The 71,550-nt window shown below is 31.9% G+C and overlaps 2 protein-coding genes across 3 annotated transcripts; both read left to right on the top strand.

Annotated features, from left to right (window-relative positions):
• Window positions 1-24,960: 24,960 nt before the first annotated feature.
• On the top strand, window positions 24,961-60,218 carry LOC127711428 (MLX-interacting protein-like). The gene is made up of 18 exons (XM_052217479.1): window positions 24,961-25,360; window positions 26,215-26,321; window positions 26,939-27,012; window positions 29,353-29,478; window positions 29,975-30,155; window positions 37,777-37,869; window positions 38,384-38,472; window positions 39,029-39,496; window positions 40,826-40,931; window positions 42,026-42,171; window positions 46,480-46,576; window positions 47,957-48,057; window positions 48,763-48,840; window positions 50,546-50,633; window positions 51,140-51,239; window positions 51,533-51,656; window positions 53,209-53,338; window positions 54,230-60,218. Exons 1-18 carry the CDS (start codon window positions 25,032-25,034, stop codon window positions 54,343-54,345), a joined length of 2,553 nt encoding a protein of 850 aa, XP_052073439.1. The 5' UTR covers window positions 24,961-25,031; the 3' UTR covers window positions 54,346-60,218.
• A 6,024-nt stretch (window positions 60,219-66,242) lies between these two features.
• Window positions 66,243-70,246, top strand: LOC127711348 (uncharacterized). 2 transcript variants are annotated; one of them, XM_052217376.1, is made up of 4 exons: window positions 66,243-66,380; window positions 66,599-66,686; window positions 68,809-68,994; window positions 69,939-70,246. In XM_052217376.1, exons 2-4 carry the CDS (start codon window positions 66,629-66,631, stop codon window positions 70,091-70,093), a joined length of 399 nt encoding a protein of 132 aa, XP_052073336.1. In that variant the 5' UTR covers window positions 66,243-66,380; window positions 66,599-66,628; the 3' UTR covers window positions 70,094-70,246. The 2 variants fall into 2 exon arrangements, with proteins under 2 accessions (XP_052073336.1, XP_052073337.1); XM_052217377.1 differs by having other exon boundaries at window positions 66,254-66,380; window positions 66,590-66,686.
• Window positions 70,247-71,550: the final 1,304 nt, after the last annotated feature.

The following is a 71,550-nucleotide window of genomic DNA, read 5'->3' as shown; positions in this document are numbered from 1 at the left end:
TGAGTAAGATACTAGGCTTATGATTTTATACGCCAGACGCGCGTTTCGCCTATAAAAGACCTATTAGTGACGCTCGAATAAAAAAAAAAATTTAAAAGGATCTATACACTACGAAGTTGAAAAGCATTGAGTTCCAAAAGGTTTTGCCAAGTAGAGCTAAGGTAATCTATTTCTGGGATGGAAAATTAAATCATTTCGTACAATTCAAGGTTTTGTAAACAGATCAGATAATTTTGTGCAAAGTATCATCATTTTAAATCCAATCATTTATAACGATTGTTATATTATAAATAATATTTTAACTTCTAAAAATGCAGTTATCGATTATTAAATATTTCGTTTGAAATGAATGTTTGAAGAAATGAAATGGAATGAGGAATAGATGATAACCAGGATAATGATTAAAGCTTCGCAATGTTTATTCAAAATACATTATAAAATAAGCTCTACGGAATATGCCTTTTATTAAATAATCACAAATGGACAGCCTCACAAACAAACAAAAAACGATTAAAGAACATGCTTGACAAATCCAGCCACAATATTTTTAAATTAAGGGGCAAATCTGTTTTCAAACTGATTTTTCAAATTTATTTACAAATAAATCATAATGTGGTGTTTGTAAATTGATTTAGCATATTCAGATTCTCTTATCGTTTGTTACAAGTAAAATAACAGAACATGACCAGAATAGTTTGTACATAATCAATTCGTTTTAACATTGTTTTTTTCTTGGAAAAAATGTAGTTTTCAATTAAATGAATACATTCCAGTTCTGATTGCTAGTAGTACTGTAATTGTACTTATTTTCGCGGTGTATTTATTTCCACGAATTTCGCAGTTGGTTTATTATCGCGAAAATAAAGACATTATTTGTAATTAGTATTTTGTTAAGAAAATATTGAAATTATGAAACTCATATTCTGGGTATGCATTTTTGTCGAAAATTATAAATATTTATATATTTTAATCTTTTCTTATACAGAGATTATTAGAATTGAAAAAAAAGGATTTTTAATACAATATTTTTTAAAGTATGTGTATCTTGAAAAATAACATCTATTTTAATTGTGGAAAGAAAATAATAAAATAGTACTTAAACATAACTTACCGAATTTATTGTTTTCTCCAAGTTGACATTTGATTCCTAAAGTCACCTTCTTACAGAGACTTTCCATGCAAATGTGTGACTTTTAAATTCCATCATTGATCGACAGGGAGCTGCATAGAAATGTTTTTACAGAGTTGGTATCATTGATTTGAAAATCTTCCCACCTTCATTAAGTTAAGCTTGAATTGATCGGTTACAGAGGTGGACAATTATTTTTGTCTACTCATCGAGAAAAGTATTCGCAAGTGCTTTGTATGGCTATGTCAATAAAGTAATGTATCCATTGTTCCATTGACAAATACCGCCATTGGTTATTTAAATTGTCCAATAACATAACATAAGTTTATCTGTAGAGGTTTTTATATATATTTTATTCGTCCTGAAAATGCATGAAATAGTTGCCACTGGACATTAAGTTCTGTTTTAAAGTTTTTTAGCATTTACCAAAGGAATTTTTCAGGGATATTGTCAATTATTTTTAAATGTTCTTAAATGATTGTATTCATTCATCTCACATTTATATTTATTATACTTCATGTCAAAATGCCAGATTTTGATTGGTTAATACTAGGGAAACAATTTACTCTATCCCATGCCAAATACTTTATTACCCTTCACGGAGACGCTTGCTCAAGTGTGCGCTTTAATAAATACTGATGAGTGTTATGTAAAAGACGACATAGTTTATTACTTTGAATTTGAAATTTAATAGACAGTTATAACAGAACATTCAGTATGATAAATTAAATAACACATATCTGAGAGGGTCTCGGGGTAACAATCTGCTCTATCACCCTCTCAGCTATGTGTTATTTATATATTATGCACCTGGCAAGTTCATAACTTTTACTCAATACTTTATACATATTAATTAGGCAACAGTTTGGATAGATTTTCAGTCAATTTTGTTGAATATATTCAATTACTACGAAAAAGTGAATATTTGCTATAGTAAAAAAAAAACTTCATCATAATTTGAATGAGAAGCTTAAGCTTTGATACGAAGATATAAATATGTATTTCCGAGCATTGCATTAATTCTGCTTTATATGAGAAGATTAACAAAGACGATTAGCAGTGGAAGATTAGCACATATTGGACCATCGGCTCTCAGCTGCAATATCAAAATTTCTAAACGTAACAAATATGTTGCTATCAATATGTCCAGTGTTATCAATTTTAATTCTCTTTGTTTGGTTGATTAATTGATTGATTTTTTGTGTTTAAAGCCACTTTCATCACTATTAGCTATATAGTGGCGAACAGTTTTTATTGGTGGAGGAAGTCAGAATTACCCAGAGAGAATAACCGACTTTCGGCAAGAAAACTGGCAATCCTAGTCAATTAAGATTGGAGTTGAACGCACATGTCACTTAATAATCTTTGTTTATCAAATTCATAACAACTATAGGCATCCAACATAAAAACTACACATAATGTTCATGAAATACCAGAAGGTACTGTGAAACATATTGCAAATTTTTGTGCACGAAATATGAACTTACCCAAATTACATAGCTCTCTAAGATTATTTGAACTCATTAATTGTATATATTTATACATAGAAGGTTTTCTCAAATAATAAGGTTGAATAAAATAAGATCTAAGATCTTGATAAGTGGGACATTTTAAAATAAAATTTAATTCATCCTCAATGTCATCCTCACAAAAACTACAGAGTCTATTACTTAGAGATTGCAGAGTAGCGTCCACATTCTATAGCTTAATTATGACTAATAAGTCTTATTTTGGTAATACATGTCTTATAAATAGCTGGTATTAGTTTACATACGTAATATTGTTAACAAAAATTTTGAACCATATATCTATAACTTGAACTTTTAACTAAATTACTCAGTTGGCTGTCAAAATCTTGCTTCAGACAATCAAACAGACGCTGTTTGATTGTCAAGTAAAAAGCACTGGAGAGCTTACTATCTATAAAATAATCTTGATTACACCAAATATCACCTAAACCTATACTAAGCAGCTCATTTTAAATAAAATACAACCAATTTGTCTTATAATTTGGACATTTTTATAAATCATCATATAAAAAACAGTAACATTTTTTTTCTTTCAAAGTACAGTTTGTGGTACATAGCAGCTTAAGCCAGTATTTAAAAATTCTACATTTTCTGGTGTGTAAGAATGGCAATCTACCTAGCTCACAATACACCATGACATTACTATTGGATCTTTTTACTTTCAATATATGTTTACAATAGCCCAGATATATCCTCTCTATAGCTGGTGCCTTATGAGCACCCTATATTTCGCAGCCATTATGAAATACAATGGTAATATAAGTATCAAAAAGTCAAAGTAAAATTACAAAATTCAAATAAATATCTTTTACATTTCTTCTTAAGGCAAAAACAGCTTTTCTATCCTGTTCTGAAAGTTTCTGATGTAACAGATTATATTTGCCATTAAAATTTAACAATAAACCAAGATAACTAAACTTATCTACGACTTCTATTTCCTGGTTTGCTATGTCATGTATTTTTGCACCCCTTCTAAAACAACAATTTTCGTTTTTGCTTTGTTAACACTAAGTGACCATTTGGAGATATAATCATACAAAGTATCAAGTAACGTTTTTAAACCAGATACAGTTACCAGATTCCATATCGTCCACGTACATTAGTAAAAATAAATTAAGCTCCTTTACGTCATATGGAATCATTATTTATTAAAGCCATTTCACAGTCGTTGACATACATTGAAAAAAATATTGGCGATAATACTTCACCTTGCATTAAACCTATTGTACCGACATTAGAATACATTGCTTTGATTACCATTAAAATTTACCTTGAATACCATTCTTTGATAGTTTAACCAATGATCAGTCCATAACATATATCTTTGAACAGTATCAAAAGCTTTCGCGTAGTCTACAAAACAACCATTAAAGCGAATTTTGGCAGATAAAGATTTGAAAATAAATAATGTAAGAGCAAAATGACCGGGACGAAAGCCAAACTGGGCATCGGTCACATTATCAAACGTGTCTGACCAGTCTATTAAACGTTGATAAAGAATGGACGTAAATAAATTTCCGATATTACCGACTTAACTATTCCCTCTGTTGTTGTTCGGATCAAGCACGTTACCCTTCTTGAATATAGGTATAAGTATGGCCTTATCCTAATCAGTAGGGATAAATTCCGGACTGTAAAATTCCATCAAAAGGTACAGTAATACAGCCCTACACACATCCTTGTATTCAATAAAATATTCGCGAAGAATCCCATCAACTCCGTGACTAATATCCCCTTTCAGATTATAAATAGCTTTCAAAATGTTTTCTGTAATTTCTCTATCAAGTTCCTCATAGAATCATTCACCATCAGTGTTATTAAATAACGCCCAATACAGCATCTGTGTCTGATGAGCACAAAGACTTAAAATGTTCATGGAACAACTTAAAGGTTACAGCATGTTGAGAAGACATCCTTCCTTCTAAATTTCATGTAATATAATTTTGGGATTGTAAGTCTCATCAAGTTCATCATGTTTCCTTCGGGGTTCGAACTCACAACCACAATGTTGACAGGTCAAATTTTAGGTGCTGTGATCAAGGATTTCTATAGTCTCAATATACAAAACCTTGCTGTGATTTGAACTTTTTAATCGAAATGTATTTATGTCACTCGGTCCGAGTCTAGACTAGTCGTGAATGAACGTAACAGAGGATCAAATATCAAATATCAAGACCAGATAAATAGATAAATAAATAGATTTTTACTTGGGAAAGAAATATATATGTGCTTAAACTAAAGAATTAATCAAAAAATAAAACGCATTTGCATTTCTGTAATGTGTTAGTTGCTGTAATTTATTTTTTTAGTTAAAATATCAAAGATAATAGCAAGCAATTTTACAACAACAAAAAAACCTTGGCTATTGTCATTTAAAACACATGATTGTCACATTGTTCCTGGAGATCTGTGAGACCATTGAAAGCGTTAATAAATGTGACGACTGAAATCGTTATCATTTTTAATTACTTTTCCTTAACGCTACCAGCATACTGAACGATTCTTGAAATAAATATATATTATTGATACCACTGTTAAAGGACATCTCAATTCAATATTTTTGAAGATCTCCTCTGACATCCTCTGGCTGTATGGTTGTTAAGATAAGAGCCGCTTTTTGACTTTCCCAATATGAATACTTGTGTAATTAAGGTATCAAATAATTATAATGAAAGTTGATCAATACCATATTCTTCAATATTTAAATAAAAGGAAAATAAAGGTCTTTGAGTTTGGTAGAAATCCAGGATATTTTAAGAAAGTTATTAAAATTTTAAAACTTTAACCACAGAGTGAATATTTGTGGACGCCGCCGCCGCCGCCGCCGACGACGGAATGTAGGATCGCTATGTCTCGCTTTTGCGACAAAAGTCGCATGCTCGACAAAAACTCAAATATTACCTATGAATCTCTCAACTGAAGTTAATCATGGAAAGACTCCATCTTAGTTTTTCGCAGAAGAAACGAAATTGACAAAAAACCGTGCATGTACCTAAAGAAAAATTCGGTCATGAAAATATGAGAAGATTAATTCGGTTATTTATATAGTTGGAATGCTCTCTCGGTGACATATACTCGACATTTCTTTTATTTCACTAGTAAATCGATTTTGATCTGAAACAATCATTTTTATATGAACAGCTCTTAAAACTCTGTACAAAAAATTGTAAAGCAATTTTCTCTTTCTTCTTTTTTTTTCTTAAATTTTGGTCTCGAGCATCACTGAAGAGATATTTGTTGTCGAAATGCGCATCTGGTGCAGTAAAATTGGCACAGTTAACGTTATTTCAGTCTTTCAGTCAATTTTCAGACTTTTCCACTGAGGTGAATTCAGTGCTGTTCAGACAATTCGCTTGCAGTCAATTAAGATTTGTTCAGTGTATGTTCAGATTGAGCAGTAGTTTTAATTTACCTGTACGTACAAATCATCATCATACTGAATGTTTGAAAAGTTCTATACATTACTGAATTGAATAATTGAATGAATTATTGTTCAGACTATTCTTCATAAGACGTTAAGATCAAGATGACCATTCAAGACTAAAATTCATTTACTAGTGTTTATATATGTGTGTGTTTGTATTGTTGTTATCAGTCATATCGTAACTTCAAACTTTACACAAGTATTCCCCATTCCAAACTAAAAGACAAATTGAAAGAGTTGGTCCTGTTTTGTTTCAGAAAAAAGAATGGCCAACGTAGATACAAGTATCTTGTCTTAGGGAAGGATAAATCCTACTGTGTAAAAAATAACTCTGATTCAAACAAAAAATTCTCTGAAACTGACATTAAGATGCTTGATTTCTTGATTGATAACATATTTGTTACGTTTGAAGGACGTGTTTTTCAACAAACAATCGGCATTCCCATGGGAACCAACTGTGCATCTCTTCTTGTCGACTTGTTCCTTTATTCATATGAGGCTTACTTCATATAGGAACTTCTTAGGAAGAAAGAAAAGAAGTTAGCAGCATCCTTTGATTTTCGCTCCGCTATATATATGATGTTCCCTCACTAAATAATTCAAAATTTGGTGACTATGTTGAACGCATCTATCCCATCGAACTTGAGAAAAAGGATACAATAGATACAGTTAAGTCTGCCTCATATCTTGACTTACATCTAGAAATTGACAATGAGGGTCGGTTGAAAACTTAACTTTACGACAAAAGAGATGATTTCAGCTTCCTAATTGTGAACTTTCCATTTTTATGTAGCAACATTCCGGCAGCGCCTGCATACGGAGTATATATTTCCCAGTTGATACGATATTCCAGGGTTTGTATTTCCTATCATGATTTCCTTGATAGAGGGTTGCTTCTCACAAGGAAGCTATTAAACCAAGAGTTCCAAGTCGTGAAGTTGAAAGCATCCCTTCGTAAATTTTACGGACGCCATCACGAGTTGGTTGACCGTTATGGAATATCAGTTTCACAAATGATAGCGGATATATGTTCCAAATGTCGTAACTGCAATCCCGCCCCTTTCCCCAGAATGTGATCTACCAAATTAGACTTTTACCGGGTTTGTACTAACATGAGCAACACGACTTATGAATTTGAATGTCCCTTTGGCATCTTTCGCCTCTCTTCTTCAGAGAAACGAGCCAGTTGAATTTAAACAAAATTGCATTGTTTTTGACAAAGGCACGTTTACCTTTTTGATTTTCTTTTATTGGTAATGGATACTTTAGTAAATATCTATCGGTTAGTTGTGCCGTATGGGATGCTCTCTCGTTGGCCTATATACCCGACATCTCCATTATTTATATACTGCAGCAATCAAAACCTTAGTTAGACTAACTTTCATAAAATGTTTACTTTTTTTCTACAGTGAAACTTATTGACAATTATGAGCCGCGATCTGTTTTCAAACATAATACAATGTAGTTTTTACACGTAAAGGAACCGGGCCTTGGTTTTTGACAGGTCTTGAGAAGGTCCATGTGTCAAATTTTGCTTAGCATGATACTTGAATATTCAATAAATCTTATCGTTGGAGTCTTTTATGTAGCTGCTATTTCAAATTGTGTTCGGTGTAAAACAATATTATCTTTATCAAGTTCCAAGAATCTTTTTAAAGAAAAAATGCAACTCAAATAGATCATAAGTTACTCCTAAATGGTAATAACGTGCAAATATTTTTTCGCAATGAGCCGCCCAAATTTTTTACGATAATTTGATGATGTTACTAGTACCTCTGAACATTTATTATTCTTTCAAACTAAAATGTGGATGTGATTACTAGAAAGTATGCATAAAACTGATTCCTATAAACTTCTTTGCCACAACTATTTATATTTGAATTGCTATGTGTCTGTATTTGTATATAATAATAATGTATATCCCAATTGAAAGGCCCTGAAAAACAGAAATTATATTGTTATCTACAGTCATTGACAAACACGAAAAGATTAGCCGTTCAGTTAACTCAACAACATATTGGTTGCGAAGATCTAAGTTGTTTTGAATTTCATTATAAGATACCAAAATGGTCGTCTGAACTGGAAATGTACCAAATTCTAATTGTGTCCTATCCCTTGCGTAACATTTGTCTGACTTTGAAGTCAAAAGGCGGATGATGTATGTATAGCAAGAGACGTTTATAGTTCATGCAATTCCCTATGGTTTTTTCTTCATTTGAATATTTTAAATGAATTAGAGAGATTTGAACATCGGTTACCTACTGCTGTCTTTTATTTTGTTTTAAAACAGATATTTGAATCTTTGGTGCTCATCGAATTTTAAAATTAATAGTGTTAAAAATAATGAAAGTATCTTGATCTATTCGTAGAAATTGTTTGGTTCTACCTATTTGCGTCATGGCACTCATCAAAGGAATCTAATAAAAGTTATTTTTAATATTTTTATAATGACGAACGGTGTAGAGCAATACTTTAGCTCTTTAGAAAACAAATTTTCATTCATATCACCAGTCACCAGTGATAACATAGAGGTCTATTTTGTATTTGGACTATGAGTAAAGGCAATCAAAGATACCAGTCTTATAATTTCGTGCTCCAGACGCGAGTTTTGTCTACAAAAGACTCATCCAGTGACGCTCGAATCTAAAAGTTAAAAGGCCAAACCAATGAAGAAGTTGAAAAGCATTAAGGACCCAAAAATCCGAAAGGTTGTGTCATATACAGCTAAGGTAATATTCTAGTATACCTGTGGTAGAAAATCCTTAGTATTAAAAAAAGATCGGTTTTAGTTTCATCATACAATGGGTTGTCTCTATATCAGTGATATATCGAGATACACATGGTACATTATAGCTATGTTGTTTAAGCATGTTAAATAGTTTGTTGTAGAAAGGTTGCACGATGTATGTACATGTTTGGTAACAAGGACTAAAACAAAACAAACTAAGGTCTAGAACAAAAATATATATAGAAAAATAGAAAAAGCTAAACAAAACAAAAACAAAGCAAACTAAAATGAAATCAAAATATGTTTTTGTTTTATATAAAATGCTAGTTAATGAAAATCTATTAAAGGAACGGCATTTTTACAGTTTTTTTTTTATTTAGTTAAATTTAGTATCTCTGAAAGATCAACGATGAGCTAAACAAATCGTCAACGGTTGTTGTTTTTCTCTTTTGAAGTCACTGATCAATAAGCAATCTTGAATCGATCAATTAGCAGTTTTCTCTAATAGAAGAACATTGATAACTATAAGTCTGAAGTGTTTATTAGCGACATTTCTTTTTTCACAGTTATCTATGTTCGGTCCTTGGAGTTACACATTAATTGCAGAATTCTTATCTGAAAATATTTCGCCAATTCATTGTCGATGATAGTCATAATTCATTGAGTTTGTGTGTATGTATTTTGTTATACCAAACACGTTAAATATGATTTTCAATTTTGTTTAATATTCTTATTGGTTCAAGGTGTTGGGCATTTTATTTTCCTTTAAGTTTTTGTTATGCATTACAAAAAAAAAAATTTTTAAAACTGTCTCGTCGTAAAAGTTCAAGGCCACTATTTTTTTTTTTTTTTCGTTTAATTATATTGCTTTGTATAGGTGATCGGTTTTAAGCTGACTTTCTGGAAATCTGATAAAATGATTGACAAAAACACCATATTCAGCTTCACATTATTGTCAAAGCAAATGAACAGGGTTTTTAAATAAGGCCAATCGATGGAAACAATAAATTGGACAGATTTGCAGACAGCACTGCTATAACAGTAAAGGCAGATGGACACACACCAGCGGAAACAATAATAAACGAAAGATAGTAATGAAAGGATAAGATAGATAAATATACAGCAATGAAATCGTTTTACAGACAAATGAAAGTAAAAACAAACTACTAGACAAGTCTACATATACAGAGTTAAATAGCAGAAAAAAAAACAAATAAAAATTCGACGTATAACAAGGCAAATATATAATGTGTATAAATATAAGCGATAGCTATTTTAAAACTGCGTGAAATTGAAATCTAATTCATTGTAAGCCTCTTAATGTATCGAACAAGATAAAGTAGGCAAAATTAGAATTTTCTATATGTATCTGACAGCTATTTTAAAATTTGAATGATCAAACCTCCATAAAGACAACAGTCAACACATATCTCATTAATTTTAATGCATTAAACAATAACGTTTTATCTTATATTGATTTAGAACTATCGTACTCATAAATCACCACAGAGCTCCATGTATTGAGATGATTAAATCTTATTGTGTAATTATCACTGTTAAATAATTTAATTTGTAGTAATAACTTGTTTGAACAGACCAATTAACATCTGGCCTGTAATCAATGTTATCCTTTGACTATACGTGGTCTCTTGGATAACTGTTCTGCAGAAAACATTAATATTAGGTCTGTAATCATGCTACCCTTTGACTATACGTGGTAATAGCTCTGTCCCTTTAATAAGTGGTCTACAGAAAACATTAAACAATTAGTCCATGCCATAGAATGGCTTAATTTTTTGGTTTTCTTATTGAAGTTTCGTGTTGAAGCGTTCGGGAGACAAATGGTCACGTGATTAAGAGGTTGTAGACCAACAGAAAGTTTGTAATCATTGCAAATAAACAAAAGCTAAGAAATTTCACTGGAAGTGTCAAATGCATTGCAAAATAGCACAGCACTCGGGTCTAGTTAAAAGTTCAACTTGTTTGGATGATCAAAACAAGTTGACCTTTCAGACATGTATTGCTGATTGTGAATTATTGAAAGCCATATAAGATATCTTATATAATCTAGTTTTTTTAAGATATCTTATGTAATCTAGTTTTTATAAGATATCTTATAAACTTTATAAGATATCTTATATATTTTATAAAACATCTTATATATTTTATAAGATATCTGATTAAGTTATAAGATATGTTATAAAGTATAAACAGGGTGTAAAAAGAATTTATTTTTATCAAGGTCCAGGAATCTTTTTGAAAAAAAAATACAACTGAAATTGATCATATGTTACTCCTAAATGTTAAAAACAGAAATTACATTGTTATCTACAGTCATTGACAAATAAATAAATGTAAAAACACAAGAACTATATGCTTTGCCGGAAAACAGTATTTACAGAAAGATCATCACAAATCTAGATTTACAATATTACTTGACTAAATATATTCCTCCTTTATACCGGAAGGCTATTACGAAAAAAAGACTATCTTCACATTCATTAAATATTGAGACTAATCGTTTTCTAAATGTACCTGTAATGGATCGTTTATGCAAAGTATGTGGTCAATGTATTGAGGACGAGTTCCACTTTATTCTTGTGTGTTAGGCATATAGAGACTTGCGGCCAAAGTTTATAAAACAATACTACTGGTATAGACCGAGCGTATTTAAACTGATACAGTTGTTTAGTCTACAAAATGTTAAGCAGTTGACTTTTTTGGGGGAATTTATTATCCTGGCTTTTTAAATTAGGGACAGTATTTCACAAAAATAATTAACATTCTCTGTCTACATGTTTTATTTCAATTATAACTTGTTATTTTTTTTTACACCGATGAGCTGTAAAGCTTAAGGTAATAAAGTATATAAGTTACGAAGATCTAAGTTAATTTGAATTTCGTTCTAAGATACCAAAAATGGTCGTCTGAACAGGAAATGTACCGAATTCGAATTGTGTCCTATCCCTTTCGTGATATTTGTCTGACTCTGATGTCAAAAGGCGGATGGTGCATGTATAGCAAGAGACGTTTAGAGTTCAAACAATTCCCTATAGGTTTTTTATTCATATTTTAATAAATTAGAGAGATTTGAACTTACTGTTGTCTTTTGTTTTTGTTTTAAAACAGATATTTGAATCTTTGGTGCTCATCGAACCTTAAAATTGATAATGTTAAAAAAATGAAAGTACATGAATCTTGATCTATATGTCAGTGATATATCGAGATACACATGGTACATTATAGTTACGTTGTTTAAGCATGTTAAATAGTTTGTTGTGGAAAGGTTGCACGATGTATGTACATGTTTGATAACAAGGACTAAAACAAAACAAACTAAGGCCAAGAAGAAAAATATATAGAAAAATAGAAAAAAATAAACAAAATAGAAACAAAGCAAACAAAAATGAAATCAAAATATGTTTTTTTTTTTTATATAAAATTCCAGTAAATGGCAATCTATTGAAGGAACGGCATTTTTACAGTTTTTTTCAATATAGTTAAAATTTAGTATATATTGAAAGGTCAACGATGAGCTAAACAAATCGTCAACGGTTGTTGTTTTTCTCTTTTGAAGTCACTGATCAATAAGCAATCTTGAATCGATCAATTAACAGCTTTCTCTAATAGAAGAACATTGATAACTATAACTCTGAAGTGTTTATTAGCGACATTTCTTTTTTTTCACAGTTATCTATGTTCGGTCCTTGGAGTTATACATAAATTGCAATAATCTTATATGCAAATGTTTCGCCAATTCATTGTCGATGATAGTCATAATTCTCTGAGTTTGTGTGTATGTATTTTGTTATACGAAACACGTTAAATATGATTTCAAATTTTGTGTAATATTCTTGTTGGTTCAAGGTGTATTTTATTTTCCTTTAAATTTTTGCTATGCATTACAAAAAAAAAAACTGTCTCGTCGTAAAAGTTCAAGGCCACTTTTTTTATTTCCGTTTTAAAAATATTGCTTTGTATTGCTGATCGGTTTTAAGCTGACTTTCTGGAAATCTGATAAAATTATTGAAAAAAACACCATATTTAGCTTCACATTATTGTCAAAGCAAATGAACAGGGTTTTTATATAAGGCCAATCGATGGAAAACAATAAATTGGACAGATTTGAAGACAGCACTGCTATAACAGTAAAGGCAGATGGAAACACACCAGCGGAAACAATAATAAACGAAAGATATTAATGAAAATACAGCAATGAAATCGTTTTACAGACAGATGAAAGTAAAAACATAATAGACAAATCTACATATACAGAGTTAAATAGCAGAAACAACAAATACGAATTCGACGGACAACAGGGCAAATACTAGTATATATAATGTGTATAAATATAAGCGATAGCTATTTTAAAACTGCGTGAAATTGAAATATAATTCATTGTTAGCCTCTTGTATCGAACAAGATAAGTAGGCATGATTTTTTCTATACGTATCTGACATTTATTTTAAAATTTGAATGCTCGAACCTCTATAAAGACAACAGTCAACACATATCTCATTAGCTTTAATGCATTTAACAATAACGTTTTATCTTATATTGATTTAGAACTATCGTCCTCATAAATCACAACAGAGCTCCATGTATTGCGATGATTAAAACTTATTGTGTAATTATCACTGTTAAATAATTTAATTCGTAGTAATAACCTGTTTGAACAGACCAATTAATATGCGGCCTGTAATCAATGTTATCCTTTGACTATATGTGGTAATAGCTCTTTCTCTTGGATAACCATTAATATTAGGTCTGTAATCAATGCTACCCTTTGACTATACTTGGTAATAGCTCTGTCTCTTGGATAACTGTTCTGTAGAAAACATTAATATTAGGTATGTAATCAATGCTACCCTTTGACTATACGTGGTAATAGCTCTGTCTCTTGGGTAACTGTTCTGTAGAAAACATTAATATTAGGTCTATAATCAATGCTACCCTCTGACTATACGTGGTAATAGCTCTGTCTCTTGGATAACTGTTCTGTAGAAAACATTATTATTAGGTCTGTAATCATTACCCTTTGACTATACGTGGTAATAGCTCTGTCTCTTGGATAACTGTTCTGTAGAAAACATTAATATTAGGTCTGTAATCAATGCTACCCTCTGACTATAAGCGGTAATAGCTCTGTCTCTTGGATAACTGTTCTGTAGAAAGCATTAATATTAGGTCTGTAATTAATGTTACCCTTTGACTATACGTGGTAATAGCTATATCCCTTTAATAATTGTTCTACAGAAAACATTTAACAATTAGTCCATTACATAGTATGGCTTTATTTTTTTTACTTTCTTATTGAAGTTTTATGTTGAAGGATCTTGAAGCGTTCGGGAGACAAATGGTCACGTGATTAAGAGGTTGTAGACCAACAGAAAGGTTGTAATTATTGCAAATAAACAAAAGCTGAGAAATTTAACTGGAAGTGTCAAATGCATTCCAAAATAGCACAGCACTCGGGTCTAGATAAAAGGTCAACTTGTTTGGATGATCAAAACAAGTTGACCTTTCAGACATGGATGCTTTATCTAGACCCGACAGCTCTGCTATTTTTGGAATGCGTTTGACACCTCAGGTGATTTTTTTAAACACTTAATTCTGATTTCTTTCGATTATGATAAACGAATCTGACTTTTAGGAATCGTTTTACAGTAAATGCAAATTTTAAATGTTGTTTTGACAGTTTTTATCAAAATGTAACCGAGAAAACAGTGTCCTTCAGATGTTGGTTTTATAATTTTAAATTAGACAATATAATACAACAGTTGAAAGGGACTGTCATTATTAAATAGGGCCGGGATCGGTGGCCGAAAGGTCTAAGTAGTTTATGTATACAGTGACCAAAAACCTATCAACTATCCAAGAAAGGTGCGTTCGACTCCTACATTAATTGACAATGATTGCCAGTTTTCTGCAAAAGTCGGTGGTTCACTCCGGACACTTCGGCTTCTTCCACATAAAAGCTGGCCGCCGTGCTATAGACAAGGTCGCTGAAAGTGCCGTTTAATACCAGCAAACAAACAAAGAAACGTTATCCAATATTGGTCATAAAAATTAACCCCAGGTAACTTACATACAAAAAAAGGAATGAAAATCCACAAAATGTTCAACCGTAATTTAAAAATCTGCAATTTTTTGATCAGGTAAAACGTATGAAATGATTGGTACTGATAGATGAAAAAGTTTTGAAAAGAACAATACACATGTATAACAAACATGTCTCAAAAAATGTTATCCTAGTAAAATCCACACAAGTATACTTGAAGTGAATTGAATAAAAAAACGAAAACAGAACCCACGTGTGTTGTTTACAAATTACTAGTACACAAACAAGACCAATACCGGCATGGACCTGCGTTGCTAAATGCAATTGATTGAGGTAACATGTATACCGAAGCATAACTGAATCATTCCCAGATCAAAAATTAAAATCATTCACTTCAATTGGTGCCAAGAAAATCTTGACGAATATTTTCCTTATACAATGAGTGCTGTCAAATTTCAACCTATCGGCAAACAGGAAGTGGCTACACGTGAGATGAAAAAATTGCTAACTCGCTACAACACAACACTATCAAGCTGAAGACCAAATAGTAAATCATTCACTTTCATTGAAGCAGAGAAAAACTTTAAGGAATTTTTTCTTTCGGACGGACGGATGAAAAGACGGACGGAAAGACTGACTTACGGATGGAGTCGAGCAGTAACTAGACCTGCTTCCGCCTTCGGCGACGCAGGTAAACTAATATGGAAGGCCCTGAACAATTCTAGTCAACAAAGAAAGGAGCAGGTGTTATAGAGTTTTGAAAAGCCCAGATTTCCCAAAAATGTAAAAACAAGATATGGAGCAGATTTTTAACAAACAAATTTTGTTCCAGGAACAGATGTCATGGAGTTAATTTTAATATACACTTGTACTCATAAAAAAAGTAAGTTAATAAAATAAAATATATGAAAGCGTTTTCTTACAAATATTTCCAAGGGATGTGAAATTTTGTGATTTCTGGAAACTCAACGCTTTTAAATGTGTTGTTCAAATGAACAATAATAATTATCAAACAAGTAACAAAATAGAAATAAGATGTGGTACAATTGCATATGAGACAACTCCCCACAAGAGACCAAATGACGTATAAGAAGTTATGCAACTATAGGTCATCGTACGGCCTTCAACAATGAGCAAAACCCATAAGCACAGCAATCTATATAGAAGGCCCCGAAATGACAATTATAAAAAAAATCAAACGAGAAAACTAACAGCCTGATTTATATACAAAGCAATAAATGATATTCAACAACAAACGACAACCACTGAATTACAGGCTCCTGACTTGGGCCAGGCACATACAGAATCTGGCGGGGTTAAACAAAGCATTTCGATACATTTTTTTTCTGCTAAATGGTAATTGAGAAAATGTAAATAACATAATTACAAACGTCTTTGCATTCATAATCCAAATTATTCATGTCTTCAATTATATCGATCATTGTAATAAATTGCTTTGTTCTTCGTACTGGTTTTTTTTTTTATTGGAAAACAATTCCTATTCTAATTCTCTTATTCCAAGATGTCAAAAATCCTGACATTTATAACAGCGAGCTGATACCATAAAAATAAGAAGATGGGGTATAATTGTCAATGAGACAACTCTCCACCAGAGACCAAATGAAATAGAAGTTAACAATCATAGGTCACCGTATATACATGCAATATTGAAACGGGGGATGGAGTAAAAAAGGTATTCTAGAGGACAATGCGAAAACGAGACTTTTAAAACTTCAAGATATTTCATATAAAGTATATAAGATATCTTATAAAGAAAATTATATAACATATCTTATAAATTTTATAAGATATCTCATAAAATATATAAGATATCTTCTAAAGTATATAAGATACCTTATAAAGTTTATAAGACATCTTATAAAAGAGGGACGAAAGATACCAGAGGGACAGTCAAACTCATAGATCGAAAACAAACTGTCTGACAACGCCATGGCCAAAAATAAAAAGACAAACAGAATAATAATAACACAGATGACACAACATAGAAAACTAAGGACTAAGCAACACGAACCCCACCAAAAACTGGGGGTGATCTCAGGTGCTCCGGAAGGGTAAGCAGATCCTGCTCCACATGTGGCACCCGTCGTGTTGCTTATGTTATTACAAATCCGGTAAATAGTCTAATTCGGTAGGTCACATTCGTGAAAAGGGAAGGGTATTGTAATTACGACATAAGGAACATATCCGACATAATGCTTGTCGTTAGAAGGGGAATAACTCGTATATTTTTTTAGAAGGTTTCCTGTATAATGACTTTCGGGAAAAGATTTAATTTCTTCAGTATTCGCCCGTCATACTGTGTTTAAGCATATATGCTTGAATTTTGGATTTAATACACTGAATCATTAAGTAAACACATGAAAATGAATGAAAATGATGTACGTATAAAGAGAGTGTTGTCTCTTAATTGTTTGCCTTGTAATCTGAAATTATTACCTACATACAAGTACCTACTTACACCGTTATTGGTACTATGAGACGTCTTTTCACAAACGGTTTAAAACGGTATGATCGATTGGACGGGTCACAAACTGCAAACATATATGAGGGTCCTAATGGGGGGTACCTTCATGACGTTCAATAACGGTAAAATAGTTGCCAAATGACGTTAACGGTAATTTTTAGTGCATGACGATAAAATGTACATTTTTCTTTAAGACGATAAAAAATCGACTGATTTTGTGATTTTGACGAATCGTGTTAAATTCTTTCCAAAAATAACGATAACGGAAAATTATCGGAGACCTATGACGAACCACGATAAGGATATTTTGACGCCGGAATCACGATAAAATTTTAACCAATTTGACGCTAACGGTAGCCGAAAATGACCGTTTGACGGCCTGACGGTAAAGGGCATTCCTATATACCCTCGATCATATCTATGTAATATTGCACTGAACAGTCTTCTTTTGTTGGGTCCCGGGGGAGGGGGTGCAATGAGTTTTTTCTGGGTCATCACACTGAAACAATGCATTTTTTTTAAAACTCAACCTCACACAAACTTTTTTCAATATGATCATGCACTGGAAGAAGGACTTTTTTTTAAAACTAAATCGCACACATTTTCAAAAAAATATATAGAACATGGTGAAAACAAATTTCTCGAACCATGGGAGTATTATATTCATTTTACTTGCATGCTCGAACAAAGACCAATGATTTGTAATAAAAGTGACTGACTACAAATCCTTGCAAAGACAAATGAAAACGTAACTAGATTTGTTCTGACGGCAGTTATATATATATAGATAAGATATAACGGTTACAAAGAAAAATATTAATCAGAATAGGTGCATATGGTACATTTCACAAAAATATACGTATATAAGTATGTTGATATCTAATTTAAGATATAAACATTGATTACATCAGATGGCATACTTATGAGGTTTATATATAGTAACTGTATCGCAGGTCACGTTTGTTTTGCGTGATCAATCGATATGGCCTTGAAAGATACAACTATTAACCGTAATTAAATAGAAATAAAACATGAACGACTATGTACAATAACGATTTTCATTTAGATTATACTTAAATAATTTCTAACTATACAGAGGGAAATTCACTACAGCAATTGAAAATAAATCACACGAAGAACTTGCATAATATTTATGGGCTCCACAATATTTCATTGTATCTTTTGGGAATGTGCTTTAAAAGTACCACAACTTGAGAAATTTGTAAATGCGTATTCACACCTCTCAACTTTCTGCTTAAACAGAAGACCGTATTACCAGAGAAAATGATAATATGTTATCAGGAATGTGATTTATTATTTTCGAAATTCGTTAAAATGGCCAAATCCTACTCTTTAGAGTAAATTGCAATATATTTACGCACGAATTTTTAAAAGTGACTGAATCTTGCATTCCGAAAAAAGAAGTAATTATTCGATCTAATGATAAAATCTGGTTTAATTCAAATCTCCGCAAAGAAATAAGAAAACGAGACAGGTTTCGGAAAATATTTTAAAAAGATGAAAGCACTACAAACGAAAAGAAATTTAAAAACCAAAGGAATCGAGTGAATAATTTGAAGAAACAAATTAAACAAAACTTTTATGAAAATATTAATGAAAACTTAAATGAACTCAAGCAAACAAATAGTAGAGTATATTGGAAAATCATAAACTCCTTATTAAAAGAAGACAGATCTTCAAATGATATTCCACCGATGCAAAACCCTAGTAATAATTTTAAATTTTCTTATGATGCAAAAGAAAAAGTTGATATTCTAAATAGATATTTTTGTTCAATAGCTAGTCTAGATGAAGAAAACAAAAATTTGCCTGACTTCGATGATAGAGGTATTAACGTTTTATCAGAAATTACTGTAACTTTAGAAGACGTTAAAGATATTATTTCTACTTTAGATCCAAATAAAGCTGTTGGTCCAGACAAAATCAGTAAAAGAATGCTTATAACAGTATAAAATGAAATTGCACTTCCCTTATGTATTCTTTTTAATAAATCGCTCTCTCAAAATATATTTCCTAAAGATTGGAAATTGGCATATGTTATTCCTTTATTTAAAAATGGAGATAAGTCAATGCCGTCTAATTATAGACCAGTATCACTTCTTTCTTGCGTGAGCAAGGTACTAGAAAAAATAATATATATATATAAACATATGTTCAATCATTTGGTTTCTAATAAACTTTTGTATAAATTTCAGTCTGGTTTCGTACCCGGCTGCTCTACTTTTCATCAAATTATTGAGATGTACCATTCTATCGTGTATGCTTTAGACAATAAATTTTATACAAGTTTAACTTTTGCTGATGTAAGCAAGGCATTCGATCGAGTTTGGATAAGGGGCCTACTTCACAAGTTAGAAAGAAATGGTATAAAAGGCAATCTGTTAATATGGCTTGAAAGTTCCTTAACAAATAGAACTCAGAGGGTAGTATTGAAAGAGGCGACTTCCGAATTAGGTAATCTTAAAGCTGGTGTTCCACAGGGTTCGGTACTGGGTCCTCTTTTATTTGTAATATTCATTAATGACATTGCAGATGATATGATTGGATTAAGTAGAATGTTTGCAGACGATACATCTATTGGACATACTGCTCCAGATGAAACTACTCTTCAATCTATGATAAATATCGATCTACAAAATATTAATTCCTGGGCAAATGATTGACTAGTTAAATTCAATCCAAATAAAACTAATATCATGTTGTTTAGTAACAAAAATTCAAAAAATAACTTGATTTTTGATTTTGGCGGAGTTCAGGTAGATACAGTTACTAGTCACAAACATTTAGGTATATTTTTTAGCAGTGACTGTAAGTGCATGGACCAAGCATATTGATTCTTTAATAGAAAAGGTATCAAAAAAATTAAATGTTCTTAGACGTTTGAAATTCCGACTAAAAAAGGAATATTTAGAAAAAAAATATTTAACTTTTATTAGGCCCGTTCTAGAATATTCTTCTGAAGTTTGGGATAATTGCGGACAGTTGAATTCTGAAAGATTAGAAAAATTACAACTGGAAGCAGCACGTATTGTCACTGGTTTAAAAAGCTATGCTAGCACTCAATCGCTTTATTTAGAGACGGGATGGGAAAAGTTAAAGATTATACGGGAAGTTAAGAAATTAACTTTATTTTACAAAATAATGAAAGAGGACGCTCCAGAATACTTATTAGATTTAATACCCCCTACAGTTGGGAACTTGCAGAAACAAACAATTACAATCTACGAAACAGTCAAAATCAACCAAACCTCTAGTAGACTGTCCCTTTATCAAGAATCATTAATTCCATCTAGTATTTAGAATATAGCAAAGTGCTCTCGACCAATGAAATTGTAGGATTTGATGCCTCTTAATTGTGAAGAATGAATGTAAATCATGTTCTTAGTAAGGGATTATCCTATTATTTGGGTCTATTTACAGTTCAAAACAAAGAGTTTCTATAAATGAGTTACAACTGCCCCGAAGCACATTTATCAGATTGAAAGGATTTATCACATAGTGATTGAAAGTGACTAAAAGTTGAATTGTGAAACAAACAAAAAACTCATAATAAGTTGAAGTTTACTGGTGCAGTAAAATTGGTACCGTGAATGTTATTATGAAAATATTAATAACTTCAAATTTCTAAAAAAATAAAACTATATCAAAGAAATGCAAAAAAATAAATAAAAAAGCTTTAAAATAAAAAATAACCTAAATCTTTGGCTTTCAAAAACATTGATTACTGGATCAGCGGTTGGGAAAAATAGTTATTTTCAATATTCCGATAAAATAAAACAAAACAGGAGTTTAATCTAGGTTTTGAACATATTAAAATCTTTTAACGGCATTTATTTGAACATATTGGCTGTGAAATAAAATTTAGTTGTAACTCAAATGTATTAATTGATTTAAACTGTAAATAAAGAAAGGATAATCCCTCACTAAAATATTACATGATTTACATTCATACTCACAATCAGGAAACATATACAATTCCTACCTTTTCTTTGTACTGTTGTGTCACAGTACTATCTATAACGATTTTTTTTTTTAAATTAGAATATAGCAAAGTACTCTCGACCAATGAAATTGTAGGATTGGATGCCTCTTAATTGTGAAGAATGAATGTAAATCATGTTCTTAGTAAGGGATTATCCTATTATTTGGGTCTATTTACAGTTCAAAACAAAGAGTTTCTATAAATGAGTTACAACTGCCCCGAAGCACATTTATCAGATTGAAAGGATTTATCACACAGTGATTGAAACTGACTAAAAGTTGAGTTGTGAAAATCTCAAAATAAGATGAAGTTTACTGGTGCAGTAAAATTGGTACCGTGAATGTTATTATGAAAATATTAATAACTTCAAATTACTATAAAATTAAACAATACCAAAGCAATGCAAAAAAAAAAGAAAAAAATCTTTCAGATAAAAAATAACCTAAATTTTTAGCTTTCCAAAACTTTGATTACTTGATCAGCGGTTGGGGAGAATAGTTATTTCCAATACATGTATTCCGATAAAAAAAACCAGGAATTTAATTTTGAACATATTAAAAACTTTTAAGGGCGTTATTTTTGAACATTTCCCTGACATAATGAAACAGTATTTGATGTAAAAAGCCGGACAAAATTATTGGCTGTGAAATAAAATTTAGTTGCAACTCAAATGTATTAATTGATTTAAACTGTAAATAAAAAAAGGATAATTCCTCACTAAAATATTACATGATTTACATTCATACTCACAATCAGGAAACATACAATTCCTACCTTTTCTTTCTACTGTTGTGTCACCTAATATCTATAACGCATTTTAAAAAAAAAAATTCCCAAATGATAAGAAAGTCCTCACATCACTAAAACTAATCCATAAATGACATGCCGAAAAAGGAAGTCATGCATCAATTATAAACATTGCACTGACAATGAAACTAATTCTGGAATAGATCATTTGAGCCTTGAGCACTTTACAATATTCTAAGTTTGTAAGAGAATGATAATCCCTTATTTCATGATAAGTACTCGCTAACGCTCGTACTTATTCATGAAGAAAGGGATTATCATTCTCTTACATATACATATTTCCCAAATGATAAGAAAGTCCTTACATCACTAAAACTAATCCATAATTGAAATGTCGAAAAAGGAAGTCATGCATCAATTATAAAAATTGCACTGACAATGAAACTAATTCTTGAATACAACCAATCAAGAGATCATTTGAGCCTTGAGCACTTTACAATATTCTAAGTTTGTAAGAGAATGATAATCCCTTACTTCATGATAAGTACTCGCTAACGCTCGTACTTAATCATGAAGAAAGGGATTATCATTCTCTTACATATACTAAACTGTGGAATTCGCTCGATTTAAGTATTAGAAATGAACTGTCTTTAAATGTGTTTAAATTAAAAATTAAACAGAAATATTATGAAAACAAATCACCCCCTACATATTTCACTATTGGCGATAGATATTTAAATGTTTTGCACGCAAGATTAAGAAACAAATGCAGTGCCCTTAACATGGATTTGTATCACGCAAATATTAAACCTAACGTAATGTGTCAGTGTGGTTATTTATATGAAAATGCTCAACATTATTTCCTTTCATGTAAAAATTATACAGCTCAAAGGAATATCTTATTTTTTGAACTTAGAAAAGAAAATATACCTACTGACTTGGAAACTTTAAATATATAACAATAATAATGTAATTACTTTTTGTTGACTTCGAATGAAATTGTTCATTTTTTCCAAAGACATGGATCATCAATTTGATTTTATATATAAAATCCTATCAGTTGACAACAACTATTTAATTTAATTGCTTAAAAATAATAACTTACCTTTTGAGTGAATATTTATTCCAAATTTAAAACAACCTACTAGGTCTATCATAAATAAATTTACGGTCAACTCGACTTTTAGAAATCGATAAGCCATGTCGTTTAAATTCTTGTTAGTTTCATGTCTCCATATTAATATTGTTTATGATGTTATTATTATGTATTTTATTTTGTTCGGTTATTTATTATTTGTATGTAATAGAGAAGACGTTCTAAGTTGCAAAACTTGTGTCTAATCCTATTGTCGATGTTTTTGGACAATAAAATATGTTTAAACTAGAGTAAATTGTATGTGATTTGATTAAAAATAACAAAAATCCATGGAACATGATATATAACGTATAAAAACAAAAACAAACGGTGAAACCAATCGACTAATACGCACCCATATACAAAAGAAAACAACACAAACAAACTACAAAATTCAAAAGAACAAAAACATTAAAACTACCAGTAAAACTAAAAAAAATAGGGTACGTTTCTGAGGAAGGATAAACGGTTTCTCCTTTAAAGGTACATGTAGTATTGGAGTATAAATGAAAAGATAGAATTTTTTCATATTTTGCAAAATGTAGAATACACTATGACATGTTGAAAAATTGATAGGTTACCAACTTGTTTTCAAACTACAGATGTGGAAAAATGACACGTTTTACATAGATAAAACAGGTGGACCATCATTATATGAATAGAAGGTAAACTAAACAATAGAATTTTGAAATAACATACGAGAGTAGATCTTATAAAATGCTTATAGCAGCTAAGGACAAAATAAGTTCATCGTAAGTTGTTTTCCTGCTATAACATATAATGTTGTCTCTTTGACAAATTCCACATCTCCATTCTCTATTCTATATAATAGAAACATTTCCTGAAGATCTTTTGTAAATTGTACAATTGCTGAGTTACCTCCCCTTAATATGCAAAGGTTAAACAAACATTTAAATTAAGCAAAACTTCTTCTTTTGTCAAAATATTAGTAATTATTAGATGAAATCACATTCAAATCGATTTAAATGATTTTTTTCATAAGTAAATTTCATTCTTACATCAAAGTTTGCTGACTTGATTGAAAATCTATACCTATTGTGGTCTGCTATTTTACAATCCAAGATGGCGGAAGACTCCCATACCGCCTTAAGTCCTCGTATTGTTTGAACGAGTAAGTCTATTTCATTCACATAATTTTGACTCTTTCTGTTGGCTGGTCAGTTCTTCGACTTCACGTGGTATAGCCCAGATAACGAATATTCCAACAAGCTGACTATTTTCGATAATTCTGAGTCTACTAGCTGTCACTGTTTAAGATGTTAGTATAATACTTTGTATCCAAAGCCTCTAACACATTTAAACCTGTATTCAAGTTGTTGAATCTGTATGTGTACTGTAAGATTCTATCCTGCATAAAGCATATATAAATAAAGCATAAAAGAGATGATAATGATCGAAACCAAGTTAGGCTTTTTCAGCCCACACCCGTAGCTAGGGGGAAGGGGGGGGGGGGGGTCATACGAACCCGCCCCCTTGAAAACAAATAAGCACAAATAAACAAATAAAGTTGAGTATGATTGTATCGACGCCCCCCCCCCCCCCCCCCTAGTGTTTCTTATTTGTATTATTAATGAACAAAGTTGAATCTTTTTGTTTAAAAAAGCACTGTGGTGTAATTATGCGTCACATGGTGTTTTTAGGCCGTTGTAGTTCGTTCTATTATAAGAATTTTTATCGGTTTTCTGGTAAATTTTCAGATTTAGGACAAGAAAAAAACAAGCACGAAGAACTGAGAATTCTGCAGATTTTTATCATTGAGATGCAAACATATGGCTGCGGTTATGCCATTAAAGAGTTCGCGAATTATACCAGGGTTGTTGGAATCGGATAGCAGGAGTATGGACATTAAACAAGAAGTGGGAGACCCCGACTCATGCATTCACAGTGGTCATTTTATGTTGAGTCGAGTACATGACCCCAATCTAGATGAAGATGATGAAGATTCGTCCTCACTAGCGGCTATCGATAAACCTCCACCCTACGATTTTACTGCCTCAAAGAAAGAGCCCACAGAGTCTTATGAATTTAAGGAACAGCCTTCACAGACAATTGAAACCTCACTTTCAAAACTGTTTGACTGTTTAAGTTTAGCTTACAGGTATATAAACATTTCAGATATGCCATAGAAAGTTATTCAATGGAAATAACCCAATCCTTATGTGTCTCTCATTACCTGTAATCATTTATTCAAAACCTCTCCCAAGTCCCATAATTCGGTTCTTAAAATGCAAATAAGTAGGTAAGCATACATGTGCAGCAGTATAAGGTCAATTTCATGTCGTAGATAAAATTGTATAAATTGAAAACATAACCTGTTTCAGACTTTTTTGTTTAAGAGTATCGAATCAATTAACATGATCGACAAAATCAGTCTTTCTGCTGTCGATTTCACTACTTTCACTTTTTCAACTGACATTCGTTTCATTAATCACTGTACATGCTAAACACAAACTTAAACTATCACAAACCATGGAGCAATAAATGGTCACATAAATACATGGAATATAGATCAATGTATAGATTCAAATGAGTTCGAATTATTGACTTGCAAGCCAAAAAAACATCAGTCATTTTGTTGAGGTTACATATATTTTAACAAAATTGAACCAAGCGGACTGCTATTAGCGAAATATTAATTTTATATTCTGCTTTTGTAAATATTTGAAACAAAAACAATCTTGTTTGAATTTTTAATCTTAATCTAATGACACTTCAAAGTTCATCTGAACATCCTTTATTTTCTTTAGGGGACCCTGTATTTTAAAGTTAGGGTTAAGTTTAGGTTTATGGCTTGTTTTAGGTTAGGGATAGACCATTTTTCTTGGAAGATTGCCTACCAACTTTTACATGAGTAATCCCCCTTTTCCTTACAATATGTACAATGTAAGTAAATTTAGATAACAGTAACAAAGTAAAGTTCATTTTAAATAAAATGTATGTTATTTTTTTCAGTGGAAAGTTGGTATCTCCAAAATGGAAGGCATTTCGAGGACTTCACATGACAATCAAGGACAAGGTCAGATTAAACAACATCATCTGGAGGGAATGGTACATGCAATGTATGTTACTATTGTTACCACTGCATTTTGTAAATATGGAGACAACATTTTTAAGTTGAGAAACTTGCGTCTGATCTAATTGTTTTAGTGAAATAGTATGAATTTAAACTATTTGAACATGTTGAAGGGGCATGAGTAGCCATATTCATTAGCACCAAAGTGACACTAACTCTTTAATTTGAAATATAACCATGATACTTAAATTTTTACCAGAATATATGTATGATAAGGTAATAAAGTATCGGCTTGTTATGCATAGTTTAGATAAGCTATGCAGACTACCGATGGTCATGTGACCCAACATAAACATAAATACAAATAGAAATAGACAAATAACATAAACAATGATGAATAAGCCTGTGAAATAGTATAAAAGATAATTTTTTTTAGGTCTGTTAGATTTTATGTCATAAATTAAAGAAACATGAAAACTGTTGCTTTACCTTTGCAAAATGTATAAGAATGATTTTTCAGTCAACAAAATATTTCTCTCTGATGGCTCTCCTGTTTCACACTCAGTTTTGACATTCTTTTATTTTTAACATGTTCAATAACTGAACATGCTGAGCACAAGCTCACACCATCTTCTACTAACGTTTATTGCACTAATTTTTCAGATATTTATGGGAAAAGAACTGTGATCTGCCAGTTTGCATCACCTATGTCTGATGACATACACACCAAACCAGAGGTAGGTATACTGATACTAGTAAATCCATTTCTTACACAGCTAATCTTTTGAGACAGGGGCCTCATTGGCTGAGTTGTCTTAGTATTTCATCTACTGTATCACTAGTTTGTCAACACTGAGGTTGTGAGTTTGAATCCCACACATGGCAGGTTCATTCAAATCCAATCTTAATGACAAAGATTGTGTCAGTTTTCCTGCTGAAGGTCATCATTATCTAATCACTGACAGCACTGGGCACTACAGCTTCCTGCACCAATAAAAACTGACTACCACGCTATAACCAATAGTGCTGAAAGTGGTGTTAAACACCAACAATCAATCATCAATCAATCAGATTCATGGCTCAACAATTTCCTATTTACTGAATACTTGTATATTCTTACACATAATTGTACACCTTTGAAATTTTCTTTACAAATCGGGTCTTTCTGAAATTTGGAATCAAGTTTCACCTCAGGCCAAAAAAAAAATGCATGTGTTTCCGCTAATGTGCTGAAAAAAATAGGGTAGGTAGGTAGGTAGGCAATATCATTTTATTTTACAAACATATTTTAGCTGGTTACTACTAGGGAATCAGTCTGACTATAACAGTGCTTGTCCCAAAATGGCATAAAAAGTGTTAGGGTAGGTAGGGTTAGCGGAAACACATGTATTATTTTTTTTGGCCTTAGCATGCTGTAATGTGTGACGCATATACACATCCATTGATAGTCAACTTCCTGTTTACCAAAAATACTAATAGCAGGGGTATCATTTGTGAGAAATAGCTCACAGTTCAACTTGTTTTGATAATGATGGTAATATTCATTCATTTGAAGAAAAAATAAGGTTTAAAAGGAGACATGATATCAATGAAAATACTTTTCAGAGGCAACTCTTCTATCTGTACTATGGTTGTTTAAAAAAAACAAAAACTGGAAAGACTAAAATTATTCCTGGAATAAAATTGCTGCATTAAACTTTTAGTGTCTGGGAACAATTGGTTTTAAATTGTGAACTTTCAATTTCCATCCTGTGCCTTAAAAGATTTCCATTTACAATATACTTGTGATTTCTGTTTATGAAGCAGTCTGTGCCAAACGGTCCTGACTGATGAAATAGACGTAGATCCGCCATATCGTATTGTCAATTCCGGTCCGTATGTCCGGTGTTTTCACCGTCTCAGTTTTGTGAATATACATAACTTATTTGATTTGGTTGAAATTCCGTTGCATTGATTGGTCTAAATATCAAGTCACGTTTGCGAGAGTTCGCTAAGCATGTTTTTGATTTGTCAAGTTATCAAGTCGTTTTTGAGAGTTCTCATTGCATGTTTATTGGTCCAAATAATTAGTCACATCATCGACGAAATTTCGATTATTAAAAATGTCAGCCACATACATTATAAAAGTTAAAATGATATAAAATGGAAAGATTTCTTAACAAAGTGCCTAAATTAAATAACTCCAGAATTGAAAATCAAAGAGTTTATGAAAAAGATGGTCGAAATGGGGAATATTTACTTAAATGGGAGACTGCAGTAGTTTACATTATCTCTCATAGATGAACAAGGTCGGATGGCCAATTTTCTTCCAGTTGAAAATTATTAAAAAAAATTGCATGCAAACTATCCAATAAATGCAATTGCTTGACTGTACCTTAAATTGAATATCTATATCCAAATTAAATCAACAAAATCTGTAATGTTGCAAACAAACCATGATCACATGCAACAATTGTGTGTTTACTTTTTTGACAGCCATGTGCTTTTTATAGGGAAAATAAGGGAAAGATTATCAAAGACAACTGTTTACATTGTATCTGGTTATTTATATAAATATATTTATAAAGGATTTCAATTTGATAAATAGCTGTGATTGGAATGCCATTTGAATTTATTAAAATAATGAATACTATATTGGGAAAAAAGTGAAACTGCAAATACTTGTATATAAACTTACTTTACATATACATGTGTACATTTATTTTATTTTTTTTTAGGGGGGAGGGGGGATTTCATAATATTGTCATGTTTTATTAATATGCATATCACTTTGAAACAAGTATTTTTATTTAATGAAATTTATCAACTGCTTTCCTGAAATGCAATTTTTACCATGAATATCATCATAAAACAACACAGTACATTTAAAAACATAAACAACACAATAAGCTTAATTAATTGATTTTTTTTCGGACAGACAAAAATCTGTTTGGTCAGACAAAACCTTCAACACTGTCTGACTGAATGTCAGACAGAAACTAAAAGAGTTTGGCACAGACTGATGAAGGACCAATATTTGTTTTGTGTTCTGTATTTGATATAATAAATAAAACTTTCACATATGAATTTTTTTGTAGGCTATTGTGTTGGAAGGAAAATATTGGAAAAGAAGATTGGACACAGTTACACATGAATACAAAAGATGGAGAAAATTTTTCAAAAGCAAATTTGCTCGATCCAAACCTGATCCATCTCTCAGTGAGGTACTAAGAATGAAATATGTATCTCCCTTGTTTAAATGTAAAGTCACATGAAGAAGTCCTGGACAAATTAAGAAATGTCTCTTGTTTAAAGTTAATGTTTGGAAAAGTACTGTACAAGGTAATGTCCCATTAGAACTAGCTATAGATAGGTAATGAAACGATCAAAGGAAATATTTCATAAATGAAATATTGATTGGCCTTTGTTTCCAGTTAAGGCCTAAACAATAATACTGGTGTTTCTAACATGCTGAAAATACTTAAAGATAGGTAGGTAGGTAGGCAAGTAATTTTATTTTCTAAAAGTTTTTTAATTGGTTTAAACAGGGGAAACAGTCTTACTTTAATGTTCTAAGTTTTTTGTTCATAAAGGCTGTCTCCTGCAGAACTCCTGGACAAGTTATAATATGTTTAATGTGTCCTTTGTAGAGTATATCTCCTACAGAACTCCTGGACAAGTTATAATATGTTTAATGAATTGTGGTTGTTCATATTGCAGGTGATGTCCCATGCAGAACTACTGGATAGACTGAGAGATGTGCATCAGATACCATATAACGTCCAGCACAACTCAGCGACAGATCTTATGTTGGAGAGTATGGATATAGATTTTACTCAGGATTTCTTCTCCCAGCTCAATCAGAGTCAGCCATTTGCCTTCCCTACTGCAAAAGAATTTAGTAAGTACATCTATAATAAAGGTACAGCCATTTTTTGTCTGTCACATTGTAAGTTAGAAACACTTTTTCAGGGTCTTTACGACTACACAAGATTTAAAAAAAATGTATTGGAAATTTTTTTTTTCAGTTCTTGTCATTCAAATATTGTAATATTTGATTATTTATAAAACAGATTTTGCAGTGATGAAACTCATTCGCATAAATAATCTCTTGATGACAACTAGTGTGGGGTTCAATGTTAGATTGAATTGGACAAGATATTTTATATACGTATTGTGGATTCATTATTATTCGTGGGATACAAATTTTTATACGACCGCAAAAAAATTTTTGTGGTCGTATATTGGTATGACGTTGGCGTCGTCGTCCGGCGTCGTCGTCGTCCGAAGACGCATTAGTTTTCGCACTCTAACTTTAGTTTAAGTGAATGGATCTCTATGAAATTTTACCATAAGGTTCAATACCACAAAACACAAAAGGAAGGTGGGGATTGATTTTGGGGGTTATGGTACCAACAGTTAAGGAATTAGGGGCCAAAAAGGGGCCAAAAATAAGCATTTTCTAGTTTCCAGACAATAACTGTGGAACGGTGTGTGGATCTCTCTGAAATTATACTACAAGTTTCCATACCACAAGGGATGGTTTGGATTTGCTTTGTGGGGTTATTGCTCAAACCGTTTAAGAATTAGGGGCAAAAAAGGGGGAAAAACAAGGTTGTCCTCATTAATGGACAAATACATTAGTACAAAACATAATTTAAAGCAGTGTAAGGGAGATAAATCAAATACATCATTGAAATTATCTCCCTTACACTGCTTTTAAATTATGTATAAAGTAATGGTTAATGAACAATTAAGATAATTTAAAACAGTGTAAGGGAGGTAATCCAAATACAACATTTTGGTTACTTCCCTTACACTGCTTTTAAATTATGTTTAAAGAAATGCATATTTATAAAGGAAGACCAGTATGGCGCATTAGATTTGTAAAATCTTTGACCACATTTATTTATTTGTTATGCCGAATCTAACCGTGTATTTAGATTTTTAATTTTGGGTCCAGTTTTCAAATTGGTCTACATTAAGGTCCAAAGGGTCCAAAATTAAACTTTTGAAGACCAGTAAAAATATCTGCAAATGTTGCATCTTTTTTTTTTTAGAATAAAATCCATATGAAAGATTTGACACTATATTTTTAATTCTATTATAAAATAGATTAAGTTAGCACTATGGTAAATTTAAATGGGTAATTATGGTTGCCAACTCCATTGGAAATTTGAATTGAGATTATGACCATATCTTGAGGGAAAGAATTTTTTGGGGGAAAAAAGAGGGAGGGGGGATAAAAAGAAATTGTGGGGGGTCAATTTTTTCTCATTTCAGATTTCAGAAATTAAAAAGAATTATTCTTCAAATATTATTTTTTTTTCAAATTTCAAATATTGAAAAATTTCAAGAAGTAATCTTTAATTGCACAGTATGGCGCATTAGATTTGTAAAATCTTTGATCACATTTATTTATTTGTTATGCCGAATCTAACAGTGTATTTAGATTTTTAATTTTGGGTCCAGTTTTCAAATTGGTCTACATTAAGGTCCAAAGGGTCCAAAATTTAACTTTGTTTGATTTAGCAAAAATTGAATATATGAGGTTCTTTGATATGCTGAATCTAAACATGTATTTAGATTTTTGATTTTTGGCCCAGTTTTCAAGTTGGTCCAAATTGGGGTCCAAAATTAAACTTCGTTTGATTTCAACAAAAATTGAATATATGGGGTTCTTTGATATGCTGAATCTAACCATGTATTTAGATTTTTTATTTGTGGACCCCGTTATCAAATTGGTTCATATTGAGGTCAAAAGGGTCCAAAATTAAACTTTGTTTGATTTCATCAAAAATTGAATTATTGGGGTTCTTTGATATGCCAAATCTAACCTTGTTTATAGATTTTTAATTTGGGTCCCGTTTTTCAAATTGGTCTTCATTGAGGTCCAAAGGGTCCAAAATAAAACTTAGTTTGATTTTAACAAAAATTGAATTCTTGGGGTTCTTTGATATGCTGAATCTAAACATGTGTTTAGATTTTTGATTATGGGCCCAGTTTTCAAGTTGGTCCAAGTTGGGGCCCAAAATAAAACTTTTTTTGATTTCAACAAAAATTGATTATATGGGGTTCTTTGATATGCTGAATCTAACCATGAATTTAGATTTTAGATTTTTGGCCCAGTTTTCAAGTTGGTCCAAATTGGGGTCCAAAATTAAACTTTGTTTGAATTCAACAAAAATTGAATATATTGGGTTCTTTGATAAGCTGAATCTTACCATGTATTTCGATTTTTTATTTGTGGGCCCGCTATCAAATTGGTTCATATTGAGGTCAAAAGGGTCCAAAATTAAACTTTGTTTGGTTTCATCAAAAATTTAATTATTAGGGTTCTTTGATATGCCAAATCTAACCGTGTATTTAGATTTTTAATTTTGGGTCCTGTTTTTTAAATTGGTCTACATTAAGGTCCAAAGGGTCCAAAATTAAACTTAGTTTGATTTTAACAAAAATTGAATTTTTGGGGTTCTTTGATATGCTGAATCTAAACATGTGTTTAGATTTTTGATTATGGGCCCAGTTTTCAAGTTGGTCCAAGTTGGGGTCCAAAATTAAACTTTGTTTGATTTCAACAAAAATTGAATATATGGGGTTCTTTGATATGCTGAATCTAAACATGTATTTAGATTTTAGATTTTTGGCCCAGTTTTCAAGTTGGTCCAAGTTGGGGTCCAAAATTAAACTTTGTTTGATTTCAACAAAAAATGAATATATAGGGTTCTTTGATATGCTGAATCTAAACATGTATGTAGATTTTAGATTTTTGGCCCAGTTTTCAAGTTGGTCCAAATTGGGGTCCAAAATTAAACTTTGTTTGATTTCAACAAAAATTGAATATATAGGGTTCTTTGATATGCTGTATCTTACCATGTATTTAGATTTTTTATTTGTGGGCTCGCTATCAAATTGGTTCATATTGAGGTCAAAAGGGTCCAAAATTAAACTTTGTTTGATTTCATCAAAAATTGAATTATTGGGGTTCTTTGATATGCCAAATCTAACTGTGTTTTTAGATTTTTAATTTTGGGTCCCGTTTTTTTAAATTGGTCTACATTAAGGTCCAAAGGGTCCAAAATTAAACTTAGTTTGATTTTAACAATAATTGAATTCTTGGGGTACTTTGATCTGCTGAATCTAAACATGTGTTTAGATTTTTGATTATGGGACCAGTTTTCAAGTTTGTCCAAGTTGGGATCCAAAATTAAACTTTGTTTGATTTCAACAAAAATTGAATATATGGGGTTCTTTGATATGCTGAATCTAACCATGTATTTATATTTTTTATTTGTGGACCCCACTATCAAATTGGTTCATATTGAGGTCAAAAGGGTCCAAAATTAAACTTTGTTTGATTTCATCAAAAATTGAATTATTGGGGTTCTTTGATATGCCAAATCTAACCGTGTATTTAGATTTTTAATTTTGGGTCCCGTTTTTTAAATTGGTCTACATTAAGGTCCAAAGGGTCCAAAATTAAACTTAGTTTGATTTTAACAAAAATTGAATTCTTGGGGTTCTTTGATATGCTGAATCTAAACATGTGTTTAGATTTTTGATTATGGGCCCAGTTTTCAAGTTGGTCCAAGTTGGGGTCCAAAATTAAACTTTGTTTGATTTCAACAAAAATTGAATATATGGGGTTCTTTGATATGCTGAATCTAAACATGTATTTAGATTTTAGATTTTTGGCCCAGTTTTCAAGTTGGTCCAAATTGGGGTCCAAAATTAAACTTTGTTTGATTTCAACAAAAATTGAATATATAGGGTTCTTTGATATGCTGTATCTTACCATGTATTTAGATTTTTTATTTGTGGGCCCGCTATCAAATTGGTTCATATTGAGGTCAAAAGGGTCCAAAATTAAACTTTGTTTGATTTCATCAAAAATTAAATTATTGGGGTTCTTTGATATGCCAAATCAAACCGTGTTTTTAGATTTTTAATTTTGGGTCCCGTTTTTTAAATTGGTCTACATTAAGGTCCAAAGGGTCCAAAATTAAACTTAGTTTGATTTTAACAAAAATTGAATATATTGGGTTCTTTGATAAGCTGAATCTTACCATGTATTTCGATTTTTTATTTGTGGGCCCGCTATCAAATTGGTTCATATTGAGGTCAAAAGGGTCCAAAATTAAACTTTGTTTGGTTTCATCAAAAATTTAATTATTAGGGTTCTTTGATATGCCAAATCTAACCGTGTATTTAGATTTTTAATTTTGGGTCCTGTTTTTTAAATTGGTCTACATTAAGGTCCAAAGGGTCCAAAATTAAACTTTTTTAGTTTGATTTTAACAAAAATTGAATTTTTGGGGTTCTTTGATATGCTGAATCTAAACATGTGTTTAGATTTTTGATTATGGGCCCAGTTTTCAAGTTGGTCCAAGTTGGGGTCCAAAATTAAACTTTGTTTGATTTCAACAAAAATTGAATATATGGGGTTCTTTGATATGCTGAATCTAAACATGTATTTAGATTTTAGATTTTTGGCCCAGTTTTCAAGTTGGTCCAAATTGGGGTCCAAAATTAAACTTTGTTTGATTTCAACAAAAATTGAATATATAGGGTTCTTTGATATGCTGTATCTTACCATGTATTTAGATTTTTTATTTGTGGGCCCGCTATCAAATTGGTTCATATTGAGGTCAAAAGGGTCCAAAATTAAACTTTGTTTGATTTCATCAAAAATTAAATTATTGGGGTTCTTTGATATGCCAAATCAAACCGTGTTTTTAGATTTTTAATTTTGGGTCCCGTTTTTTAAATTGGTCTACATTAAGGTCCAAAGGGTCCAAAATTAAACTTAGTTTGATTTTAACAAAAATTGAATATATTGGGTTCTTTGATAAGCTGAATCTTACCATGTATTTCGATTTTTTATTTGTGGGCCCGCTATCAAATTGGTTCATATTGAGGTCAAAAGGGTCCAAAATTAAACTTTGTTTGGTTTCATCAAAAATTTAATTATTAGGGTTCTTTGATATGCCAAATCTAACCGTGTATTTAGATTTTTAATTTTGGGTCCTGTTTTTTAAATTGGTCTACATTAAGGTCCAAAGGGTCCAAAATTAAACTTTTTTAGTTTGATTTTAACAAAAATTGAATTTTTGGGGTTCTTTGATATGCTGAATCTAAACATGTGTTTAGATTTTTGATTATGGGCCCAGTTTTCAAGTTGGTCCAAGTTGGGGTCCAAAATTAAACTTTGTTTGATTTCAACAAAAATTGAATATATGGGGTTCTTTGATATGCTGAATCTAAACATGTATTTAGATTTTAGATTTTTGGCCCAGTTTTCAAGTTGGTCAAAATTGGGGTCCAAAATTAAACTTTGTTTGATTTCAACAAAAATTGAATATATAGGGTTCTTTGATATGCTGTATCTTACCATGTATTTAGATTTTTTATTTGTGGGCCCGCTATCAAATTGGTTCATATTGAGGTCAAAAGGGTCCAAAATTAAACTTTGTTTGATTTTAACAATAATTGAATTCTTGGGGTACTTTGATCTGCTGAATCTAAACATGTGTTTAGATTTTTGATTATGGGACCAGTTTTCAAGTTTGTCCAAGTTGGGATCCAAAATTAAACTTTGTTTGATTTCAACAAAAATTGAATATATGGGGTTCTTTGATATGCTGAATCTAACCATGTATTTATATTTTTTATTTGTGGGCCCGCTATCAAATTGGTTCATATTGAGGTCAAAAGGGTCCAAAATTAAACTTTGTTTGATTTCATCAAAAATTGAATTATTGGGGTTCTTTGATATGCCAAATCTAACCGTGTATTTAGATTTTTAATTTTGGGTCCCGTTTTTTAAATTGGTCTACATTAAGGTCCAAAGGGTCCAAAATTAAACTTAGTTTGATTTTAACAAAAATTGAATTCTTGGGGTTCTTTGATATGCTGAATCTAAACATGTGTTTAGATTTTGATTATGGGCCCAGTTTTCAAGTTGGTCCAAGTTGGGGTCCAAAATTAAACTTTGTTTGATTTCAACAAAAATTGAATATATGGGGTTCTTTGATATGCTGAATCTAAACATGTATTTAGATTTTAGATTTTTGGCCCAGTTTTCAAGTTGGTCCAAATTGGGGTCCAAAATTAAACTTTGTTTGAATTCAACAAAAATTGAATATATTGGGTTCTTTGATAAGCTGAATCTTACCATGTATTTCGATTTTTTATTTGTGGGCCCGCTATCAAATTGGTTCATATTGAGGTCAAAAGGGTCCAAAATTAAACTTTGTTTGGTTTCATCAAAAATTTAATTATTAGGGTTCTTTGATATGCCAAATCTAACCGTGTATTTAGATTTTTAATTTTGGGTCCCGTTTTTTAAATTGGTCTACATTAAGGTCCAAAGGGTCCAAAATTAAACTTAGTTTGATTTTAACAAAAATTGAATTCTTGGGGTACTTTGATCTGCTGAATCTGAACATGTGTTTAGATTTTTGATTATGGGACCAGTTTTCAAGTTTGTCCAAGTTGGGATCCAAAATTAAACTTTGTTTGATTTCAACAAAAATTGAATATATGGGGTTCTTTGATATGCTGAATCTAACCATGTATTTTGATTTTGGACATTGGACCATAATAGGTAAATTAAAAAAATTGTAGTTCTTAGACCACTTTCTCTCTGTGTCAGAAACCTATGCTGTGTCAAATATTTAATCACAATCCAAATTCAGAGCTGTATCAAGCTTGAATGTTGTGTCCATACTTGCCCCAACTGTTCAGGGTTCAACCTCTGCGGTCGTATCAAGCTGCGCCCAGCGAAGCATTTTATTGTGGATTATGTGGGTAAAGGTGAACCACCTATCAAAATGTTCAATTAGGTATAAATTCTGGAGTGTCCATCTGCCTTTAGGGGCCTCGGTGGCCAAGTGGTCTAAGTAGTTCTACTACTGTACAGTAATCATTAGCCAGTCAACACTGAGGTTGTGAATTGGAACCCCGCTCGTGCAGGTGCACTCGACTCCGATCTTAATTGACTAGGATTGTCAGTTTTCCTATCGAATGGTGGTTTTTTCCGGGCACTACTGCTTCCTCCACCAATAAAAACTGGCCGCCACGAAATAGCCCATATGTGGCGCTTAAAAGTGGCTTTAAAACACCAACAATCAATCAATCAATCAATCTGCCCTTATAAAAATGTAATGATTTCATTGAATCAGTGTTATTTTCCTCTCTGTTCAATTTACCATACGAAGAAATTATGAACGATATTCAAATATGTCTTGACATCCAAAAAATCACTGCTATCACTTTTACTATCACTTAAGGAAAAACAATATGTGTTCATAAAAAAACCAGTTTCAATTCAGCTTTTACATTTTGAAAGAAGAGGATCCCTTACACAAATGATAGAAACATCAAAATAGTGGAAAATATGTCATGCTGTACGTATCCAATATTTCCTTAAATATTGCAGTATGTACTGAAATAATTTGTAGCGTATCATTACATATGTTTTGAGCATAATGGTTATAACTAATACATGATTCTGTTTACAGCTGGTTTTGGAATTGCAGACCTTACACAGCCTGGTTTGTTGTCTTTACAACCAACATTAGAAGACTTTCCCATGGATACGTTTGATCTCCAAGGTAACAGTATTTCTTGGTGCTTTCTTTTTAGTGAAATTCACTTTTACAATTTTGTTCTTGTTTCATGTTTTACAATTGGGACAGTGTTTACAAATTGACAACAACCTTATTTATAAAAATTAACATATAACTGTAAGATACTTTGCATCTTTTGTCTTTTAAAAAGAAATTTTTAATTAAAAACAAAAATGTGATATTGAGGTCATGTGATCTTTAGTCTGAATTCACCATTATTGACCATGTGATACCCAAAGAACCAGGATGTAGCTACAAAAGATAAATATGGTATTTGTTAATGCTCTGCATAATTCAGAAAATGTATGACTTGGTATCCAACATTGTATATACTCGCTAAAACAACTGGAGAAGTAGAAGATGAACTTTTTTGATGTTTGCATTAACTTAGACAGTAAGTTTTGCCCTTATTCCCTTTGAAATGCTTATTAATCTGTTCTTATATTGTATTAAGTTAAAACTTTATTCCAAAGTTTTTCTATTCCTTTATCTCTTTTAGATATGATTCAGTTCTCACAAAGTCAGTCCTTGACAAACAACGTGATACAGTTTACTGGTAACAGTAGTAATGAACCCGACAATCTCAGAGTAAGTTTCTATAGAATACAATCACAGGGTGAGTTTCCATGGGAATAGTGTTTACAAAAAAGATAATCTCATTTTCCATGATTGTAGTGGTCAGGGGTCACCACACCAGGCGAAGTGAGCGATTTTGTCGCCCTAAGATTCCTGACTGCTCTAAAGAAGCTATAAGGAGAAGTCTCCCTAGATTTTCAGTGGTTATGAAATTAGTAAGGTCAGTAAATTTAAAGTAGTGCACAGTATCAAGTTAATTTATCATGCCAGCAGTGGTAATACACCAGAGGACATGTCTAGGTTAGTGTCACTGATGAAAACAGTTATGAATCAAACAACTTTGGGATATATATGTTCCATGCTAATGTGGGAATTTCGCTGTGGTGCAGCAATCTTGTTGGCAATAGCTTTATATATCCAAAACACAGCATGTTAGATGATTCTTTTCTTTTCAATATGAAAAAAATAAAATTTTCAATTTCTGATATTATTGGTGATTATTAAATGTTTATATTAAATAAGCACATATTTCAGGGCAAAAAAATATGATTATGATATAAATTAATAGTTTCAGGTACCAGTGCAGCAAGACATTGAAATGAAGCCAGACTTTCTTCAAGGTCAAACTAATACTGACGGTCAGATGAATATCAGTGGTTTGAACCTTATCAATTTATTGTTAACTGGAGATACTTCTCAGCAGTCATCTCAGATACAAATAAACAATACACAAACACTTTTAAATCAGTTTCTACAGCAACAAGGGCAGCAATTGATACCAGATCAAAATCTGCCGGCAATAGTGATACCAGACAATAGTTCGGCTAGGTTATCTGGTAGTCAAGGTCAAGCCAAGGACACAACGTTATCAACGTTACAGGCGGCTCTTTCTGGAAATTTGTCCAATAAAAAGACGAAAGATAATAAATCCATGGTAACTGTAACATCAGCAACATCAACCCACCCAAACAAGACAGGAGGGACTGGAGCCACAAGTAAAAGACAGACTAAAAAAGACGGATTTGTAGTACCTCAGGTATTATAGTTTAATAGATTATTTGCCCCTGTGCAACGCATTGTGGGGACATAGAAATACGGGGCGTCTGTCCATCTGTCCGTCCGGTCTTGTTAGTGCTCTCACATGTACAATTCTTGCCAGATTTTTATAAAACTTATATCATAGGTTTCTTTCAGCAATGTCTCGGAAGAGTTCGAAAATCAGTGCCGATCAATAATTTTTTAAAGAGTTATGCCCCTTGGAAACATTAATTATATGGAAAATTGCATTGTTAGCGCTCTCATGTGTACAACTCTTGCCAGATTTTTATGAAACTCATATTGTAGGTTTATATCAGCAATGTCTCAGACCTGTTCGAAAATAATTACCGATTAAATATTTTGAATGAGTAATGCCCCTTGGAAATATTAAATATATCAGAAATTGCTCTCTAAGATAATTTTAAAAAGTTAAAAAACAAAAAATATTTTTTAGTTGTTGACCTTGAAGAAATAAAATATGTGCAACGCGGGGGACATTGAATCTTTTATTGAAATTCATACACAAGTGTAAGAGGGTGAGAATGCCTTTCATTGTCAAGTGTCAGTTGCCATTTGAGGACTCCATAAAAAGTTGTGTGCACCAACAATCAAGTCAGAAAAGCGCTAAAAACTGATTTTCATTTGACAGCAAAACAAATGTTTGTGAACCATTGTTTATAACTATTTGACTTTTACAATTAGGGAGAATATGACAAAACAGATATGCCAACATGTTTGGTAGACATTCAATGTAGTGATTCCTTGGCTGGTTGTTCGCCTTGGGGAAAACACTTTTGAACACCCATCATTGAATTGACAATTCTGGATGTATACCAAAAATACAGGTCGTAATTGTTTAACATGGCAATGTACATTATTGTTTTATATCTAGGAAATATTGTCACATCATAGTTATTTACTTCTTACTATGGTTCATCTTTGACAAATTTTAATGACATGGCTTAATTAGAATATTCATGGGTAAATTGTTTTATAATAACCTTTGATGATAAAAAACAAAATTGAAATGCAGAGTTATTCAGTAAGAGTAAATAGAGATATGGGGAATAAATTGATTAGACAGCATCCTCACAAAAAAAATGAACTACAAAAGACATGAAGTTTTCAACAAATTACAAGTGTCTATATCATATGGCAAGCTTTAAATTATCCAGGGTATAGAAAAGTTCAGTAAAGACGACCACAGACCACAGATGGTCATTCAACTATACATATTGTAAGCAACTCAATATTGATAATTTAATGGTATTATTGCCAGAAAAAAAGTATGGTTGTCTCATTAATGAACAAATGACTTTCATTTCAGGGAAAGCCAGTGACAGTCAGAAGTAAATCTACAATGAGAACTATTGCGCCTGCACCTGTTGTACAGAAGACATCCTACTCTGCCTTAGAGGAACTTCTTAAAACAGGTAAAACTTGTGAAGGAGAGCATTGATTTATTGGGATGTTATCTATTATTTTGTATTGTAAAGGAGAGCATTGGTTTATAGGGATGTTATCTATTATTTTGTATTGTAAAGGAGAGCATTGGTTTATAGGGATGTTATCTATTATTTTGTATTGTAAAGGAGAGCATGGATTTATTGGGGTGTTATCTGTTATTTTGTATTTTATATTGTACTTAATATTAAAGGTGTATTTGAAAAAAAGAAAGACTATGGTAATGATTATATACCATTATTAAAGATAAAATTATTTTAGTATTTGAAAGAATGTTTTGTTTGTTAATTGATTTAATTTAATTGTTTAATATAATAACTGTTAAAATGGGATTTAGGTTCTAGGGTAATTTCCTTAAAACAAGCAATATTTAAAATAAACCATGTGAACTTTCAGTCGAACACCTAGAAGAAAATTTACACAATTATTATTATACTTGAATGATTCAATAAAATATAACAATGAGTCAAGCTCTTAATTGACCCTGATTTCTGTGTTTTTGAACTGAGTAATAACAGCCACAGGATTTTAGACAACAATCAATCTGTGCTATAAGTTTTCGTCTTTTTAAAAGAACTGATTATTACATAAATGTCTGTTAAGAAACATACTTACAGGAAGAGAATAGAACCTATTTCATTAAGGCCGTTATTTTGTTGTTGTAGAATTTGATTTTAATTGTGTTTTATGCATGTATGTAGAGCCAAAACACTACTGTGGATTCATAATTATTCGTTGGATACCAATTTTCGTGGGTACAGGTGAACCACGAATTTAAATGTTCAACGAATTAAAAATTTTCTATAGGCTTTGTATGCAGTCATTGGCAAAACCACAATATCAAATATCCACGAAAATGCAAGTTTTCCTCATTCCACGAAAATTGAAACCCATGAAAATGAATGAATCCACAGTATTCATCAGTTTATTTGTATTATCTTTCATGGAAAAATAGACAAAAACTACTGACTAGAAAGATTTTCACAAGCAATGGGTATGCAGCTGATTATATCCACAGTGTTTTAGAAAAGTCATTAAAATTTGACTTATTGAACTTTTGCAGGAACTTATCCAGGTGCAGTGATTAGTGTGAAGAATGAGGGCAATAAAGCATCAGCTACCTATGTTTCATCAACTCCAGTCAAACCAATTAAGCCAGCCTTATCGACTCCAGCTCTGTCATCAGTCATTGATAAAACAACTTTACCAGTAAGTAGTTATATTCTAGTAAAACCAATAAAGCCAACTCCTTCTCTATCCCTGCTGTCAGTCTATGTTAATTGATTACTAGTCAAACAGACCCTATATTCTCTATCCTTGCCATCAGCTAATGGTGATTTGATTACTCCAGTCAAACAGACCATATCTTCGCTATCCCTGCTTGTCATCAGCTAATGGTAAGTTGATTACTCTAGTCAAACAGACCCTATATTCTCTATCTCTGTCGTCAGCTTATTGTAATTTGATTACTACAGTCAAATAGACCCTATCTTCTCTATCCCTGCCACCAGCCAATGATAATTTGATTACTCAAGTCAAACAGACCCTATCTTCTCTATCCCTGCCTGCCATCAGCTAATGGTGATTTGATTACTCCAGTCAAACAAACCCTATCTTCTCTATCCCTGCCTGCCATCAGCTAATGGTAAGTTGATTATAAAATTGAGAATGGAAATGGGGAATGTGTCAAAGAGACAACAACCCGACCATAGAACAGACAACAGCAGAAGGTCACCAATAGGTCTTCAATGCAGCGAGAAATTCCCGCACCCGGAGGCGTCCTTCAGCTGGCCCCTAAAAAAATATATATACTAGTTCAGTGATAATGAACGCCATACTAAACTCCAAATTGTACACAAGAAACTAAAATTAAAAATAATACAAGACTAACAAAGGCTAGAGGCTCCTGACTTGGGACAGGCGCAAAAATGCGGCGGGGTTAAACATGTTTATGAGATCTCAACCCTCCCCCTATACCTCTAGCCAATGTAGAAAAGTAAACGCATAACAATACGCACATTAAAATTCAGTTCAAGAGAAGTCCGAGTCTGATGTCAGAAGATGTAACCAAAGAAAATAAACAAAATGACAATAATACATAAATAACAACAGACTACTAGCAGTTAACTGACATGCCAGCTCCAGACTTCAATTAAACTGATTGAAAGATTATGTCTTCATCATATGAATATCAGGCACAATCCTTCCCGTTAGGGGTTTAGTATCATACCATCATAACATATATGAGAAGGACATAACCCGTGTCATGCCAACAACTGGTTTTTAAATAATTGTGTTTAGTGCCGATGCAAAGACCCTATAAGTGAATCAATATTAACGCCAAAATATGCAATCTTTAATGACCTGACAACAGTATCGTAACTATATCCCTTCTTAATAAGTCTATTTAAAGGTTTTGTTAGCTTCAGAGGTGAATACTGACATTTTTGTGCTTTATAAAGAATATTTCCATAAAAAATTGGATGTGAAATACCTGAACGTATAAGAAGTCTGCATGTTGAGCTATATTTACGAATGATGTCCTTATACCGATGATAAAATTTAGTAAATGTTTTGACTAGTTTGTGATATCGAAAACCCTGATGTAATAATTTTTCAGTAATACATAAATTTCTCTCGTTAAAATCTAAAACATTGTTACATACACGAGCGAATCGTACAAGTTGAGATATATAAACACCGTAAGATGGTGACAAGGGAACGTCACCATCTAAAAATGGATAATTAACGATAGGAAATGAAAAATCATCTCTTTTATCATATATTTTAGTATTAAGCTTTCCATTAATGATATAGATATCAAGATCGAGGAAAGGGCAGTGGTCATTGTTAGTATTAGCTTTATTTAAAGTAAGTTCAACAGGATAAATTTCTTTAGTATACATACTGAAGTCGTCATTATTGAGAGTCAAAATATCATCCAAATATCTAAAAGTATTATTAAATTTGTGTATCAGATGTTTCGATGGGTCTTTGCTGATTTTTGTCATAAATTGTAACTCATAGCAATACAAAAAAAGGTCTGCAATAAGTGGTGCACAGTTAGTCCCCATTGGAATTCCGATAACCTGACGATATACGGAATCTCCAAAGCGAACAAAAATGTTATCTAGTAAAAATTCAAGGGCATATATAGTATCAAAGCATGTCCAATTGACATAGTTTTTTTGTTTATTGCTACTAAAAAATGACCTAAAAGAGTTTGAACATATATATTCACATTCTGACTTTTTAAATGCCCATTTAATTAGGTGTGTGAATTTTTTCTTAATGAGAATGTGAGGCAATGTGGTATATAGGGTAGAAAAATCAAAACTTTGAACAGATTCAAAATCACCAATATATGCATGTAATTTATCAAGTACTTCCAACGAGTTCTTGACACTCCAAAAGTAATTAATTCCACTATTTTCGAAGGCCTTATTTGAACAATTTATTATCAGGTTTTTGATTGTACCAAGTGTACTGGTAAGAAGAATAGACAATTTAGTAGTGGAACAATGGCTTGAAGACGAAATAAATCTATATTTGTAAGGTGTTTTGTGTAGCTTCGGAAGCCAATACATAGTTGGGACTTTCATTGTATTTGGTTCTGCTTGTAAAGCGGTAGCTAAAAGTTTATGTTTGTTACAGATGTCGTTTTCTGAAAATGGAGTCAGTTGGAATGTTGGTGAATTGGTGATTTCTTTTTTCAGAACCTCAATGTAAAATTTACGTCAAACAATAATAATATTATTAGCAGCTTTATCGGCCAGGACAAAAACAAATTCCTTGGCTAGTTCTTTTAGTTAATGTTTGATACGAGAAATAGGTTTATTGTGGTTATTGTTAAGAGTAAAATGTTCTTTAAAATGTTGAATACTCTAGTCAAACAGACCCTATATTCTCTATCCCTGTCATCAGCTAATTGTAATTTGATTACTACAGTCAAACAGACCCTATCTTCTCTATCCCTGCCTGCCATCAGCTAATGGTAATTTGATTACTACTGTCAAACCAATCCAAAATTCTCTATCCCTGTCATCAGCTTATGGTTATTTGATTACTACAATCAAACACCCTATATTCTCCATCCTTGCCATCAGCTAATGCCAATTTGATTACTACAGTCAAACAGACCTTATATTCTCCATCCTTGCCATAAGCTAATGGTAATTTGATTACGCCAGTCAAACAGACCCTATCTTCTCTATCCTTGCCATCAGATCATGATAATTTGATTACTCCAGTCAAACAGACCCTATATTCCTATATTCTCTATTACTGCCATCAGCTAATTGTAGCTTGATTGCTTCAGTCAAACAGGCTCTATCTTCTCTATCCCTGCCATCAGCTAATGGTCACTTGATTACCCCAGTCAAACGGACCTTATCTTCTCTATCCCTGCCATCAGCTAATAATAATTTGGTAACTCCAGTCAAACAGACCTTACTTCTTTATCCTTGTCATCAGCTAATGGTAATTTGATTACTGCAGTCAAACTGACCCTATCTTCTCTATTCCTGTCATCAGCTAATAATAATTTGGTAACCCCAGTCAAACGGACCTTATCTTCCTTATCCCTGCCATCAGCTAATAATAATTTGGTAACTCCAGTCAAACAGACCTTACTTCTCTATCCTTGCCATCAGCTTATGGTAAAATGATTACTGCAGTCAAACTGACCCTATCTTCTCTATATCTGCCATCAGCTAATAATAATTTGATACCTTCAGTCAAACAGACCCTATCTTCCTTTTCCCTGCCATCAGCTAATGGTAATTTGATTACTACAGTCAAACAGACCATATCTTCTCTATCCCTGCCATCAGCTAATAGTAATTTGATTACTCCAGTCAAACAGACCCTATCTAATAGTCCTTTCAAAGTGGAAATGGGGAATATGTCAAAGAGACAACAACCAAACCAAAGAGCAGACAACAGCCGAAGGCCACCAATGGGTCTTCAACGCAGCGAGAAAATTCCGCACCCGGAGGTGGTCCTCAACTGGCCCCTAAATAGAATTGTGTACTAGTTCAGTGAAAATGGACGTCACACTAAACTCCAAAACATATAAATGAACTAAAATTAAAAAACATACAAGACTAACAATAGCCAGAGGCTCCTGACTTGGGACAGGTGCAAAAATGTGGCGGGGTTAAACATGTTTTGTGCTGAATTTTTAAGGACTGCTCTTCTTTAATACAACCAGATTAAACAAAATGTTTAAGTTATAATCTGTTGAAAAGCATTTTGATCAAATCTGACCAAACAGAGAAGAGTAGGAGACATAGTATATCTTGGGTTAATCATGCTTACCTGCCATCATATCTGTCTAGGAGATATTTGATTTCCCCTTTTCAACTGACCCCAAACTTAAAGTTTTCAGTAAGTTTGTGCAATGGATAAAGCTATCTAGGGAAATAGCTGTACTTTTTTCAATCAAATGCATCTACTTGTAGCTATAATGTTACATATGATATATCAATAAATCTTGTATGTATTTATCTTCCACAGACTGTAAAGACAGACAGCAACTTACTGAAGTCCAGTATTACAGATGACAGTGAAATGTCTAGTATTTTATCATCTATTGGTAAACCTACTTTTCATAGTAAGTAATTGTATAACAATATTTATTATACCCTGTGCTAGCTAATGCAAATCACATAGTGCATAATTATCATTTATTCTTTTTTGTTCTTTTATTTATGATTTATTAACACTCTTTTATCCTTTAATTCTAAGTCTCTGACTTAATTTTCCAGAAACTTTCAGAAAATCTTCAATTTCTTAAGCATTGTGATTTCCTTGTTCTAAGGAGTCTTATAACAGTTTTTGTCATCATAACATTTCATAATAAATTTCTCCCAAGTTGATGTCAAGAATTTACCATACTTCATAGTTCATTGTCGAGCCTTCGACTTTAGTCGAAAAAGCGAGACATAGCGATCCTACATTCCGTCGGCGTCGTCGTTGTCGTCGGCGGCGTCCACAAATATTCACTCTGTGGTTAAAGTTTTTGAAATTTTAATAACTTTCTTAAACTATCCTGGATTTCTACCAAACTTGGACAGAAGCTTGTTTATGATCATAAGATAGTATCCAGAAGTAAATTTTGTAAAAATAAAATTCCATTTTTTCCGTATTTTACTTATAAATGGACTTAGTTTTTCTGCCGGGAAATATTACATTCACTCTGTGGTTAAAGTTTTTAAAATTTTAATAACTTTCTTAAACTATCCTGGGTTTCTACCAAACTTGGACAGAAGCTTGTTTATGATCATAAGATAGTATCCAGAAGTAAATTTTGTAAAAAAAAAAATCCATTTTTTCCTTATTTTACTTTTAAATGGACTTAGATTTTCTGCCAGGAAACAACACATTCACTCTGTGGTTAAAGTTTTTAAAATTTTAATAACTTTTTTATACTATTTTGGATTTGTACCAAACTTGGACAGAAGCTTGTTTATGATCAAAAGCTAGTTTCTAGAAGGAAATTTTGTAAAAAAATAAATCCATTTTTTCAGTATTTTACTTTTAAATGGACTTAGATTTTCTGCCAGGAAACAACACATTCACTCTGTGGTTAAAGTTTTTAAAATTTTAATAACTTTCTTATACTATTTTGGATTTGTACCAAACTTGGACAGAAGCTTGTTTATGATCAAATGCTAGTAATTAGAAGGAAATTTTGTTTTCTTCCAGTTAACATTACATTCAGTCTGCAGGTAAAGTTTTTAAACATTTATTAGATTCATAAACTATCCTCGATTTTTACCAAACTTGGACAGAAGCTTCTTACAATCAAAAGATAGTATCAAGAGGAATATTTTTGTTGATTTACTTCCTCATTGTTGTTGAGCCTGCGATTAACAGAAAAAGTAGGCGAGACACTGGGTTCCGCGGAACCCTTACGAATTTTTTTATATAACAAACTAAAAGCTTGATAACAGTTTATTTTCAGTATTTTATACTTATTTTCTTACTACAGTTAATACATCCCTAAGTGCTGACATACATGTACCTCTCAGTCCTGTGTCGTCTGCTGGCAGTCCTATACAGTCCATTGACAATCCATTGGATACATCACTTGTAAGTTCTTTGAGTGAAAGGAGGAGTGTGATATTTATGAGACAGCAACCCAACACTTGAGAATATACTCAACTTGTTCTTGCATTAATGAATTAAAAAAAGAATAATAGTATTATCATGATTATTAATTATTATTTTTAGCTCAGAAAAGAAAAATTTGAATTTCAATACAATTATCAACTTTGAATTTCATTCTTTATTAGTTTATTTAGACATCAGTATAGATGTTTAAGGATAAATGCTGCTGAAATTTGAAATAACATCAATTTTATAATGTGCATATGTATAAATTGTAAGATATTTCAGATTTTAAGAAATTTTGTATGCATAAAGAACTCGTTGAACTGCATCTGAATTTAGGAAATATGATATATGTACCAGCATTTATATGGTTACAGTGATACAATCAATTGAAAATTTATGAAATAGACCAAAAAATATATGTTAAAAGCAACAACAAAAAATGCATTACAATTGAGATCTCTGAAAATTTTGTATAAACTTTAAGATAATATGTTATTGCTGTGAAAATTGTAGTTTATTTGATATGAAAAATAAAGTGGAAGAAATATATGTAAGAATATTATAAATACATATTATATACATGTATATATTTATAAAACACAATTAAAAGCATAATAAACAGTTGTCATATCTGTAGTTGGAATTTTTTTTTAAATCCAGCACCTGTGCATTTGATTTCAGGGTTCTCCTACAGGCTACAACAAAGACAAAGAGGCAATACACAGGTCATCAGAGCAGAAGAGAAGATTTAATATCAAGGTTTGTGTCTTTAAAATAGTCTGTGGTAATCTTTTATTTGAAGGGGCCTTAGTGGCCAAGTGGTGTAAGTAGTCGTACTATTGTATCACTAGCCTGTCAACACTGAGGATGTGAGTTCAAATCCCGCACAGGGCAGGAGCACTTGACTCCAATCTTAATTGACTAGGATTGTCAGTTTTCCTACCTAAGGTCAGTGGTTCTCTCAGGGCACTCCGGCTTCCTCCACCAATAAAAACTGACCGCCATGAAATAGCACAATAGTGTTGAAAGTGTCATTAAACACCAAATAATCAATCAATCAATGTTTTATTTGACTCAGCAAGACAATGTTCCTTTTAAAATTATACTAGGAAATAAAAATCATACAAAATATCTGTTTTACCTTTGTCTGTCTGTACGTCCGTCTGTACGTCTGTTCGTCCCGAAATTGGTTTCTGTGTTCTAACTTTAGTTTGCCTTAATCAAATGTTATGAAACTTATACACAATGCTTATTACCACAAAACACAGATCAAGTTTGAATTTTGGTGGTGTCACTTTTACCGTTCGAAAGTTGTGCCCCTTTACAAATGGAAATATTGCTGAATTTTTCGTTTCCGTTCTCTAACTTTAGTTTGCTTCAACCAAACTTTATGAATCTTATACACAATGCTTATTACCACAAAACGTAGATCAAGTTTGTATTTTGGTGGCGACACTTTTACCATTCTAGAGTTATGCCCCTTTACAAATTTCCATTCTTTAACTTAAGTTTGCCTCAACCAAATGTTATGAAACTTATACACAATGCTCATTAGTCCCCTACCGACGAAGTCGAAGGGGACTTTAGGTTTGCTCTCCGTCTGTCTGTCTGTCTGTCCATCTGTCAGGCCGGCAAATAAGTTTTCCACACTTTTTTTCTTCGTGCTTGAAGATATCGATTTGATATTTGGTGTATTTTTTTATCATGACAAGTTACAGATCAAGTTCGAAATTTGTTCAGGTTTAATTAATTTGTGCAGAGTTATGGTCCTTGGACTTAGAAAATTCACTCAAATGATTAGTTTTCCACACTTTTTTTTCGTCATGCTTAAAGATATTGATTTGATAATTGGGATATAGAATTATTACGACAAGTTACAGATCAAGTTCGAATTTTGTTCCTGTCTGATGATTTTGTGCAGAGTTATGGTCCTTGGACTTAGAAAATTCACTTAAATAATCAGTTTTCCACACTTTTTTTTTGTCATGCTTGAAGACATTGACTTGATATTTGTTATATAGTTACAACATGACAAGTTAAAGATCAAGTTAGTGTTTTGTTTAAAAACAATGAGATTTTAACCGATAGGGGACTATGTATTGTCATGCAATACTCTCAGAATGCTTGTTACCACAAAATTCAGATCAAGTACAAATTTGGGTAGCGTAACTTTTACTGTTCTTGAGTTATGTGCCTTTATAACGTTACATGCAAGCAGGGGCATCATCTGTGTCCCATGGACAAATTCTCCATTTATTTTGTTGTTGTTTTATTACAAATTCTAGGATAAAACAATTTATTTTATGACAATTTACTAAATCTAGCTGTGCATCAAACATTTTACCATAATTATACATTTAAAAACACATGATGTTTAGCACCTTGAATATGCTGTTTTATTCGAAATCCAATTCATATTTATATGGATAACATGTTTTATCATTATTTATATTTATAATTTTAGCATGGTTTTGATACCCTTCATGTTTTAATCCCAGCAATAATGCAAAACAGTAATGCCAAAATCAGTAAAGCAGCTATGTTACAAAAAAGTAAGTAAATTTTAAAATACTAGTGTCAAGTGTAAATATTGATTTAAAGATATACAAGCTGCCACAATTGTTTAATTTCATACTGACACATTTTGTAGATAGAAATGCTTATGAATAATGAAAACTTCCAGTAACAATGTTTGTTCGAAAAAGTTAAATTTGTGGTTCACCTGTCCCCATGAAATCCTCGAAAATTGGTATCCCACGAAAAATAATAAATCCACAATAAATTGCAAAATAAAGATTGTATGAATCAGTTAATTGTTGATGCCAAATTAAATCTCGTCAACACAGCCATAGTTTGCCAAGCACTGGTAACACATGTTTTTGGTTGATCCAGTAATCTAAAAGTAGAAGAGGCAAGAACTTGTTTGTTTATTAAATGAATTAAAATGTTCTCATGATGATACTGTATGTATTGAATGTTTGAATATATTATTTTATTAAATCGATAGTATTTGAATATTTTACGGTAAAGGTCATCACTTGTTCCTTTTTTTTTGTAGCTGCTGAGTATTGTAAAAAGTTAAAACAAGAAAGAGCACAAATGCACAATGAAGCAGAAATCTTGAGGAATGAGATAGAAACATTAAATAATGCGATAGGGTAAGATACATATTAAATTACTTAATAGTGCAAAATTTGGCTTTTAATAATTTTTCATGTGCGTGTAGTGGTTTGTGTCATAAATTGATACACAAATCTGTTCTTTTCTATTCCAACAACTGCTTTTTAATAAAGAATGTGTTAAGAAATGACTTAATGGAGTAATTCAAATGTATGGATGTTCAAATCAGATTGGCTGCCTTACAGCACCAACAGTGCTTTGATTTTTTAGGGGTGATAATTGGATAAATTTAACAACAATCAATAAGTAAATGGATTCTTTATATTTACAGACAATGTCAAGCACAACTTCCGGCCACTGGTGTTCCTGTGACTAGGCAGAGGGCTGATCAGCTCAAGAAAATGTTTGACGAATATGTTAAAACTAGAACCCTTACAAACTGGAAATTCTGGATTGTATCCTTTGTAACGAATATGTCACATGCATAAAGTGCTACTTAATACAAATGACATTTTACACTCAAAAGGTCCAAAACCTTATCACAAAAATATCATCTGATTTTTTTCTCACTAACTATTAAAGACTATGGCATCAAGATTTTTCCTTTTTCGATGTAGATCTTTTAGAATAAGCTGTCGGGTAACGTGGAGGTTTTAAAAGAGGAGAATTCACCTTTTTAGAATCTAAAGGGCTATGGGTAATCTAATTGTTCATACACCAAAATAAAAATAACGTTATGTCATTGGTTGAAGTTCCATTGCTTAGTACGTTTTAAACCAATCACAACGTCTGGTGTACACTTTTGAAAATATTACCCAGAATGCATTAGATTCTGAAACGGCAAATTGGATATCCCATGATAATAACTCAAGACAATTAATATTGATATGATAATAATCAATCCTTTGGCAAGTTTTTTATTATGCCCCCGCCGTAGCGGAGGGGGCATTAAGTTTTACCCTTGTCCGTCTGTACGTACGTCCGTCCGTATGTCTCAAAGTTGGTTTCCGTTCTCTAACTTTAGTTTGCCTCAACCAAATGTTATGAAACTTATACACAATGCTTATTACCATAAAATACAGATCAAGTTCGAAACTGGGTGGCGTCACTTTTACCGTTCTAGAGTTATGCCCCTTTCTAAACATAAAAATTGCTGAATTTTTTCGCTTCCGTTCTCTAACTTTAGTTTGCCTCAACCAAATGTTATGAAACTTATACAGAATGCTAATTACCACATAATATAGATCAAGTTCGAAATTGGGTGGCGTCCCTTATACCTTTCTTGAGTTATGCCCCTTTATAAACATAAAAATTGCTAAATTTTTGGTTTCAGTTCTCTAACTTTAGTTTTTCTCTACCAAATGTTATGAAACTTATACACAATGCTTATTACCATAAAATACAGATCAAGCTTGAATTTTGGTGGTATCACTTTTACCGTTCTTGAGGTATGCCTATTTACAAATGGAAAATTTGCTGAATTTTTCGTTTCTGTTCTCTAACTTAAGTTAGCCACAACTAAATGTTATGAGACTTATACACAACACTTATTACAACAAAACTCAGATCAAGTACAAATTTGGGTAGCATCACTTTTACTTTTCTTCAGTTATGTCCCTTTATAACTTCATTATGATATGCAAGCGGGGGCATCATCTGTGTCCCATGGACACATTCCCCATTTATTACTTTCTTAACTAAATAACAAGAGTTGATATCAAGAGATATCCCATTATCACCAGTTGTCCAATCTATTTCTCTTATGTTAAACATTCTCTTTGTGTTAAATAAAAAATTCTGCGACTTGTCTTTTGCACATACCAGTATGATTTCACATGTCCTATTCCTGCGCTAAACTTGATCATCAGACATTTAAAAAATTTTGTATACTTCAAAATGTAATAAAATTGACAAAAAGAAGATTTTAAGGTGAAAAGTGTGAGTGTTTTGTAAATTATTAAAGAAAGTATTGTTTACAAAAAGAAAAGATCCTTGACATTTTATTAGTTTTCAAAGATAATAGCCCACCTGTTTGACACGTTTAATGCCATGGTGTCTACCAGTAGTACAGAGGAGCTGTGTAGAACTACACTGAGTTGGTTAGATCAACACTGTTCCTTGGTCAACCTTCGACCAGGTAAGTCACCAGTTATTATACCCTCACTCTAGGAGTGGGGCTATGTTGCAATCAACTTTCTTGACCATTTGTGCCAACAAATATTTTTGTCACATATTTCTCAGAAACTATTGAGTGAGCACTTTTCAGATCTGTCAGATACCTACTTCCTGTTGGCAGATAATAAAAAAAAATTGAAGTTTTAATATTTATCCAATATTACTGAACAGAGTGAGACTTATTCATATAGGGTCAGCAGCTCAACAGGGTTGATTGTAATGTGTATGCCCGGGCCCCCTCTTATGGAGCATAATTTATGGTTAATCTAGACTTTTTAACGGTTTCACTACAAATTTTTTCTAGTTTGGGGCCTGTGCCCCCCCCCCCCCCCTCCTTTTTCAAAATCCTGGATCTGCATTTGACTGGAGACATAACTATAAAGTGAACATTTTTATATATAAAACAGGTTTCCATAATATTCAATATATTTTCTAATCAAATTAAAATGGTAATTGAAACTTGCATTTAAAAGTTGTAGTAGATTGGTTTGTTTTCTTTTCAAGTCTTTGAGGAAATTGGAACAGGCAAATAAAAACGTGGCAGGTATAAAGTATTGTTAATATCTCAACCCTCCTCCTTATAATCTATATTAGTGGAATACTGAAAGTACATAAAAGAATGTTCAATAAAAATTAGTACAGAAATACTGTGGATTCATAATTATTCATGGGATATCAATATTCATGATTTAGGGGAAACACAAATTTAAATGTTCAATGAAATAAAAATTATATTTAGGTTTGTATGCAGACGTTGGCAAAACAGCGAAATCAAATATTCATGTAAATACAATTTTCTTTCAAACCACGAAAATAAATGAATCTACAGTTAAGTTCAACGATTTCATTTCAGATGTGACTAACGCCTTGACATCACTGAGTACAACAACCAGTATTCTATCTGATCCCTCCAAACTGCCTGAACAAGCTACTAAAGCTGCACTCAATCCTAAATCTGAACCTCGGTGACCAAAGGACAAAAAGGGAAGATAACCCTTAAAAATAGTGCTTTCAAGATGGCTGCTTCAAGCTTTTTGTTGGATATGCAGAAACATAGTCTTGAGAATTACCTTTGTACTTAATGAGAGAAGTAAAACAGGGTTGATTTGTGTAGTGTTTGATAGTAAAGTGTTATATTGGAATGGAAATATAAAAAAAAAAGTCCTGTATCAGGAATAAAACGTTGTTATTTTTAAAGATTAATTTGTAAATGACACATAAGACATACAAAGGTTAGTGTTTTCCTATAAGTAGGACCTACATGTATGTATATTATTATAGGGTTTGAGTGTTGTTATGAAATATTTATATGTGTGAAAATGAAATCAAAATGTAGAAAGTATGAAGTATTAGTTGGTAAATCCATGTACAACCAAACCTGTTATAAAGGTCACCTTCATTAAGCCAAAGCCTTTCTTGTCTGTCACCATCATCTTTTCATACTATAGTTTATATACATATGCATTTTGAACCTCAATTTAAAGATCACCTGAGGGTGACCTTTATATACAGGTTTGATTGTACCACTTTAGATTTAAACTTAGTATGAAAGGCTAATTCTTTAAAAGCTAGAATTAAGTATCCAAGAAAATCCATTGTACAATGAACCCTGTCTAAACTGAACTCATATGGAAAGGTTAAAAGCTTAGCTCATGTATTTTAAGTCAGATCATTTATCTGAATCTAAATCTCTAAATTTTCTAAAGGCTAAAAGCTTAGCTCATGTATTTTAAGTCAGATAATTTATCTGAATCTAAATCTCTAAATTTTCTAGATTTTATTTACGTATGAAAGTAACTATATTAATAGTTGTTTGCCCTTAATTTGTATGAAGTGGAAGTTCATCTCATTTGTTGCTATACATTTGAAGTTTCATTTAAAGGAATGCTTGCCATACAGTATGGGAATTGGTGCCATAAAATTAGGACCAGTCAAAGTATCAGTACCTAGTCAAGACAGTCATAATCAATTCATTGGTCTGTGATTACATTTTCGTGTGTTACCATTGATTGTGAACTAACCCCTTTTGTAGTACCTTTTAAATTGTTTGTACAATGACACCTTCCACCTGTTTTATGTTGAGTTCTGTTTTGACAGGACTCATTGTTGTTTATGATAGATATTGAATATATGAGGGTCTAGATGGGGGATCCTTCATTTCTGTATTCTTTATTTTTTTAGGTCATTTTTCTGTATTCTTTATATTTTTTGCCCATTATTATCTATTCTTTATATTTTAGCACCCAATTATTCGCTATTCTTTATTTTGTTGACCTGTTTTTCTCTATTCTTTATTTTTTTGCCATTTATTCTGCATATTTTGCCCATTATTCTCTATTCTGTAAACCCCATCCAGACCCTCATATATGTTTTTTTTTTTAATTTAGATGATATGAAATGTATATTTTTTATGAAATATTTATTTTGGATGGGTTTAATTTAATTATATAATTAGAGACTTTGTTATAAAAATTGTCACACATTTGTCTTTGGTGATTAATTGATGGATGATATATAATTGTAAGATTCCATCTTGTGATGGAATATTGTAAAAAATAAAATTTAAATGAAAAATTGACCTTTTTTTTTCAGAGTTTTTCCCGAAACAGATCCTGGTTAGGTCTGAAACTGGGAAACTCTTAGAAATTTTACTTTTTCGGTGAAAGGTTTTGTAATTTCCACCAACTTGATTTACAGGATTGATTGTGGTTCCAAGGAATAGTTATAACGCAATACATTTACGTTTGTACCCTGCATTGATAAAAAAATTACCCAATCAGATACAGCTAAAAAAGTGGATAATGATAGTTTCTTTTTAAGAACATTAAAAGAGGGCTATCTTGACATTTTCATATGAGAAATAAATTTATAGTATTATCCTTTTGTATGACCCCGGTAATGGTTTGTTCAGTGATCGGATGAATTATAGCTTTAATATATAAGTAAATCACCAAATCATAATTGTATATATATTTTATTCAGTATAGTAGAACTCTTTCTGTCATCAACTTGAGTGTATATTTTTTTCACATGTAATGTATGAATAGGGCAAATATTGTAAAAAGTAGTTTTTAGCAGATTAGAAAGACATGCACTTCTAAAAAATGTTACATAGCTAAGTTTCACTCATGGAATTTAATTTATTTATTCATTAAATTTCTACTTTTTATAGGACCGCTGAAATTCACTATGTCCATTTATAAACTGAATTAATCTGAATTATTAGAAAAGTTTCATAAATTAAAAAAAATATTCATAATGAAAGCTAATCTTCAAAATTTGAATGAGACAAGTTGTCTAACATCATCACAATTTAAGTTCTTCAACAAAAATGTCCTATTAATGATGTTGTCAAGATGTTTTCTGGAAATCTCATCTTTTTTACTGTAAGATGACTTTACAATTTTTTTTTAAATAAAACTTTGAAATTGTTTTTAGGCATCATAAATTATTTTTAAAAATAAGATATCATTCAATATTGAAACTTATCTTTGATATTGGAAAAAAATAGTTGTCTAGCATTAAAGCAATAAAGGTTCTTCATTAAATATGCCCTTTTTGTGAGAATTTGGTTGTTTTTTTCATTACTAACACTGGTGATCTCTACATTTGCAATATACTTTAAAATTAATTGCTTTTTTGCAATTGTCCTCAAAATAGTTTACTTTCATCTTTATACGACCGCAAAAAATTTTGCGGTTGTATATTGGTATCACGTTGTCGTCGGCGTCCTATGAAGACATTTGGTTTCAGAACAATAACTTTAGTTTAAGTGTATGGATCTCTATGAAATTTAACCAAAAGGTTCAATACCACAAAAGGAAGGTTGGGATTGTTTTTGGGGGTGATGGTCCCAACCGTTTAGGAATTACAAAACAAGCATTTTTCTAGTTTCAGGACAATAACTTGTGTATAAGTATTTTGATTGCTCTGAAATTGTACCACAAGGTTCAATACCACAAGTAGAAGGTTGGGATTCATTTTGGGGGTAATTGCCCAAACTGTTCAGGAATAAGTGGCCAAAAAGGGTCTAAAACAAGCATTTTTCTAGTTTTCAGACAATAACTTGTGTTTAAGTGTATGGATGTCCCTTAATTTGTACCACATTTTACAAAAAGAAAATTTCTTCAAAATTAATTTTTTTGGACGGGAGGGGAGGGGTCACTTTTTTTTTGGGGGGGGGCAATTTTTTTTCCTCAAAAGAAAATTCTCTTCAAATATTTTTGGAGGGGGGATAAAAAAAAATTTTTTTGGGGGGGTCAATTTTTTTTCCAAAGAAAAAAATTGGGGGTCACAATTTATTTTGCTAATTCTTTGTATATAGTCTGAAAACAGATTTACTAAGTATTGCACAACAGCACAGTGTATTGCACAACAGCAAGAAATCTTCAATTGAATATAAATTCAAATCATATAACCAATTTCAAGTTCTTTGACTACATTTATTCTGTGTCAGAAACCTATAATGTGTCAAATATTTAAATACAATCCAAATTCAGACCTGTATCAAGCTTGAGTATTGTGTCCATTTTTGCCCCAACTGTTCAGGGTTGGACCTCTGAGGTCGTATCCAGCTGTGCTCGGCGAAGCAGTTTATTGTAAGTTATAGCAATGCAATTTTGAAATGAATAATACTCCTTTTTTCCATGAACCTCAAATTTAGTTAATGCTTGCCCTAAATCATTGAATAATTATGATTTATTACATTTATACATATAATGAATTTAAAGTTTCAATTTTCTGGTAAGTTTTAAATGATGAAGTTTATTGTCTGAATGTGATCATTGTCGGGTGGGATTCCATTACATAAGGATAAAAAGTTAGAAGTCACAAAAACACTTGAGTAGACATAAACTACCTTTCCAGTGCTCCAGCACTTTGATTTAAATTGTAGCATCAAATCTGCTACTTGTAAGCCATTTGATAATATGATTAACCAAGAATCTGCCTTTATAATTCTGACTACCGTGGAAGGCAAGTATATACAATTTTTAATTTGAAACTTTAAAGATACAGAATTGTATTAAAAAAAATACGTGTTACACCTTTCAAATTGAACTTCCAAGCAAGGTTACATTTTCTATGTTTTGATATACAACATTTTATAGGTTGCAAAATTTTAGAAATCTAAATACGGTTTAACTACAGATAAATTGATTAGATTATAGAATGGCAAATTCCATTTTAAATTCACTGAGGGTCGTTAAAGGAGGGGTATTTATGTGCACAGAATTACTGGAAATAAAATGGCCATTTCACAATGAAAAAAAGCTTGTTAAAAAGCTTACACATTGCTTTATTTTTTTTTATCAATTTGCACAAAACATATCAAATAATATTCTTCAAGCCTGTAAACAAGTGAAATTTGACATTGCAAACATGTTGCATAAAATAACCCTTTACAACAGACTAGAGCTTGTCACTTTTTTAATTGGCATTATTTCATGCACATTTTATATATTAACTACCTCTTTCAAGTTTTATTGAAATCCAGCTTATTATTTTGGAGTAGATGCACTTAGATTTGTATACAATTGTTCATTTATTCTTAAATTGTGAATTACATAGACACTTTCAGACACAAGTTAATCCCTCAAGATAAATTGAATTTTAATAGACCATGAAAGGGGAGTTGCACCTACACAGGACAGAGTGATTCCTCTGTATACCCTATCATAAACTTTTATTATACTTGTTCATGTTGAAACTTGGTTTTACTGAAGATATTGTCCAATGCCTCACTCCACCTACTTGCATTATGTTTAAAATCTGTGAATGCTGTAAAAGTAATTAGATCATAATATATTGTGCAATATGTACTTTTTCAGAATTAGTTGGGTGGGTTTACTATTAAATGTCTGTTTTATTTTGGTTAATTAAAGCTGTACCCTGAATCAGTTTTTCAATGCTTCAATCCTTTTGTACAGCGGCAGATTTATTAGGACATGAATCAAAAATTAATGTAAAATGTTAGTTCTAATCATGCCAAAAAAAAAGAGGCAAAAATAATTTAAAAATCTACATCCCTAAAAGCATGAACATGTACCTGTATTTCTCTAATTCTAAGGTGATTAGTTCTTTTCCTGACCTTTGATTTTTTTTAATCAACATTTGGTTCTTTTGATCTCAGTTCTTCATTGGTCAAAATTTAATTATAAAAAGAAATTTTCTTGCTTTCCTCTGAATTACCGGTTGTGACGTCTCTTAAAAAGAACTTAACTTTTTGCGATCATTGGAAAAGAATGATTAAGTTTGTCTAAAAACCATTAGAGAAACAGATTCCACCACCAAATCCCATGCAAAACAATATTTCTCAACTCTTGACAGATAAATTTTAGATACTTAAAAATGCTCGACTAGCCTTATATTTTAAATTTTTAAATTTAACTGTCTGGAATGAAGAAATATGGTATCACACTTGATGTAGTGATAGAATCATATATATTTATAGCAGCTTTTTTTCTTTATCTTTTCATTGATCTTAGACAGGTTCTTTTCATTTCGCTATTAAAAGATCTTTAAATCACAATTTATTTGCTCAATTTTGTTCAAGTCACTTAGTAGTATATACATCATGATAAAGATTTTTGTGTCATATAAATAGAATATGTATGTGGCATTCAGTTTACGACCATCTTCATGCATTTTTTTCTGTGTCAGAATAGTAAGTCAGTTTAGTTTTAATGTTTATAGTATGTTGTTTAAATTATTAGCTTGTGTAGTGGCTAATAAGCATGTGCTGTTGTTTATTGTATATTATTGAAGTGACATTAATGATCATGTGTAAAGAATGTGTACATAAGTCACATGGTGTTATAATATAATAAAATATACTATAGCCATTTGTAATTCTATCATATTCAACATGAAATGGGTCAGAAATATTATTAGTACAATGGACATTTTATTTGAAGACCTAAACTTCTAAATTTCTAAACATTATAAAAATAAGATATGGTATGATGCCAATCAGACAAATATCCACCAGAGTCCAAATGAAGTGGATGTAATAAAATGTCACTGTACAGCCTTTAACAATGAGCAAAACCCATACTGTATGGTCAGCTATGAAAGGCCCTGGCATGACAATTCAAAGGAGAAAACTAACGTACTGATTTATGACCAAACAATTCAAAGCTCATCATAGGTAAGTAGATGATTGCATTGTTTTGTCAACAAAACAGTCATCATGGAAATTATCAACTGACTCCTTATAGAAGTTATTGCCTCTGAATGATGATTTTTATCCATTTTTCTGTCAAAAACTATAGGTGTTAGAGAGAAATTTTATAAAGTAAAAAAGATCAGCAAAATAATATCTACACGTCAGTCAACATGGCCAAATTATCACACTAGTTATATGATAGATTGTCGTTCAACACTTTAATAGATTGGTATAAACTGTAAACAGCAAAAATGATTATCAATACAAACCCTACAAAAAAATGCCACAAATTAATATAGATCTACAGATATGCAAACATTAGGATTGCCACAAAGGAAAAAAATAAATATCAAAATGGCATATTTATTACCAGGTGAGTGATTCAATGAGCCTCTGGTTCCAATTTCCACCAAATTTCAGATGACTTCTTATATACAATGGATAGACAGAACCTTTAAACAGCAATACAACATCTACAAAAATGCTAATTTGACCGAAACCATCAGATTACTCTTTCTTTGAGTCATTGCCCTTAAAAGACAATTTTTGACTAATTTTTGTGTTAAGAACACAGCAAAAATGATCAGCAAAAAGTCCAATTGATCAAAACCATTTTAGGAGTAATGGCCTTTAATGACAATTTTTTTTACTAATTTCATGTTTTTTTTACAAAAAAAAAAGATGTGGTATGATTGTGGTAAATGAGACAACTATCCTTATAAGACCAAATGAAGTAGATTTAAGCATCAAAGATCACCGTAGGACCTGCAACACTATCTGCCTTTTACTAGTATATCAAAACTATAATATATTAGTCTATAGGCAAAATCTGCAAACAACAAAGATCAATCAAAAATACCAATATGACCGAAATCATCCTTAGTTATTGGTGTTATTGCCTATCAATGACGATTTTGACTAATTTTTGTAATTTTGTCTGTAATATTGAAAACTATAATGTGTAGGCAGAAACTGAAACAGCAAAGTGACCAGCCCATAACAAGATTCTTTTTTTCTTTATTTAATTTCTGCTTTGCCCTGCATTTAATTGGAGGCTTTTCGTTCTCATCATCCTCCTGTCCCCTTAAATATCAAGTATGGTAATCCCTAAGGTGTATCAGTCAATTTAACATATCATCTCCACGCTTTTGGCAATGGTATGGCAGGCATTAATTCAGTGAAATACGTTGATATATAAAACTAGAGGCTCTCAAGAGCCTGTGTCGCTCACCTGTATTTACTGATGCTTTGGAAACCATGTAAAATAAGGTTAAAATCATAATAAATAGTATTAGATATTAGATATTATAATGATATCTAAGATAATAACAAAAAACTGCAAAATTTCTGTAAAATTACTAACTCAGGGGCAGCAACCCAACAACGGGTTGTCAGATTCGTCTGAAAATTTCAGGATAGATAAATCTTAATCTGATGAACATTTTTGCCACCTGTCAGATTTACTCTAAATGCTTTAGTTTCAGAGATATAAACCAAAAACTGCATTTTACCCCTATGTTCTATTTTTAACCAAGTCGGTCATGATGGTTGGAAGGCGGGGTCATCGGACAAATTTTTTAAACTAGATGCCCTAATAATGATTATGGCCAAGTATGGTTAAATTTGTCTCAGTAGTTTCAGAGAAGAAGATTTTTGTAAAAGAGTACAAAAATTTACGAAAAACTGTTAAAAATTGACTATAAAGGGCAATAACTCCTAAAGGGGTCAACTGACCATTTTGGTCAAGTTGACTTAATTGTAGATCTTACTTTGCTGAACATTATTGCTGTTTACAGTTTATCTCTATCTATAATAATATTCAAGATAATAACCAAAAACGACAAAATTTCATTAAAATTACCAATTCAGGGCAGCAACCAAACAACGATTTGCCTGATTGGTCTGAAAATTTCAGAGCAGATAGATCTTGACCTGATAATCAGTTTTACCTATGTCAGATTTACTCTAAATGCTTTGGTTTCAGAGATATAAGCCAAAATCTACATTTTACCCCTATGTTCTATTTTTAGCCATGGCGGCCATCTTGGTTGGTTGGCGGGGTCATCGGACACATTTTTTAAACTAGATTCCCTAATGATGATTGTGGCCAAGTTTGGTTAAATTTGGCCCAGTGGTTTCAGAGGAGAAGATTTTTGTAAAAAGCCAACGACGACGGACGACGACGAAGACGACGGACGACGACGAAGACGACGGACGACGGACGACGGACGCCAAGTGATGAGAAAAGCTCACTTGGCCCTTCGGGCCAGGTGAGCTAAAAAAGGAGATGGAGTATGTTTGCCAATGAGACAACTACACACCAAAGTTCAAATGAAGTGGATGTTAGCCATTTATCAGTCTGGCTTGTGTCGCATGACCTTGACCTTATTTTCATTCTCCGATAATCAAGCTTTTTGGACGCTTCTCGGCGTGCATACCAAGTCAACTTTCTGTTTGGAGAATATGCAATCATCTGTATGATATATGGCTTTTTGCATTGAACCCATTTTTTCATGATTTTCATGATTATGGCTGTATCTCATAATTATTTGTGTTTTCTTATGAACTAAAGGCCTTGAGATGCGGGATATACGCCATGGCGACATCAACTCAATGATGAAAATAATCTAAAACACATTTAGAGGGCAACAAACCGTCTTGGACTATAGATAGGTGTCACATCTAGAGGGCAACAACCCGTCTTGGACTATAGATAGGTGTCACATCTTGAGGGAAACAAACTGTCTTGGACTATAGATAAGTATCACATCTTACAAAAGGTACATCAAAGAGCATTTTATAAGAAATAAGTACAGAAAAAATGTATAACAAAAATACCGAACTCCAAGCTAGGTAAATTCAAAAAGTGGGAAGTCCATAAAACTGGCAAAATTAAATGTTAGACTTTATCAACCAACGGAACGAATGGCAAATAACTGTCATATTCCTGACTTGGTACAGGCATTTTACGAACAAAATGGTGTGTTAAACCTGATTTTATAGCTAACTAAACCTCCCACTGGTATGACAGTTGTTTATAGTTCCGTGTTATTGACAAAAGCACTTCACTTTAAAATAAAAGAATAATAGACAAGTATAAATATATAGTATCATACTGTATCAGAGTTTTCTTAGAGTTACTGAAAACAAGCTTAACTTGTGATTTAAAATCATGCTGTCACTCATATAAACAAAAGTAACACAAAAAAGAATGTCATACAGTATCAAAGCAGGTGCGCCCCCTTAAAAAAATGTAATTTATAGGTAAAATTACAGAGATTTTTTGGCAATTTTTTGGTCAAAATATAGTCTTCTTACTCATAATTCGAAAGAGCGCCAATCCTTAATATCAAATTATGGATTCACGCTTGCTAAGTATACTTGCAGTTACTCAATCTTAGAGTGCATTTGTTTCTAACCCGAAATATTGTCATCGATGAACGTTAGGCTGCTAGAAAAAAATACATCGTTTAATGACCTTTATCGACCCCGCGTAGTGAGACACAAATAGATTACATACAAGCACTGTAAACAAACAGTTAAAAGTGCAGGAAATTAATGACTAGGAGTTTGCGAAAACAACACGTGCTCGAATTAGTTGAACGACAGATGCAGAAATAAATGCATCGTTTATACGTCTCAACGATAAACGATCAATAACTACGCGGCTATTTTGCGCGTACATCGTTTATGTAAACGATGTCAACGTTGACCAAAAAATGTAAGAAATAAATTTCTCTAATTTTTGTGCTATTTTCACATTTCTTGATCGGTGTGAGAAAAATATTTCTCCTCACTAGTGAAATATCTGTTCTCGGCAAATGATTGGTCGAAATTTAATTATGACGTTAAATTTTCTTGGTTTCTTCTGAATTTCCCATTGTGACGTCATGAAAAAGGGCGACCATGCCTGATGACGTCACATATAAAGAACACAACTTTCTGCAAATCTTTGAAAAAGGAATGATAAAAATCATTAGAGAAACAGATTCCACCACTATAACTCGTGTATTACGATATTTCTCCACTCTCAACAGTTAAATTTTAATTTTTATAAACCAATATTATGCAAGAGTCCTGAAAAAGGCGACCATTCCTGATGACGTCTTATATAAAGAACACAACTTTCTGCAAATCTTTGAAAAGGAAGGATAAACTTTGTTCGAAGAATCATTAGAGAAACAGATTCCACCACTATAACTCGTGTATTACGATATTTCTCCACTCTCAACAGTTAAATTTTTATTATTCAAAAAGTTCGACAAGCCTCGCGCTTTAAATATTAGAATTTAACTGTCTCGAGTGGAGAAATATCGTAATACACTTGATGCAGTGGTGGAATCTATACGGATTAAACGACTATGCGCGTAATCGTTTACATCTTAGGTAAGAAACAAATGCGCTCTTAACCTGGTGGTATGAATTCATGCCGTTCAACACTGTGATATCAGTTGTTATACTTCATAGAAGATTTCATACATCAACCCTTATGTGCAATATATGCAGACAGGATCATGTGCAATGCCTAGAACAATGAACAACATGAGTTCACTACATAAAAACAAAAGGAATCGCATTTCAGTATTGCTTCAAAAAACGAATTGGTTCATCCAAATATATCAGTTGCACTGATTGAACAAACAACATTAAATTGTAGTCGCTATCAATAAGTTTATTAAGCCAAAGAGAAATGTTTGATGAACAGTTTTCTGAACTAGTTATCTTCATGGCCGATAACCGTAAAACATTGGATGCAATACATCCCTTTTTATTAACTCGTGCAAGCGGAATTCCCGGCCGTTGTCAAGTTTAAATATTATATATTTTTTTTTTAAATGGAAGGAAAAATATGCATTGCCAATTGTATAAGAGTCTTATTGACTTTAGGTAATGAGTAAAATATGATGTACGATTGATTCTGAGACAGAAGATACCAAGGAGACAATCAAATATCATAATTTGGAAAAAACAGACAATGCCTTGGCCAAAAGAAAATGCCGAAAACAACAATCTACAAACATAAGACTACATAGAAAAAAGTACTTTTTAAGTCATATAAATAATTAAGAAAGACTGGAAAGTCCAGACACGCACGCAAAAGATATTGGATATATTAATATAAGCAACATAGGCTCCGCTGTTAAAACATGCGAGTCAGTGATACGATGTGCTCTGTATGGGTATGCATAACCTGCTCTGCGTGTCGACATACAGGACCCACGGTATTGCAATTGCTGAAACGTCAGTGCGAATTCAGGGGGCGTAAAGGACTTAATCCTCCCATTTGTTTGGAAAATGTGTCATTTTTAGCATAAAACATAAAATCGTTTAAAAAATCGCCTCGCTCAGCTCGGCAGTATATTTTCCAATTCTGGTAATTACGACCCCTTTCAAAAATCCTGGATCCGCCATGAACGTCTATCTCTTGAATTTACGCTTTCTGGTCGACCCTTGGTGTTTTTAAAAGTTTCTTCTACTACGAAGGGATATACATCTAAAATAGTACATTTATTATTATTTTTTTTAATGCAAAGAATGGTGAAATAAGGATGTCTTTGGTTTATAGTTATCTTTTAAACCAAATCAATCATTTAATGTTCAATACTTAGTCGGCTATAGTTAAACATACATAGTTGGCAATCATACCACGTACATCTCCAGTTTTTATTTAGTAATAAATTAACATTCTTCTCTTAAGGGCGGATTCTAACAGGATGCTTACAACTTATGATACGAGAAAAGGGCATTTTTGAGGTATTATAAACTTGATATCAGCCATTAATGCATTCTTCTAGTATTATATAACTTTACTGGTTTACTGACTCCCGTAACAAAAGAGGTAAGCGACTTTATATGTAGATCTCTCAAGGTTCAAATCTCACAATTTTCATTGACTTCGGTTTTTTTTACATTTGTAATAAACCAACTTCATTTTTAATTTGAATGAAAATCATTGTGACCTTTCATCTGCTTAACACATTTAACAGGATTTACGCTTAATTTGAATATCTAACAATGTGTTTATTACTATTTATACAGTAATTATAGATGTTTTAGGGTTATTCATCGCAAGAACAAAGCTACAAGATGTTGCGGATTAGTTTGACCGTCATTGTAGTAATTGTACTGATCGGAATATCTTACGGTAAATACTATACACTTTTTTTTAATTGTTCACTTAACAAAAAAATGGTTGTCTATTATGATTTTTCCTTTTTACTTGATATTCAATTTTGAATTGTTGTTCATTTCCGAACTTTAATTATGATGTGATTTGATTGCTAATGGGACAACTTTCCACAATAAAATTAAAACAAAGACTGATTGAGAATTTGAAAAATTAAAATCATTTGATATTTCAAATAAAACAAAAATGTTGAATATGTTTTATATACTTGAATGGCTAAGTTTTGCTATACAACACGTGTACACAGTCTTTCTTTTAAAAGAAAATCCATTATTTTATCAAAATCTCCAAAAATGTATTGCTATTGAAATATTGTCTTTCCGTACTCCGTATTCAACGACATAACCATGCCATCGTTAGTTAGAATTTCGGCAACCACACAGCACAAGTGCGAAGGAAATCTGTAATGAAAGATAAGGTTAAGCTGGGACATAATATACTGACATTAGTATACTGACATTAGTATACTATTCCCAGGGTAAACAAATGTGAAAAGAAGGTATTATCAATCGATTATGAACGAAAAATTTGAATACACCAAATCATTTAACAACTGTTATGACATATTTTATTAAGTTTAATTAACGAATTGGAACGAATTGGACAATGTAATAATAATAAAAATAATAATCATCGCTCTATAATTTCATTTTTATCCCGTGCTCCATTATATAAATGGTACACAGAGGACTTAGTGCAGTATATCTACACGCATAGGTTCATTAGTTTCCTTAACATTAAAATAACCAGAAACTCCGACGGTTTCATTTAACTTTATGGGGATCGTTCAATTTTCTCTATCCAAATAGCAATTGTGAGCTACAATTTAAAAGACCCATAAATAGCAAAAGTGAAACAATTCAAAAAAGGTATAATTTAAGTAAATAACATAAAATCAGAAACTCGTATGGATGACGGTAACCAAAATCAACCACTATTCTACAGGCTCATGGTTTTGGCAAGGTTTGGCGCAGGTACTTTAAAAATGTAATGGGGTTAAAATAAGTGTAAGTGCTCACCCCCTCCCTTTTAACAGGGAAAGTGGTGTTGTAGCACAAATTACATTAGAACTCAATGTAAACAAAATTGAAGAGATCTTGACTCGTTAATTAGATTACAAAATTGAAAAAAAACTCACAAAATGAATGAAGACAATAAGTACCGAGGTTAGAATACTAACAGTTTTAAAAAGCTAGTTCAAAGCTAATAGACCATGTTTTCCCAGACTAATATCAATCAGCACACCCCTGATTGATTTAGAAGGAAAACATAACAAAGCACTCCGATAAATACATGACCTCGGTGAGCAATGCCAACGTATAAGTATTGACAGGATAGGGGACCAGAAGTTCTGATAACTGGGTGGCGACATGATACAGATCTACAACTTTCAAATGAACATAGGTACTTGGGGACAGGACAATTATTTTTAGCTATCCCCCTTTTTTTCCAAAATCCGTTATTTTTTTCTTAAAATTTCAATTATTTTCTGATTTTTCTTTAAGTTATTATAGTAAAATTATGAATTGCCAGTAAAATTATGAATTGCCAAAGACAAAATTTAATATAACAAATATATAAACAAAAATATACTAGAAATATAATGTATTTACTGTTTATCAATTCCTATATATTAATTGTGTATGGGAATGTCTCTGGTGTAAATGTCCACGGTATAGATATTACATGGGTATTTACTGAGGTCGAGTTTTTAAGTCTTTGTATGATATTTGACCCTTCAAAAAACCGAACCTGCGACCTCGAAACTCGAGACGGACGAGTTACCTCGAGACAACTGAGATGGTTCCGCGATAAATGAGGTGAATGCAATGAATCTAAAACGGTTTCACTTTTGATTAAGGCAACAAAAAGAAAATGAAATTTGATGCCATTTCTTTCTGAGATTCCTTTCACAATATATCCCTGGTTGAACTTTTCTGATGCATAAGCTCATTTTGAAACTTCTTGTCAATGGCGCTCGAAACCAAAATTATTAAATCACAAAATATGCATACATAGTCTTTTCAAATTGTAAATATTCCGATTTTATGGTTATGTTGTATATAGCTTATGTTTACAGGCAGAGAACAATACGGAGATTACTGTGAGAAGTTTGGTCTAGGTGAAATACAACCTCCCATATTCAATGGAGAAAGGTTTTGTCTGAGTGATAGAGATTACAAGTATTGCAGGAGCTACAACTGTCCAACTCCAGATTGTCTTCACCCATTGACACCTGCTACTGGAGTGTGTCGGTATTGTGAAGGTACTATATAAATATTAAATGATAGTTATCTGCAAGTTAGCATGGAATGATTGATAAAAGTGTTTAGTGTATTTTGCACGACAAAGATCCAAGTTTCTTGGATATTTGTATAGGAACCGATTGTCAATATGTCTACATGTAATAAACCACTTGCATGTATTCGAGCTACTTCACTTTTATTACTGAACAAAAAATAAATAAATTCGGGTTTATGTACGATATCATATTTATTTTAAAAAAAACATACATATTCTAATCTAACTTGATATCAGTTGCGTTTCTTTCAACAGTTCTGTATTGAATTAATTTTATTGTTAAAATGAAACTTCAAAATGAAATGTCAAATATAGGGACGAATTGGAGTCTAGGAACATAATGTCATATACGTGGTCCTAGGGGGGGTTTACAAAATAGAGAATATTGAGGAAAGAATAGAGAATTAAAGACCAAAAAAAAAGAATAAAAAATAGTTGTAAAAAGACTAGAGAATAATGAGCTGCCAAAATATGAAGAATAAAGAATAATGGGTAATAAAATAAAGAATAGAGAAAACTCGACTAAAATAACAAAATTGAGAAAACTTGCCTTAAATAAGAATATTGAGAAAACTTGCCTAAATTATAAAGAATAGAGAAAAGTTGCCTAAAATAATAAAGAATAGAGAAAACTTGACCAAAATAATAAAATTGAAAACATTTGCCTAAATTAATAAAAAATAGAGAAAACTTGCCTCAAATAATTAAGAATGAAGAAATAAAGACCCTCCATTTATATTTAACACGTGACAACTTAATCAATAAGAGACACGTATGTCTGCAAAAAAGAAGATCCTCTCTCAAGTATTCTTACAATGGCATAGCTTGTTTGTATGTGTGTTTGCTTACAAGTTTCCCCTGAGCATCCACATTGTAAACTCTTATATACTACGTATACTTTCATTGCAGGTAAATGTAGCTACGGTGGAACAATGTACAATATTGGTGGATTTTCAATCAAATGTCTGGATGGATCAAACTTGTGTGCATGTAGTAGAAACAATCGGATTCTCAAAACACGTACCGCAGCTTATCCAAGAGATATGTGCTTTAAAAAAACATGAATAAGTACATATGAATTTGTGTGTTTGAAACTGTAATTGAAATATTTAAGATACACACTTATTACTTTCGTCAAACGATCGAATAAATATATGTATAGTCACTTAAGATAAATGAAAATGTATTGAAATAATTATTAAATATACTAAAAATCAGTATAGGATTTAGAAAAGTTAGACTGAAAAATAAACTATTTCCTTGTCCTAAGTACCTGTGCTTAAAAGGCAGACTGTCTAGGTTGATCTCCAAATTTTTATTTTGGTACAGCTGGGTTGCTGTTTCACTGACTAGGACATACATTATATCTTCCATTCACTTGTGCCCCACTGCATGCTTGTTTTTAATGTGACTTATACCAAATCCGTTGGAGGTATAGCCCGTGAGATTTAAGTCTGGGAAGACATGGTAAATCTACAAGTTGAAGTTTGGTTTTGAACTAGCTTTCAGTAATATTGTGATTACCAACACAACTTAATAAATATGACACACACATGCCTGCAGAACAGGCAATCCACTCTCAAGTATTCTTACAATGGCGTAGCTTGTTTGTATGTGTGTTTGATGAAAAGTGTTCCCCTGAGCATCCACGTCGTCACAAAATAACTTATACAAAATGTGGAGCATCCACTTCCATTTATACCTTGCTACACTTCTAAAGAAATATATAGTTCGTAAAAAACATACATCGCAACCACAATTTTTGCCAGTTGGGCTAGTGAGGACCACAATAAACAACTACTACGGGGGTGTTTAACAATCTTGATTACCGATGAGGGTCTCGCACGGTAGGTTAAATAAACAAACTGACATTTTGTTCTAAGTCAGGCTATGTGGGCCATGTGTTGTTCGTGGTTGTTTGTCTTTCTTTGAAAGTCTTTTTTGTCAGAGAATTTAATCGTTTGTGGTTCATGTGGTCTATATTGTCAGAGAATTCAATCGTTGGTGGTTCATGTGGTCTATATTGTCAGAGAATTCGATCGTTGGTGGTTCATGTGGTCTATATTGTCAGAGAATTCAATCGTTGGTGGTTCATGTGGTCTATATTGTCAGAGAATTCGATCGTTGGTGGTTCATGTGGTCTATATTGCCAGAAATCGATCGTTGTTGGTTCATGTGGTCTATTTTGTTTGAGAATTCGATCGTGGTATATTTTGTCAGATAATTTTATCGTGGTCTATTTTGTCAGATAATTTGATCGTTGCTTAACGTCTCGTCAGCCGGCTAAACTTATAATTAAGGAAATACAGTACTGTAGTTTACAGTTATTCTTTCATGTGTGCAGTTGACTTAAGATCACAAGCACTGTTCACTAATGCACTGATGGTTGAACAAGCTTTATTTGATTTTAGTTAAGAATAATGTGATATGCAGATACGTATTGCAAATCGTATTCCATTCAAAGTGCCTTGTGCATGTTGTGCTAAATGATATTACAAAAGTCGAATGCTATTTTTATATG

Source organism: Mytilus californianus, unplaced genomic scaffold (assembly GCF_021869535.1).
Source record: "Mytilus californianus isolate M0D057914Y unplaced genomic scaffold, xbMytCali1.0.p SCAF_8, whole genome shotgun sequence".
NCBI lineage: Eukaryota > Metazoa > Mollusca > Bivalvia > Mytilida > Mytilidae > Mytilus > Mytilus californianus.
The sequence above is the reverse complement of the archived record's forward strand: the minus strand, read 5'-3'. Positions and strand labels throughout refer to the sequence as shown.

Excerpts from the sequence above, each read along its gene's own strand:
- LOC127711428 (XM_052217479.1), top strand. The coding sequence starts at position 25,032 with ATGGCTGCGGTTATGCCATTAAAGAGTTCGCGAATTATACCAGGGTTG. Across the intron at positions 40,932-42,025 it reads AGAGGAACTTCTTAAAACAG|GAACTTATCCAGGTGCAGTG; the intron begins GTAAAACTTGTG and ends GAACTTTTGCAG. Across the intron at positions 53,339-54,229 it reads CTTGGTCAACCTTCGACCAG|ATGTGACTAACGCCTTGACA; the intron begins GTAAGTCACCAG and ends ATTTCATTTCAG.
- LOC127711348 (XM_052217376.1), top strand. The coding sequence starts at position 66,629 with ATGTTGCGGATTAGTTTGACCGTCATTGTAGTAATTGTACTGATCGGA. Across the intron at positions 66,687-68,808 it reads ACTGATCGGAATATCTTACG|GCAGAGAACAATACGGAGAT; the intron begins GTAAATACTATA and ends TTATGTTTACAG. Across the intron at positions 68,995-69,938 it reads AGTGTGTCGGTATTGTGAAG|GTAAATGTAGCTACGGTGGA; the intron begins GTACTATATAAA and ends CTTTCATTGCAG.